Consider the following 67956-nt stretch of genomic DNA (forward strand, 5'->3'; position numbering starts at 1 on the left):
TGAGCAGTTCTAGGATCCGAACCAGCAAAACCCTGGGCCACCGAAGCAGAGCACACAAACTTAACCACTTGACCACGGGGCCGGCCCCTCATTTAAACCTTTGTGATGCTTAAACTATATACCTATTTTATAATTGTGCCATTTAAGATTTTCAGAATACTGTCTCACTTAAAGAAAGTGATTGATTTGGAACAGACTGGTCTCATAGGCCAGGTGTTTATCAGATGGCTCCTAATGGAACGCAGTGGTTATGTGGAGCAAATCCCTGGCCTTGGCCACTGCCTGGAGGGCTAGAACACTGCACTCTGGCTTCCCTTGGGTGCAGGGAAGGAGCCAGACTGAGCCAACACCAGTTGCCAATCTTCCTGTCATTAAGGCCAGACGGGCTCCTTCAGTGTTCCACCCGCATGGCCATCTAGGGGCTATATTTGTTCCTTCCTTGGGGCTAGAAGATATCATATCACAAATAGAAGCCCTTACTAAATTTACTCAACAAGCCCTTAACGATAGTCAAGCAGAAATAGCCTTATTAAAGACTGAAATGTCTTTAATGAGAAAGGCTGTCCTTCAAAGTAGGATACGCTTATGTATTTTGACTACATCCCAAGGTGGTATGTGCACCATCATTCAGACTGAATGCTGTGTTCTATACCTGATGAATCTTCCAGTGTGTCATCCCTGCTAAAGCACATAAAAAAAACAGGTAAATGTCTTGAGTGATTCTACACCCAGTCTTGATTTGTTTGGTTGGTCTCCTTCAGGTATCAGTTCCCTTTTTCAACCTAAATTGCAATTATAATTGTAAACAATGTAAGCATAAAGAGTCATGGAAAGGCACATGCATGATGTTTGTGCAGCAACCTAAAATTAACTGAAAAACCTATGAAATGCTTCCTCTGTTAATATATACCTCTATGTTTGTACAACTATTTCCCTCCAGCATGGATAACTGGGCACATAAATGAGAAAAAAGCCTAGCACCGATGGACAGGATGGACCCAGGGCAGGCAGCAAGCACCCTGGCACAGAAGACAATATTTTGATTCTCAATGCTTTCTGTCAAAAAATTAGAGATCAAAAGGAAGCAAATGATAAGTAAACGACAAGCAACAGGATATAGTGAAGCATATGAGGAAGATATTTGGTTTAAAACTAATTCAGCCTGAACTTGTTTTTCCAAAAGGGCCAGACATGGCCTGTTGAGCATGCATTGTACATCTGCTTTGCATAGTAATATGTCCCAAAGATGAGAATGATGCCCCTAAAGATAGGGATATAGCTTCCCCCCATATCAGCATTTCTTTAAGGATAAGCATCTCTTCCTCGAAACTAAAGATCAATTACCAACCTGCTGTGCTCACCTTGTGACCACTACCTGCTGACCACCAACCCACTGTGCCAGCTAAACATCTCGTGACAGTAAAAGAAGAGATATTTCTGTCGTATGCAATGTATGCTCTTTGTTCCAAGATGGTACATAACCACGCGGTACACCCCACTTCTTTGGTGCCCTTCCTTCCCTGGGGAAGGCCCCAGGCTATTGTCCTCAGATCTGGTTCGTAATAAACTCACCCCAATTTTGATTTATAGATTGCGTTGACACCCACTAGATTACCGTTTACTACAAAGGATATTAAAGGCTACGAATCAACAACCAGATGAAGAGATACACAGGGTGAGGTCCCAAACAAATGAGTTTGGGCCCAGCACCATGGCACGTGGAAGTGTTCTGGTTCACCAACCCAGAAGTTCTCCAAACCCCATCCTTTTGGGTTTTTAGGGAGGCTCCATTCCATAGGCGTGATTGATGAACTGGTTGGCCATTGCTGATTGGTTGAACCTTCAGCCCCTCCTCTCCTGAGGTCGGGGTGGGGGAGGGGGCCCGAAAGTTCCAACCTTCTAACCACATGGCTGGTTTCCCTGGCAACCAGCCCGATCCTTTGGTGACTTAGGGGCTTTCCAAAAGTTGCCTTATTAACATAACAAAAGACTCATTTATTGCTCTCCCTCACTTAGGAAATCCCAAGTGTCTTAGGAGGTCTGTCCTAGGAATGGAAGGAAGACCAAATATGTATTTCTTATTGTAAATCACAATATCACAAAGTTCTACTGCTGTAACCCTTTGGAAATTTTCATAGTGAAATGCTTACATTTTCCATAATGTGCACACGGAGCGGGACTCTGGCCCACACAGTTCCTTCACTGCGTGAGGATGATAAGAAAACATTCCCCACATTTCTGCAACTAATTGGATTTGTGTTCTTTTAAGTTAGTCCACAACCTGAGCATTCTGGACATCAGAGAGGGGATTCTGGGACCCGTCACAGGGGAAAGCACGGGCGTTTGGGGCGTGGAGGGACATGGGCTCAGGGCCCAGCTCTCCTGCAATATAGTCTTTATTGCGCAGTTGTAACCGTGGGCCCCCAGGACCAGTTCAACTGACCCCATCTTAGCAGCAGAGTAATTGAGTAGTTTTTCAAGAAATGAGACGCCTTGTCCAGTTCAGGCTGGTTGAGACCACCAACCCATCCATTGGGCCTGCAAAAATGCTTGATAAGTGACCTTTTTGACATCAAGGAACTAAAAACTCCACCCTCGGATCATGAGAATGCCACCATCTTGTGACCATGTGTCCTGCGAAGGGGCATGAAGCCTGGCTACACCCGCGCAGATCATCAATTACCTCACCTCTCCTCACCTCCCATCATGGATCTCCACACTTCAGACGGCTCTGCCCTTCATCCCATAAATTGTGCCCCAAGCCCTGGATTGGGAAGACAGATCTGAGAGCATATGCCCCTGTCTCCTTGCCGATCAATCTAGCAATAAAGGTGATTTCTTTTCCCAAAAGCTGATGCCATAATAACCAGCTTTTTTATCCGCATAGGGCAAAAGACCCCCAATTTTGTGCAGTAACACAATCTGGACTCAGTTTCGCGGCCCTAGCTGGAAGCTGGTCGGCTCCCCTGCTAGAGCAGCCAATGAAGCACACACCTCGACCACTTCCCTTCTAGCTCTCACACTCCAGGCCACTGAAGACCTGCCTTGACCACCCCAGGGCCAGGAACCAGACAACTAGGGACAGCCCCTGTGCCCCAAAGCCAACAAAATCATTCAAATCAGCCAGTCCACAGGGAGCCCTGAAGCCTAGCTGACCCCACCTCACTGGCCACCCATAAGCTGCCCCGACAGCCCCCAGTGCAGCCCCCTGTGGCCCTGCTCTAAGTTCTACCTTTCACCTTTCCCAGTGTCATCCTCCTGGATCCTGCCGTCAAAAGAAACTTTAAATTTTGTAAAACAGACATAGAAGGACAAGGGTTCAGGTCCCAGCTGTGCTGCTACCACCTGTGTGACTTCAGGCATTTCCTTGCTCCCCTTGGTTTTCCCGTGTAAAGACAGGTGTCTCTAATGCACAGGGTCCGTGCATGGGCTAAGTGAGAGGACGCAGGTAGAAATCTTAGTAAAATATCTGGCTTCATAAATGCTCATGTCATTTCTCCCTACACCCCCCACACCTGGCATGTATCTGCACCCCCGACCCAGCCGTAGGGAATGCGCATGGCTGGCATTACTCTGATTGGACAATGACGATGAACACCACCCCAGTCCATTTCTTCCCTAATGTCAATCCACCCCTTTTCCTCCACAGGACCCAAATTTTGTTGAGGTTCAGTGTTCAGTGAAAGTGACCCCAGCCCAGATGTAAATCTTCCTAATGTCAGCCAGTTTTGGGGAAACATTTGTAAGTAATTGGTTTAGTCAAAGGCATAGAGAGCAATTCCGGCCAAACAGGATGTCTGAAGGGAGGGTTTATGGGAAAGGTTCTCACTCTAAAAAAAGACACTTGGCCAACTTCCATCTCAGAAGGACAAAGCCATTTGCAGCAGGCTCATGCTCCCACTGAGGATGAGAAAAGCTAGACAAATCACAGAAACTGTATTTTTAAGACACTAGAGAGATGGACAAGCAACAAAGGCAAGAGGGACTAAAATTCCAGAGACAGGAAACCTATAGACCTCACCTGAATGTCCACAGCCATTCCCCTGGGCAGGCGCTGCCTCAGAGCTTGCCAAGAGCTTGAGAATCTGACTTTGGTCAAGGCTGAGGCCACTCGTAGGGGACAGAGAAACAAGCAGAGCTTTTGGTAATTATGCAGTTCCCAAGTGACAAAATTAGAGAGTTGAGGGGCTTCCAATGGCTTCTGTGAAATGAGTTAACAGTGACTCCATTTTGTACTCTGGACTCCACCTTGTTAAAAATGTGAAACTACTGACCTTGCTGACTTGCCAAGAGAGTTATTGCTGAGAAAGGACTTTCTGAAGGGCCTTGTTTGGTAGCAATAAGATGTCCTAGAGTAAGTCAGTGAACGGTAACAAAAGGTTACCCTCCAGTAGTAGATCTTTACAAACAACTGAGATGATTGTTCTGGGCTCTCCTTTTTGCTAAAAACTCCTGACTTTTACTCCTCAGGGAGACACTTTTCTGGCTGCTGCTGGAACCTATGTTGCCCGAATTGCAATTCTAAGACCCTGAATAAATGCTCTCCTTTTGTTTTGCAGTTGCCTCTTTTTTCTAAGTTGACATTTCATGTAAATTTTAGAACCTGCTTACCAATTTTGACACAAAAAAGCTAAGAGTACAAGGAAGCACCACCCCACCCACCAGAACAGCTGAAATTAAAGAGACTGACAATACCAAGTGTTGGTGAGGATGAGGAGCAACTGGAACTCTCATACAATACTGGAGGAAACACTTTGGGAAAGTGTTTGGCAATACCTACCAAAGCTGATCATACATACAGTCAATCCACCCTTGGTATCCACCCAATAGAAATGAGGGCTTACTGACACCAAAACGGAGTAAAGAATGTTCAGAGCAGCATTCTTCATAGAAGCCAGGTCTGGAAACAAGCCAAATGCCACCAGCAGTAGATTAGGCAGCAGCTCTGGTATTGCCATTGTCAACTTAAAAAGCAAATTTGCCTGTTATTTTATCTCAACATGAGTTTGTTTGGGCATAGCCAAAAGAATTGCAATTTGGGGTGTGCATGCTATGGCAAACCGTAGGCAAACTCAGAGAACAAAGGAGGGGAGCTGCTTTTACAGAGAAAAAGGGGGAGAGGGAGGGGCTGTTCTAAAGGAAAGTCCATTGGGGGAGAGGAACAGTTCAGGGCGAGAATGCCTTCTCATTGGCTGAGCTGTGGTGTTTCTCATTGGCTGAGTGTGGAGGCTTCTCATTGGCTGAGCTGTGGTGTTTCTCATTGGCTGAGTGTGGAAGCTTCTCATTGGCTGAGCTGTGGTGTTTCTCATTGGCTGAGTGTGGAAGCTTCTCATTGGCTGAGCTGTGGTGTTTCTCTTTGGCTGAGTGTGGAAGCTTCTCATTGGCTGGGCTGTGACATTTCTCATTGGCTGAGCTGCAGTGTTTCTCATTGGCTGAGCTGTGGCATTCCTCATTGGCTGAGCTGTGGTGTTTCTCACTGGCTGAGCTGTGGCATTTCTCATTGGCTGAGCTGTGGCATTTCTCATTGGCTGAGCTGCGGTGTTTCTCATTGGCTGAGCTGCGGTGTTTCTCATTGGCTGAGCTGCGGTGTTTCTCATTGGCTGAGCTGTGGTGTTTCTCATTGGCTGAGCTGCAGTATTTCTCATTGGCTGAGCTGTGGTGTTTCCCATTGGCTGGACTGTTGTCAGGTGGGGAGAGAAATCTTCCTTCAGTAGTAAAGTAGTTGTACTTCCTGTGGGAGATGCAAGCATCTGTCTCTTCCTGTTTGGTGTAATTGATGATGAGTGATGGGGTGAGAGCTCCCCCTGCAGGCCTTCCTGACTCCAGTTTAGTTAAGGTTTTTTTTATTTTCCACACCATACGATGGAACACTACACAACAACAAAAGTGAGGATGGATGAACTGCTGAGACATACAGCTGCATGGGTGATTCTCACAGGCACACAGCTGGATAAAAGAAGTCGGACGCAAAGCAGCCAATGTTGTGTGATGCCACCTATACAAAGTTTCAAAGCAGTCAAGCCAAATTTATGGTGTTAGAAGTCAGAACAGTGGTTACCTTCAGGATGTGGATACCAACTGAGAGGGGCACAAGGGAGCCTTCTGGGTTTCTGGAATGCTCTGTATCTTGATATGAGTGGTTGCTACATTGTAAGTACGTATATATATTATGTATGTGTTACATGGATAGTGCACAGATCTAATTTCATCAACCTGTACATTTAAGTTCTGCACACTTAGCTGTATGTAAACTGTCACAATTCTTTTCAAGATAAGGAGCAAAAAGACATGTGCGAGGGGCTGGCCCCGTGGCCGAGTGGTTAAGTTCGCGCCCTCCGCTGCAGGCGGCCCAGTGTTTCGTCGGTTCGAATCCTGGGCGCGGACATGGCACTACTCATCAGACCACGCTGAGGCAGCGTCCCACATACCACAACTAGAAGGACCCACAACAAAGAATATACAACTATGTACGTGGGGGCTTTGGGGAGAAAAAGGAAAAAATAAAATCTTTAAAAAAAAAAAAAAAAAAGACATGTGCGAGAATGTTCATAGCAGCACTATTTGAAACAGCGAAAACCTGAAAACTATCCAAAGCACATCAGGTTGACAAATAAAAATGGCAAGCAATAGGATATATTGGAGTATATGAGGAAGCCATTTGGTATAAACCTAATTCGGCCTGACTTTGTTTTTTCCAAAAGGGCCTGCCTGTGGCCATTGAGCATGCATTGTATATCTGCTTAGACATTTTGAGATAAAGGTGCAACTTCCCTCCCCCTCCCAATGTTGGCATCTCCTTAAAGATTAAGCATCTTTCCTCAGGCTGGGAACTGATTGCAGCGCTCACCTGTGACCGCCCAGCTCGAGGCAACGGACCTGCCACCCTGTGGGGTTCACCGAGACAGCAGACCTATCTGCTGTTTCCATCAATCACTGTGCCGACAGAGCAGCCTCGTGACTATTGTAAAAGGGACATTTCAGTCATATGTGAAACATCCTCTTTGAGGGTATATAACCACCCTGTGTACCCCCACTTCCTTGGGGTGCTCTGTTCCTTTGTGGAAAGACTCTCCCGGGTTATAATCCTCAGATTTCAGCTCAGAATAAACTCACCCAAATTTTCATTTATAGATTGGTTATGGATTATTTTCGTCGACAAGGTGTAGGATGAAAAAATAAATTGTGGTGTGTTCACATGACACAATACTGTATAGCACTTAAAAAAACAAATGCTATCTGACCACAACAGTACCGATGACTCTCCTAAGCCCATTGTGAGTAAAGAAGCTAGACAGGAAAGAGCACCTGCCACGTGATTCTGACTGTTATAAACAGCACTACTAATCTATGACAAGAGAAGTCGGGATAGTGGTCACCCTTGCGGGCAGTAGTGACCGGAAGGACTCATGACAGAGCCTTCTAAGGTGCTCTTAATGTACTGTTTTCTGATGTAGAGGATGATTACATGGATATTTTCAGTTTGCAAAAATTCATCATGATGAATTTGTGACTTGAGTATTTTTTCTGTATGTTGGTCCTACCCAAAAACAAACAAAAAAAATCATGGCGTGAAAAAGGCAGGCCTCTTCTTCTCCAGGCTGTCATATTTGTATGTGATGTCTGGAGCTGCAGCAGCCATCTTGTGAGCATGAGGGGAGTTATCCCAATGACTGAGGATTGCAGAGTGGAGAGATGGTAAAACTCTTGTGCTGTTGAGCCATTGAATTCGCCATCCCTGAAGCTGCCCTACCTTGAGACTTCCTGTTATGTGATACTTTTTTCTCGCCATTAATTATATTTATTTTGAATCAGATTTTCTCAAATTTGCAGCCAAATCATAGTAACCCATCCATACACTATGAGGGAAAGGCTTATCCAGGAAGAGAAATTCAAAGATACCATAAGTAACCTGGAAATATTAGATACTTAATGAAAAAGAGCGGTATTATTATTACTCAACTTAAGTTCTCCTTCCACTTGATTCCAGACATTTTGCTAGCCACCAGACTCTTTCCTCAAAGGAATTTTGCATAAAAGCTGAATCTATAAAATAGATCAAAGCATAGCCACTCTTTTTGAAGTCTGACATGAGGAGGACCCCTGTGTCCTCCCCCCGGTCCCTGGAGCAGGCTTGTGAAGACTCCGCGGGGTCCTGGCACTCTGAGGAGCAGAGCCTGAAAGCCACGGCCTGGCTCGGGCTGCAGCAGAGCGTCCAGGAGCCTTAGTTACCTGCCAAGTGGCGCCCCAGCAACGCTGACACAGCTCCCCCTTCCCAGCTCCCAGTCCCACGTGCCATGCCCTCCAAAAGGGCAGATCAGAAGCTCCAGGGCAGCCTGCTGGTGTAGGGACAAGCTCCCAGAGCATTCAGGGAACCCTCGCCTTCGCACAGGATGATGGCCTCTGGACGTCCCACCTGAATACCTAACTCACGTGGCGGCACTGGACTGTAGCCCGGCTCTCTCCTGCTGCTGTAACTCACAGGCACCCCAGCTCCTCCCCCTCCACAGCTCCTCCCCTCTGCAGCTCCTAGGACCCCGTGCAAATGGAGGAACTTCCCTGGGCTTTGGATGGAGAGGCTGGCACCAAGGCCAAGGACTAGGGGAGGCAGAGCATGGACTGTCGAGAGCTGGAGGTGGAGGTATGACAGGGGCTGTGGGCATATCTCTGGGTGTCCCCTAGGCTGTGGGGGGTTCTGTGGCCAGAGGGTTTTCTCTGAGGAAGAAAGAGGCCGAAGAATGCAAGGGAGGGAGGAGGAGCGGAAGGTGCAGATTTTAGCAAACACCTGAGGCAGCACTACGGCCCCAAGGCCCTCTGTGCCCTCTCCCGGGATACAAAGCACCCCGCGCATGTGGCAGCCGCACAGTACAGGGCCGCTCCTGTGACCACCGGGTGACCTGTGAAGACACTGAGGTCCAGGAGCAGAAAGCTTGGAGATCAGAAGCAGAATCAGAACAAGCTCCTGGAACCCCCCCTTGCAGGACACTCTGTCCTGTACACACACATCTTTCATCCTTGGTGGCCTGCAATGGTCAGTTGCTGTGATATTGTGATTATAATAAGAAATATACATTCGGTCTTTGTTAGTTCCTGGCACAGAGCTCCCAAAACCCTTGGAATTTCTTAACTGATGAGAGTGGCAAATGTGTCTTTCATTATGCTAATGAAGTGGCTTCTAGAAAGCCTCTAGGTCTCCTAAGGATGGAGACCTAGTCAGCAGGGGAACAGAACACGTGATGAGAGAATTGGAACTTTCCCCTCAACCCCTGGGGAAGGGAGAGGGGCTGGAGGTCGGACCAATCACCAAGGGCCAATGATTTCATCAATCATGCTTGTGTAATGGAACCTCCATAATAACCCAAAGGAGGGGTTCGGAGAGTGTCCAGGTTGGTGACCATGTGGAGATTCGGGGAGAGTGGCTGCTGGGAGAGGGCATGGAGGTTCCGCACCCTTCCCATACCTGCCCTGTGCATCTCTTCCCTCTGGCTGGTCCTGAGTTTCATCCTTTCATGACAAACCAGTGATCTAAGTAAAGTAAGTAAAACATTTCTCAGAGTTCTGTGAGCCGCTCTAGCAAATTAATTGAACCCAAATAGGGGGGCGTGGGAACCTCCGATCTACAGCCAGTCAGTCAGAAGCACAGGTGATGACCTGGACTTGTGACTGGCATCTGAATGGGGGTTGTGGACAGTCTTATAGAACTGAGCCCTTAACTTGTAGGATCTGACATTATCTCCAGGTAGCCAGAGCGAGAATTGAATTAAATTGTAGGCCCCATGAAAGATGACATGAATGGAGTCATGTTAAAACAGCCGGAGCAGTCATTTCAGAGGAATGTCTTGCACATCCTCTTTTCTTTATCTCCCAAATGGAACCAAACCACCAACAGGCCCAGGAGTCATTAAAGAAGAGACTATCCTGTTTGTAAGGACTGATGAAACTGGACTTTGCTGATGGCTGAATCGCTAACCCATCAGTGAAGTACAAACCTAGCCTTACCTCATCGAGCACCAATGAACAACTCACCTCATCTCTCTCCTGCTTTTCTCATAAAAACCCTGAGCCCCTCTCCTGTAATCAGGACACTATTTGGGTTTCCCCAAATTGCAGTTCTGTGACCCCAAAATAAACACCTCTCTGCCTCTCATTTTGGCCCTTTATTTTTAGTTTAACGACACCCAGCTGGTGTCTGGAGAATTGCTTGGTGGCATGGGGAAACCCACCCCTGACACATGTCTGAACTGCTGACCGGAACCTTCTAGTTGTGAAGTGGACAGAGAAGGGAGAAAACCAACCACTAGGAGGGGGCAGGTTTGTGATTTGTTTGGGGCACTGGCTGCGGAGACACCCACAGCCCACCCTCCTAGCCCACAGGCTTCTACACCTCTGCAGGGCTTCCAGGATGCCCCACTCTCCCATGCTTTGGCCCAGCCTCGGCGACCATGCTGAGGGGACAGAGCTCAAAGCGTACCTTCTCTCCTCTGTACAGCACTCCCTCTGCACCCAGGCCAGGGGGACTGAGGCAGCCGTGGCGTGTCATGCAGTGAATTATGTCTCCTTGAAAAGACCTCTTGGAGTCTATCAACTTAAAAGGCAAAATTGCCTGTTATTTTACCCCCAAAATGAATTTATTTGGGAATAGCCAAAAGAATTGCAATTCAGGACCTGCATCCTATGGCAAATCCAGCAAACAAAGGAGGGGAGCTGCTTTTGTAGAAAAAAGGGGGAGAGGGAGGGGCTATTTGAAAGCAAACTCCATTGAGGGAAAGTAACAGTTCAGGGCAGCAACGGCTTCTCATTGGCTGAGCTGCAGTGTTTCTCATTGGCTGAGCTGTGGCATTTCTCATTGGCTGAGCTGTGGCATTTCTCATTGGCTGAGCTGTGGTGTTTCTCATTGGCTGAGCTGCAGTATTTCTCATTGGCTGGGCTGCAGTATTTCTCATTGGCTGAGCTGTGGCATTTCTCATTGGCTGAGCTGTGGCATTTCTCATTGGCTGAGCTGCAGCGTTTCTCATTGGCTGAGCTGCGGCGTTTCTCATTGGCTGAGCTGCAGCGTTTCTCATTGGCTGAGCTGCAGAGACTTCTCATTGGCTGAGCTGAAGTATTTCTCATTGGCTGGGCTGTGGAGTTTCTCATTGGCTGAGCTGTGGCATTTCTCATTGGCTGGGCTGCTGCCAGTGGGGAGAGAAATCTTCCTTCACAGTAATAGTAAAGTAGTTTTACTTCCTGTTGAAATGCAAGCATCTGTCTCTTCCTGGTCAATGTAATTGACAATGTGTGATGAGGTGAGAGCCCCCGCTACAGGTTTCCCCACTCTAGTTTAGTTGAGGTTTCTCTTATTTTCCACACAACAACGGTGAGTGAAGTGCCCACAGCAGTCCCAGCAGGGGGGAGGGGAGGGCCACAGCACCCAAGGGTCTCCTCGAGGGCCCGCTTGTGCAGCCTCCGGGCCAGTCTGTGAGCTCTGCAAAGCTTCTAACCAATTCCTCTTCTGCTTCGACCAGCCAGAGTCCACTTCTGTCATTTGCAGCCAGAGGCCTGTCTGATTCCATGAAAAAGGTTTCCCTCCACGTGGGGACAGAGGGGGCTCTGGGAGGGAAGGGCTGTGCGAGCAGGGAGATTACAATTTGTAAACTGTGGGGTGCAGTACAGAGGGCACCAGTCTAACGTGTTCCTGCTGCTGAGGCAGACCTAAAAACAGGAACAGGGAGCTCCTCTCCTCCTCGGCCCCCCACCCACCAAGAGAAACCCACCTCTGAGGCTGGAGGCCAGGGTTTTCTGAGGGAAGAAAAAGCAGAGGCTTTTATTTCTAAAGCAGGGGTTTTAGAAGTTCAAGGTGGACAAGGGCAAACCTTGGAGAAGGAAGAGGCCCCCTGGGGGAGACACAAGAGCTCCGCAGAGCACGATGGGGAAGAGCTGTGGGTTTCGGGGCGTGGGGGGCCGCTGCCCTTGCACACAGCACCCAGTTAGCAGAGAAGCCCACGAGGGTGGGCCTCGAGTTCACCCCCAGCCTGGGTGAGAGGTGGTCTCTGCTCTCATCAGCATGAGCCCCTCTTCCCCCTTGAGGCCACCCCTTGGCCAGAGAAGCACACAGTGTCCACCACCTTGGCAGCTTGATGGGGTGGGAGGACCCTGGACTCCAGTGGCCTGGTCAAGCTCTGGTTCCAGCCTCCAAGGGTGGCCCTGAGCAAGTCCCTCTCTGCACCTCTCTTTGCACATCCGAAAAACTTAGAATGGCTTCTCCTTCCATGGGAACAAATGAGACCCTTCCCTGTCTGGCCACACTGGGCTCCAGAGAAGGATTTAGACACGAGGAGACGGCGGGCACAGGTTCCAGGGGCAGGCCCACTGGGCCCAGGGCCACAGGGGCAGTATGGCAGGGGGCCTCCTGCAGGCCCACCCACTCCTGCCTTACAAGGAGGTTGGTGGGAGCTGTCAACGCTGCCTGCTCCCCCAGGGAGTCCCCCCCAGGGCCCAGCGTCCAGCCGTGCTCTGAGGGAGGGGGACGAGGGACACTGCAGGTGGGAGGCTTTTCGGGACCAGAGTGTGACGGAAGGTGCTGACCAGCACCTGTGCCCAAGCCGCGCCTGCTCCGCAGGAGTGAAACCAAGAACGAAGGAGTTAACACTTCCCCTGGTTAGGGTGAAACATGCCTGTACCCACAAGGTTGACTTGGGAAACAAAGTAACTGGAGTTTCTGAGCTTCCTTTGCATAATAGCAGGAAGACGCTGATAAGAGAGCAGCTTGCTGGCAGCCCCCGCCTGACTAACCATCTCGCCGAGCATTGAGAAGCTGAAATGACCGATCATAAACTTTAGACGTCACGGACTAAAAATCCACCCTGTGCAACACATAGAACCCCGCGAATCCACACATGCACCTCATGAAGAAATAAGACAGACAGTCGTGCATGCGCAGAGGACTCAAAACTTCAGCCACATGCTTCCCCCACCACCTAAAGCCCCAAATACAAACCCTTGCTTGGCGGCCGGCCCCGTGGCCAAGCGGTTAAGTCCACGTGCTCTGCTTCGGTGGCCCAGGGTTTTGCTGGTTCAGATCTTGGGTGTGGACGTGGCACCGCTCATCAAGCCGTGCTGAGGCAGCATCCCACATGGCACAACCAGAAGGACCCACAACTAGAATATGCAACTGTGTACTGGTGGGCCTAGGGGAGAAGAAGGAAAAAAAAAACTGGCAACACATGTTAGCTCAGGTGCCAATCTTTAAAAACAAACAAACAGATAAACAAAAAAACCTCTTGCTTGTAGCTTTGGGGAGAGCTGGGATTACAGCGTTAGCTGCCCATTCTCCTTGCTCAGCGCTTGGCAATAATATTCCTACTTTCTTCCACCACACCCAGTATCAGAGACTGGCTTGCTGCGTGACGGGTGAGCGAGCCCACTTCGGTTCAGTAACAGGAGCAGAGCATTCCTGCATCTGGCCCTAGGGCAGGGGGTGACACACCAGGCCCTGTACCAACAGCTTTGTGTATTAATCTGACCTGCACAGCCACCCACAGAGGGAGGCTGTGGTCACCCCATCTTCCAGTGTGGAGACGGAGGCAGAGAGGGGGAGCAGCCTGCCCAGCTCGCACCGGGCACCCCCCTTGGAACCTCCTTCTCATTTCTCTGAGCTTCTCTTTGCCTTGGGCTGACACTTTTTGTGCCATGACTCCATCAGAAATGCCCTCAAATCCTACGAGGAAGATGCTGTCAAACCTGTCCAGTAGGTCACCAGGAAAGGGAGCCAGGGATGTGCTGACTGGCAGGTAGAGACGGAGGTGCCCACCCACTCGGGGCTGCCGGACCCTGAGAAGACCAAGCCCCCATGTTGACATGCAGGACTCCAAGTTTTGAACTTTACCTCACCCCCATCTTACCCTCACAATATACTTTTAGAAACGCTTAGGGGCCGGCCCCATGGCCAAGTGGTTAAGTTTGTGTGCTCTGCTTTGGCGGCCTGGGGTTCATCAGTTCAGATCCTGGGCGTGGACCTAGCACCACTCATCAAGCCATGCTGAGGCAGCGTCCCACATAAAAGAACTAGAATGACCTACAACTAGGATACACAGCTATGTACTGGTTCTTTGGGGAGAAAACAAAAAAGAGGAAGATTGGCAACAGATATTAGCTCAGGGCCAATTTCCTACCACAAAAAAAGAAAGAACTGCTTAGAACTGCATGTAGGTGAGCTAATGAGTACCCAGTAGAAAGAATAACTTGTTGGTGAGAAAATTATGACTCCTGCCCAGAACTGTTCCTTCTGTCTCAGATAAGGAGATAACTAAGGTTTCCTTAGATTCCGCAGGAACGTCACGTTCAGCAGATCGGAAATTTTTTGTCTACAGAGAGGCACCCAGTGTTCTGCAGTCATCCATCACCTGACATTCTTGAGCCCCCTTCCCAATCCCGTTTGCCTTATATAAGTCATTTCCAAATCAGTCCCCCTTTAAGATTTTTTTTTAGGACCATAGTCCACCATCTTCCAATCAGCTGGCTTATTGCTTAATAAAGTTCTTTCTCTATAGCCACCTTGCCTCTTGACTGGTTGGTTTTTGCCTTGTGGCAAGCAGATCGAGCCCTTGCTTAGTAACACTGACACAGGCTTGCTGCTTCAGCCCGGCAGGCTGCTCTCCTCTCGACCCATTTCCTCCTCTGTAGGCAAAGCCTTCCAGGGTCTCTCATCCACCTGGGGCTCTTGGTTGCAGGCCTCTGCTGGGCGAGGGTGGCGCTGGCTTGAGCAGAAGATGGTGCAGAGCGCAGAGTCTCCTGAACTCAGATCCTATATCCTCCCTTTTCAAACAAAAAGCAAAGCGTGTGCACACTCTTCAGCCCCTGCTTTGTCCATGTAGTATTTTTCTGCTTCAGACACAAAGAGTACCTTCATTCCTCTACACGGAGGCAGAGAACCCCTGCAAAATCATTTTCAGAGTTTTTTTTAACATGTTAGTGTAAGGGAGATCGATTTCTAATGTGATAAAATAAATGACATGCACGATGCCACTCGCCTGTGCATTTTCCCAAGGGGAGCGCCAATAGGAAGGACTGGTGCCCCAGAAGCTGGGGGGCTAAGCCTGGAACCCCTTAGCAGGGTGATGGCCACCACAGAAGGGTGTGGGGAAGGCCTCTGGAGAGGGTGGTGCCGGTGTCACGTCCTGCCGGTGCCCCAGGCGAAAGGAGGGGGCGCCTGGGTGGGTGAGGTCAGCTGGCGGGAGGACAGCCTGTGGTGAGTGGGGTCAAGGAGTGGGCAGGGTCAGAGGGGAGGACAGCCTGTGGGTGGGTGGGGTCAGGAGGTGAGTGGGGTCAGGGCTGGGGAGCACAGTCTGGGTGGGTGGGATCACGGGTTGGGTGCATGGCGTCTGGGATGCTCTGACTCTGCTTCCATGTCGAAAGCCTGGGGTGAGTGGCAGTGTTAGATGGGTGATTAATGGTTAAGAGCTCAGCTCCTGGCACGTGGAGATGTCACCAGCGGCGCCATTGAGAGCTGCACAAGGAGGAAGATGAGGAAGAAGGTTGGGTAGAAAATTAAGGAAAGAGAGGGCTTTTCAGGGGTTTGTTTATAATTATTTTTTTAATGAGAGACACTTGGTTGTGTTTACGTGCAGAAGGAGAGGAGCCAGTCCAAAAATTAAACGGAATCACCATATGATCCAGCAACGCCACTGCTGGGTGTACACTGAGAGGGATTGAAAATAGGGTCTTGAAGAGATATTGGTACACCGTGTTCACGGCAGCGTTGTTCACAGTAGCCAAAAGGTGGAAACGACCCAAGTGTCCATCAAGGGATGAAAGGATAAACACAATGTGGTCCATCCATACAACGGAATATTCTTCAGCCTTAAAAAGGAAGGAGGAGGCAGCCCCTTGGCTGAATGGTTAAGTTCGTGCGCTCCCCTTCATTGGCCCAGGGTTTCACCGGTTTGGATCCTGGGTGCCGACATAGCACCACTCATCAAGCTATGCTGAGGCGGCGTCCCACACAGCAGAGGCAGACTGACCTTCAACTAGAATATACAACTACGTACTGGGGGCCTTTGAAGAGAAGAGAAAAAAGAGATTGGCAACAGATGATGTTAGCTCAGGGGTCTTTAAAAAAAAAAAAAAAGGAAGGAAACCCTGTCAAGGGTACAGCCTGGGTGAATCTTGAGGACATTATGCTCAATGAGTGAGATAAGCCAGTCACAAAAGGACAAACACTGTAGGATTCCATTTATATGAGGGACCTAGAGTAGTCAGATTCATAGACAGAAGGTGGAAGGGTGGGTGCCAGGGGCTGGGGGCTGGAGTGGCAGAGAGTTAGTGGGGACAGAGTTTCGGTTTGAGAAGATGAAAGAGCTCTGGAGATGGATGGTGGTGATGGCCGCACAACAATGTGAATGTGCTTCATGCCACTGAACTGGACACTTAAAAGTGGTTAAGATGGCAAATTTTATGTGTACATTTTACAAAAACAAAAAAATTGAAAAGAAGAACCAGTAGACAGAAGAGAGGGGAGCTGCAAGCCCAGGAGATGAGAAAGATGCCTGGGGGCCGGGGCTGGAGTCCCAAGGGGGCCGCCGGAGAGGAGGGGGCATCAGGACAGGGGTGGGGGTGATGCTGGGCACAGGGTGCCAGTCTGGAGGTGGCAGGCTTGAGGCCTTCGCCCCCAGAGGCCTGGCTTCCCAGGGAAGTGGGGGACCAGGTAATCTGCTGAGAGTGCAGGAGCAGGGGCAGCCCCACTGGGCTGGTGCTGGACTCCAGGGACCCTCAGGCACTCTACTGGTGGGGCTTGGGGGGAGCGAGAGAAGGTGAGACTCCCCAGGGTTGATGTGGACAGGGCCGAGGGTGTGCAAGGACTGGAGAAAATGAACCCTGAGGGATTCCTGGAGCGTGGACGTGTGGAAGGGAGTTGGGAGGCCGGGGAGGAAGCAGGGGTGCAGGCTGGATAGATGAACGATGCGGGCCTGCATGCCTAAAGGAATTGACAGATGAGCTTCTGACACCCTGAGGTGTCTCCTCACAGGCCCTGGGGATGCCTGGGTTGCAGGGCAGTGGGCCCTCCAAGGCTGCCGGGAACCTGCTCCCTCTGGCCACCCCTCCGGCGTCTGCCTGATTCTCAGTGCTGGATTCCAGGGAAGAAAGGTGCTTGTGCCTCATTACAAACCCCAGGGAGCGGCCTGCCTGCCGGTCACTGTTGGACCCCCGGAAGCGGAGACCCCAGGAGACAGCCCTCATGGCCCCCTGCCCACGCTGGGAGGAGGGTCTGGCCTCTGCTCTAAGGAGGAAGCCCCTCCCTCTGCACCCAGAGGCAGAGAGGGTGGAAGGAGCCACACAGCTCCCCGAGGAAAGCAAGGCTTTGGTCCCCCCACCCCCACCATCTGCCCCTCTGCCGGGGCAGGAGAGAGTGTGGACAGCCCGTGTGCCCTGTCCACAACTGGCACCGAGGTCTGCGCCCAAGGCTGCTGCTGCCAGGAAGAGCAAGGTGACCTACTCAACTCAGCCGGAGAGAGGCCAGGCCTGGGGGAGGGGACCCAGCCCAGAAGTGTCCACAGAGCCACCCACAGGAGCTGGCCCGGCTGAGCGGGACAGGGTAGGCAAGGCCAGGCCCACGCTGTGCAGGGTAGGGGGGCAGGGAGCTGAGGCCCCGGGCTGCCCCGGAAGGGCATCTCTGGGTGTGGGCACGGCTGAGGCGAAAGCCCTGGCCTAGAAGGGCGCTGAGCCAGGGCAGAGGTCATTCAGGATGAGGTTCTAAAGTGGGCCTCTGCTGCCCCCGGGACCACTTGCCCTTGGCCCTGGCCCTAGGGGGTCTGAGGAAGTCTGCAGGCGTGCCCTTGTCCTGGAAGCCTGGGGTCAGAGAGGTGCCACCAGTGGACATGTTTTTGGACCAGAACGTCTGACACGGCCTGGGTGGGGAGGGGTGGGTGCACATCCCCCACCTGAGGGCGGGGCCCTCGGAGCCCAGGTGTCTGCTGTCAGGATGTCAGGACAGGGCTGAGCTCCCCAGCCTCACCAGGCCTCCATCACACCTGTGGGCCACCAACCTGGCCCAGCCGTGTGGCTGCATCTCCACGGCCAGACCAGACCAGTCCCCAGCCCCTTTCCTGGGGTGGGGCAAAGGGAGCAGTTGGGGGGAGCGTGGCGAGGGTGCAGCCTTGGGGGCGGGGGAGGGGCAGTGGTCCTTGTCAGCACAGCACCAATGCAAACACCCCAACCCCTGGAGCTGCTGAGGGTGGATGCCTTTGCACTTAATTTGACTTAGTGAACCCAGCGGGGCTATGGTTATCTCCAGGTGGCGCTCACATGGAGCTCGGGCCTGGGCTGGGCCGCTGGCCCCTGGGCCGAGGGAGAGCTGGGCCAGTAGGGGGCAGGCGTCAGGTGGAGACCCCTGCTCCCTGAGTCCTGGGAACCCCGTGGGCCCTTCCTGGGAGCAGCTCCTGTGACCCCCGATGGAAGGGCCTGTAGGAGGAGGCCAGGTCTGCTGGGGGCGGCTGTAGACACAGGTCTGAGGAGTAAAGAGGGTGGGTCCAGGGCCGGGAGGCCACCTGGGTGAAACCCTGACTGGACAGTGACTTTGGCGGCCGGAATAGGTCCAGGGCTTCCCAGCATCTCATTCTTCACAGTCTCTGGTCTGCATAGGAGGAAAGGGTGCCCCCAGGGACAGAGCTGGGGGGCTGCCAAGCCAGCCTGAGCAGCCCAGGCCTCTCACACAAGAACCACTGGCAGAGGGTGGTGCTGAGGGAGGGAGCTCCCAGTGGCCCCCTGCCGGGAGCCGCCCACCAGTCAGCTAAGCCTCTACCCAAGGACAACGGTCCAGGAGGGAGATGAGGGAAGGCACGGCGGACCCTCAGAAGATGGCGGTTGGCCGCTCCTGATCCTACTCATGCTACTGATCTCAGCAGTATTGCTCTCGCTGTTCTTTTTCTGTACATGGGATATCTTGGGGAAAATCTCTCCACGCAGGGGAAAGAGGCTGATGCAACCTGGCCTTCTAGGGAGGGTTCAGGGAACAGCAGCCTGGAGGGCAAACACGTGCTGACCCCTCCTGGAGACACGGTGAGGGAATTTGGACAGCCCTCCAGGAGGAAGACTTCCAGTAATCAGCCTCAAAGGAGAACATTCCCTCCTCAGGCCCTTCTAGGAGGTAGAGATTATCCTAGGCCTCTTAGGACGGGAGGTAAATGGTGGCACCCACCCAGAAGCAAAGATATGCAAAAGGTACACTCTCCTAAAACAACTCATAACCCTGATAAAGTTGCAGAAAAATATCATAATATATTGACACAGAGGAACTGAGATTATGATGAGGATTGGGAACCCTATAAAATAGTTAATGGTGAAAGAGAAACCCCAAGCACTGTGCCTGTGTGCCTTTCGATCAGACGGAGCTGGGGGCCTGTGTGTATTTGGTTCCCTTATGCTTTGCAATACTTCTGCTTTCATTACTACAGGAATAAAGGTAGAGGCTTAGGGCCATTCGACTCATGGGGAACTGAGTCTGGACGTTACACCCCATTTTGCAATCAGTCTTAGACATCTAGACGCCTAGTAGACATATAGAAAAGGTCAATATCTATATTTAATAAAGGCTGCTTACTTCTCACAGACATACTGTGCTAATATTATAACAAGATATGCTTATGTACCCATTTTGTTTGCCAAAATTATGTACTGAGACAATTCCATGAAATCATAAACACGTGACCTGGACCCTATATAAGTGCTTGAATGCTTTGAATAAATCAGACTTGGAAACCTCACTTCCAGTCTCACCTTGTCTTCTTTCTTTGCCGATGCCGTTCATCCCTCAGGAAACCTGGACTTGGCTGGAGCTGGACTCCGGCAGCCCCCCAGGCGGCTCCCCCCAGCCTTGGACAGCCCGGCCCAAAGAGCACTCCCCAGGGCAGGGAGGTCCCGGGGCAGGGAAGCTGTGAGAGGAATGACAGCAGGAAGGCCTCTCTGAGGAGGTGACATCTGAGCAAATGAGGGGATGAGCCGCGTGGACATCAGCAGGATCAGCATTCCAGGCAGAGGGAACAGCAAGGACAAAGGCCTGAGGTGGGAGCGAGAGCAGCCAGGGGGGCAGCAGGAGCACTGGTGGGAGGGGGGAAGCGTGGTGGGGGTGTTTATTGTGGTTTTATTTAAAATAGTCTTAAGAGGCCCTGGACCACCAGTGAGGCTGACACAGGGTTGAAGGTGCCTGGTCAGCGGTCTGCAGCTGGAGGGTCTATAACGCCCAGCTCCCGTGGCTGTGTGGCCTGGGCCAGAATCCCACAGGGTCCAGACTTGGGACAGGGGACCATCAGGTGCAGCCCCAGCCCAGGGCCAGGCTCTCTGGCCCCCACTGCAGGGCTGAGGCACCAAGGCCAGCAAGCCAGGCTGTGGCGGGGGTTGGGGGGAGCAGCACAGGTGGACAGCACACCCCAAGGCCAACCACAATGACTTCCCCTCCCCCTGGGGCCCCTGAAGCTGGAGAGGGAAGTGGCCGTCGTCCGTCCCTGGCCTGGCGCCTGGCGTGGGGAACAGGGTGAGACCCATTGTTTGAGGCTGGAGCTGGGAGGGGCCGGGGCTCAGGGGCCTCAAGGAAGCCCCTGGCAATGTGTCTTGTGCCACTTCCTCCAGATCCAGAGCAGAGCAAGGACCCAAGCAAGCGAGCGAGCAGACCAGGCAGCCCCCAGCGGGATGAAGGCGCTCACGGCTGTCCTGTTGGCCCTGCTGTTGTGCCGGCAGCCAGGTACTTGGGGCTGGGGCATCCCTGCAGCAAGGGGGACAGCCTAGTCAGGGCCCATGGGGACCCCCAGGGACCCTCAGCCTGGGGGCAAGACAGGCTTGGGGAAAAGGAGGGGTGAGGCTGGTGTCTAAGGCCAGAGGGAGGTGGATGGGGGTTGTCCTGGGCTCGCACAGACCCCCACACCTCTGCAGTGTCCCACCAGCCAGGCTCCCCTCCCCACTCCAGCCCCAGGCTTGGCCTTTTCAGCTTTGAGTTTCCCTCTCCTCTCCCAGCCTCAGTTTCCTCTTCTATAGATGGGCAGGCCATCCTGAGGGTTTACTGTGGGGGAGGGGGTGGGGGAAGGAGCTGCGGGACGGAGCTGCTGTAAAGGGCCAGCCACAGCAGCTGGTGTTGTTAAGGACAATGCCAGGCTGCGCCCGGGTGAGTGAGCAGGGCCCGGGCGTGCGGACCCAGACAGCAACCTCACCAGCTTGGGAGGCGGCAGGACAGAGTGGGGAGGAAGAGGACAGGGGGTGGGGGAAAGGACAGATGGAGGCGCTGGGGGCGTGGCACTGGGCCCCGAGCGTGTGTCCTCTGTATCCGGGCAGCGGAGGTTTACAGACGTCCCTGCGCGGCCAGGGAGTGGGCAGGTGCAGGACGAGGAGGATGAAGACACGGACCTTGAGGTGGAGGACTTTGAGGACAACGAGGACGAGGACGAGGACGAGGAGGAGGCCAGCATGACTGCAGGCAGCAGGGGCACAGGTACCCTCCGTCCTACCCCAGACTGCGGGTCCCTTTTTTCAAGATCTCATGTGTGATGCTGGCGTAATGGGGAACCGATCAAAGAAAGGCCTGGCCTGTGAGCCTGCCTTCCAGACGGTCGGGGGCTCGGGGGAGAGGAGGGATTCTGACCCTCAGTACATCCTTCACCTCTCACCCTGACTGGGACCCTCAATTGCCATCGAGAGTAGGGAGCCTAGACAAGGAGCCACTACGGGGAGGGCAAGGGTGCCAGGGCGGAGAAGCTGAATAGGAGTTCACCAAGCAGAGAGAGGCATAGCGGAGCCCCAGGATGCCGAAACCAGCGATGGCCTGGGTGTTGAGCTCAGTTCAGAGACACATGAGCAGTCTGCCCCTGGTGGGGCAGGGAGGGGAAGGCAGGCGGCCCCAGGGGCAATACCGGCTGGGCAGGCCTTGAGGGGGATCAGCTGAGAAGGCGGAGGTGGGCAGGAAGCAGGAGGAGACCTGGAGGGACAGGGCGGGCACCAGCACAGGCCCGGGGGGCTGGGAGGGCTCTGGGGCTGCCCAGCCTGAGCCCTGTGCCGCCAGCGCTGCTGCGCTGTTACTCCTGCCAGGCCCTGCACGGCGAGGAGCGCTGCAACCAGACGCAGAGCTGCATCCTCAGGCAGGCCTTCTGCAAGACCCTCCTCTCCCACAGGAACACGGGTGAGCAGGCGCCCGGGGCCGCCAGTGGGGGGAGCCACACAGCCCTGTGAGGGGCCCCGTCCCTGCCTGGCCATCAGTGAGACTCACCCTTTCTCCATCGCCCGCCCCCACTAGAGTTGGGTCCCCTGACCACCTACTCAGCATGGTGTGCGGACATGTGTCAACCCATCAACAAGACAGTGGAAGAGACTGTGATAACCATGACCTGCTGCCAGTCCAACCTGTGCAACGTCCCACCCTGGCAGGACCCACTGGGCAGGGGGGCAGGCAGCCCCCAGGGTAGCCCCACAACTGTGGCTCCCGCCCTTCTGCTGGGCCTCCTTGCCAGCCGTCAGGCAATGGGGTCCTGAATGCGGTGGTCCCACCCCCAGCCCAGCCCAGCTTATACCCTGGCTGGTCAGCACTCTGTCCAGTGCCTTCCCCTCCCGCCGCCCCCATCTCTGGAGAATAAACATGGAGTGCCTTTAATGATCTGGCCAGCACTGGCTCCTCCCAGCCCCACCTGCATTTCCCCGTCTAGCATTCTTAGCCTCCTCTCCCCACTGCCTCTGTGGGGCGGGATGGCCAGCACCTGGGCCTCTGGTCCAGGCCCCAGCCACTCACAGGTGGGTCCACAGAGCAGAGAAGACACCCACCATATGACGGGGGAGCCCACCCCATTCTCTCCCCAGCTTCCTACCCAGGCGATACCTCCATCCCCGTGACGGCCACCTGGGTGGAGCTTTGCCCTCTCCCAGGATGTCTCCCAGCCTGCCCGGATGAGAGGCTGTGGGGGGAGTCTTTCCTGGCCCGTGGGAGGAAGACAAGGGAGGCCACGGGTGTCGGGTGGGGTCGGGGGGCAGTTAACGCAGGGCAGCTGCGAGAGAAGGAGAGAAGGCAGGGAGGTGGGAAGGTCAGCTGAGACTCTCGAGCCAGCTGCACAGCCTGCTGGGCATGGAGAGGGGGCTGGGGTGGGGCAGGGAGAGGCAGAATGGGCCTCTGCGTTTCTGAGGAGAAGAGGAGTGGGCAGTGGGAGGGGCTGCGTAGAAGAACCTGTGGGTCCCCAGCTTCTGCCCTGGCTGGGCTGGTGCCACTGGCTGCTGGGCACTTAGCCTTCTTGACTGGTGCCAAGATAGAGCCCTGGGATGGGAGGGAGGAGGCCAGGGCCTCAGTTTCCCCATCCAAGCAGAACAAGGCTTAGAGGACCTCTAGATCCCCAACAGCCCAACATCCCCTGGTTTGGGAAGCCCAGAACTCTCTCCCGCCTGTCAAGCGTCCCCACAGGCAGAGCAGCCTCCCACTCTCCCCTCTCCCCTTTCCTTATTAATGGAAACCTCGAGGCCTAGTGGGAGGGGCCAAGTCCCTTAGGTGGAGGTGACTTGTCTGTCTTCTTCCCTTTCCTCATTCCTGCTGGCTGCTGGAGCTCAGCAGCCCCCTTGCACCATGAGGTAGCACACTGAGAATGGCGGGACAGCATGGAGGAAGGGGCCTGGATGGCTGATGACCGGCAGCCATTATGCCAGCCCTGCACCCCCTACCTCAGGACTCCTTTACCCAGGAGGGAAATAAACTTCTGCCCTGTTGAAGCTAGTTATTCTGGCTTTTCCTGTCACTTGCATTTTCACACACACACTCGCTCATTCACAGTACTCCCACTCATGCACACACGCATGGACACACTCACACACACAGCCCTTCTGAAGCACAGCATATAAGAGCAGAGCTGGGGGTCACGCTGCCTGGGTTCAAAGGTTAGGCCGAGCTCTCCAGCACCACGACCCAGCTAGCCCTCCCCGCCAGCTGCTTTCCCAAGCCACTAAGCATGGTGTCAGGAGGGCCTTCCCCGCAGGTTGGGCTGCAGCGAGAACCGACTGAAGTGCTGCAGGCGCTTATAGCCCGTGCCTGGCAGAGAGCAAGCACCCAGCAGACATCAGTGACTGCTGTCAACATGACACTGGCGGCCTGGCTCCTGTGCCCTCTATGTGAGTGTGTGCACGTGTGCGTGTGCACAGATGCAAAACCTCCACGTGAGTCCCTGACCATCAAAAGAAATCTCATTAGCCCCGCGCACCCTCCTTAGAAACGCTGGGCGTGTCACCTGCATCCACAGAATTCTTCCTTCAACCCCCTGCCTTAGAGCCTGAGAGGTCAGAGGGCACAGACCCCCCCCCACATCCCTCTGCAGCTGACCCTCTTTCAAGGCTCTTGGCACCAAGTGGGAGCTGGGGTGCAGGCTCAGTCTGAAGCCACCACCTGTGGGGCCTGCCCTGGCCTGGGGCCCCTGCTTTGGCCACAGCCTCTTCTCTGGGGTCCTGGGGCTCTGCCAGCAGCTGGGCCCCCATTCCCACCCCTGGGGAAGCAGAAAGCACAGCCGTGATTCCTCACTGGGGCCCGAACCTGCCTCTGCCCAAGGCGCAGGAGGAGGCACCTGGCACTTTGATGTGAGCGAGGACCTGATGTGGGGCAGAGAAGCCCACCTGCTGGGCGCCCCAGCCCAAAACACTGACCCCACCCAGCCACCCCAACAAGCTCACTGTGCGGCACCCAATAGCCACCTGACTGAGGAGACGCTGCAGCCCAGACTCGAGCCTCTGGCTCAAGGTCATGCAGCTGGGTGGTGGCAAGTCCAGGATCCAGTCCCCGGGCTTCCTGCCCACAGCAGCTACCTTCCCAGGGGCCTCAAGCCAGGTGGGCAGTGGCGTTGGGAGGCCTGAGCCGGAGGCTGGAGGGGCTGGATGGTGGCCAAGGCCCAGCTGGATGCCCAGGCTGAGTCCAGTCTAAGGTGCCAGGGGTCAATCACAGCCAGGCCTTGTCACGGAGCCCAAAGCACAAGGCTGGTCCCAAGAAGGAGACTGTCCAGCAGGGCCACTCATCCTGCAGCCCAGGCAGCTCCTCTGCAGCCACCCGGGAGCCGGTCAGGGATCGGGTCCGTCTGGGTCACCGAATCTGTGTCCCATGGCTGCCGTAACAAATGACCACGAACTTAGTGGCTTCAAACAACACAAATGTGTTATCTTACAATTCTGGAGATCGGAAGTCTAAAATGAGGGTATCAGCAGAGCTGCGTTCCTTTTGGAGTATGCTATTGTCAATTTCGTGTGGCAGCCCGACTGGGCTCAGAGATGCCCACATTTCTGGCCTTGGTGAGCACAGCTCGCCCACATCCAGAGCACTGCAGTCACCCCCAGCCTGAGGCAGCAGAGTTCCCTAGGCATGAAGTGTTGTGAGGGTGGTATTCCCCCGCTTCACGCACCCCACACCCACACCCCATGGCGCGGAGCGCCGGCATGCTGACCACTGGCTGTCACAGAGGCGGATGTGGTCCTGACTCCAACTCATGGGACAAATTCTAACCACACCTCCCTCCCGTGAGCTCCAAGGGGCTGAGAACATGGCACAGAGACACGTGACACATGAGACCTAACGCCCCTGAAGAAGTGCTGGACGCCAGCCTAGGGAGCACGGGCTTTTCCTGCGGGCCATAGCCAAGCTCCACGACGTGGCCAGTTGGCCTCACCTGGGCCAGTGAGTGGGACCTGTGGTGTGAGAGCCCCACCTTTCTCCAGGCTCCCCCTGTCCCCGCCCCGGTCCCAGGTCTGGTGCAGCTTGGGGTGGGCAGAAGCCCTCAGCCTGCCTGTACCTGGTACCTGCATTGTTGCCCCTCATCCCCTCCACGCCCTGAGAGCAGGGCGGGGTAGTGTGCTGGCCTGGGGCCTTGCACACGGTTCATGCTGGAGCGCAACCGCCCGAGCCTCAGGGGAGCTCTCCGTGACTCTGCAGGGCCCTGCCAGGTCTACTCTGGGAAATGCTCTGCTGGCCCCATGCTGCTCCGTGTGGACTCAATTTGCTCAGCAACCCCTGGGTTTTCCTGGTCGTTGAAAAGGCAAATTGCAAGCCAGCCTAGAGTCTGGGAACCTGGGCCTTGAGCTCGTTGCCTCAGGCTGTGTGTTCCTGGGCCAGCTTCCAGAGTGGGGCACTCACCGCGGGGCTTATGCCCGGATCCTCATCCTTCAGATTTTGGGGAGTCAGGTTTTCCCTGGAACTTGGTCCAGCCAGTGGCCCTTGCCCTGGGCTGCGGCTGCCCCTCCATCACCCAGACCCCGGGTGGCACCTGCAGAAACGGGGGAGGGGCTTCCACGGGGAGCCATGGTCCCCGGCACCGGTGCTGATTCGTTCCACCCCTCTCCCCAGCACGTGTGGGATGGCGCTGCTGTGTGCTGGGGCCAGCGTCACAGATGCATCTGCTGGCATCCTGACCCTGCCAGAGGCCCGAAGGCGGGAACTCCAGGGTTGAGGGAGTTAGTCGGCTCAGGCTGCTGAGACCAAACCCCGAGCCTGGGCACTTAAACAGCAGAAATGTACGGTCTCCCAGTCCTGGAGGCCGGAAATCTGAGATCAAACTGTCGGCAGAGTTGGTTTCTCTGAGGCCTCGCTCCTTGGCATGTAGACGACCATCTCTTCCCTGTGTTCTCAGGTGGTCGTCCCTCTGTGCGTCTGTGTCATCTCCTCTTCTAAGGACACCAGTCAGACTGGATCAGGGCCACTCATATGACCTCATGTCCCTTAATCACCTCTGTAAAGACCCCATCTCCAAACACAGTCACATCCTGAGGTCCTGGGGGTTAGGATTTTGTGGAGACATGGTTCAGCTCCTAACAAGGGGCTGAGATAGGGCTCTGTGGGGGCACAGAGGGTGGGCGTCTGCCCTGAATTGAGTTTAAAGGAGGCGTCTGCCAGGATGGGGGGACAGGGGAGGAGGGGCAGGGGCTGTGGAGAAGGCCTGGCCCAGGGGTCCCTGCAGGCAGACGGGGCTGCAGCGTGGGCTCAAAAAGGCCAAGCCGTCAGCTCGCAAGCACCAGGCCCTGCCTGTGTCCCCCACGAGCTCTGTGGCTGTGGCAGCCCAAGCTCAGATGACCAGGTGCTGCACACAGACCTTCTCTGCAAATGGACACAGGAGCCAGGCCTCGGTGCACCTGCAAACCCTGAGCAAACCCCCTCCACCACCTGGATTCCCCAGGCTGTCCCTGTCCTGCGGAGATGGTGGTCTCTGTGGTGATTCGGCTTGGACCAGCCTCATGAGGCTGTGCCGTCACTTGCCTGCAGGTCGCATGTGCACACTCCATTGAGGGGCCCCCTGACCTGACATGGAGGTCTGGGGGCCGTGCAGGAGCCCCCTCGCCTCAGCCCATTGGCAGGGACCCACCCAGAAGCTGACTTCCACACCACGGTCAGGAAGGTGGCACTCCCTGCTCCCCCTCCTCCCTGGCCCTACAGTCTGCGCTCAGGAGGCTGTGGCACTTGTAGGGGACAGAGCCTGCTATCATCAGCCGTCAACAAAGCCCAGAAAAGCTTCAGCCTTCACAAGAATCTCCAAGTGAGCGTGCAAACCGGCTCAGCGTTTGTGCAGGCGGACGGCAGCACAGGTCAGGCCTAAGTGAGCATCCCTTCAACCCGGCAGTTCCACTTGAAGGAGTCTGTCCTAAGACACCCAGAGCCCTCACCAGGATGGTCCCCCAGGACAAAGTGCCTGAGCTCTGCTGCTACCACCCGCCCATGATGACAGGCACACATGTGAGGTCCCTCCTTGGCCCGAGAGCAGAGGGCACAGGCGCCCCCTCCAAGAGCCCAGCTTGCTCACAAGGAGGGACACAGCTGCCCCCGAGGCCACCTTCCAGAGCATGCCCCTCACCCCGGCACATGCAGGTGCTTGGCACCCCCACAGGGCACTCCTCAAGAGCCTGATGCTGGAAACTGCTGGGGCCGGGGGGCCCTGGGGCAGGGCTCTGCCCTGCACCTCGGATGCCATCAAGGCTCCCTGGCCTTCATCAGTGTGATGTGGGGGACCCTGAGGTGACAAAGGGCCCACATGGCCCCAGGGCTGAGAGGTCTCAAGTTTGGAAGGGGTACTTCCCTGCTGTGTAACCTTGGTGAGCTCTTTAGCCTCCCTGTGCTCAGCTCCCTCATCCACAGAAGTGGACACAGAGCCCTGCTCCTAGGACAGTGTAGAGGCTGACTAGGGTGCTGGCTGCCAAGAGCTGGGCCTCCACCAATGCCGGCAGTGACCGATGTGGCCCTGCTCTGACCCCCGGGCTATCCCTGGGTGGGGGCCCTGCTCTGACCCCCGGGCCGTCCCTGGGTTGGGGCTCCAGGCTGCTGTACTCTCCCTTATGGAAGTATTGCTTCTGACCCTCTTCCCAGCCTTGGGTCTGCCCTCTCACCCTGCTCCCTTCTGTGTCCCTCACTCACCACCCCACTGGCCCCTAATGGGGAGGGGACAAACAAGCCTCCTGGGCTGAGGACCCCTTCCCAAGCTGCCTCACTACCGCCCCCAAAACCAACCCCTGGGGTCACCTCAGGGCCCTGTGTGCCCCCAGCACCGGCGCTGGGAACCAGCTCAGTGGGAATGCCGTTCTCTTCTCTCCTGGGCCCCCATGCCAGCTGGAACGAGGGGCAGGGGGTTGCCAGCACACAGAGACCCTCCCTTAGCAGCCCTGCCCTTCCACAGACCCTGGGGCTCTTCCCCTCGTCCCCCCAGATCTGTGTGTCCTCTGTGCCCACATGCCCCCCTTGGGTCATCTGCCCTTCCCCACTCACCCCACCCCAGCTGGACTCACTGGATGTTTTCCTCGGGACTTCCCTTCTCCCAGCGCAGGAAGGAGGTGTGACGATCACATTTCCTGTCCTTGTTCTCATCTGTGAGAACTGGGTGAAGGAGGACACGGCAGTGACCACAAAGCAGGACGGCAGGAGGCCGAGCAGGACGGCCGACTCCTGGGCGCCCAGGTCCTACCAGGAACTTTCTGGAACGAAGGGGAGTCACAGGCTACATCAATGGAAGACCTCAGCCTTCACACATCAAAGGGCTCCCGATGCATGTGAGGATGCAGCCTGTAGAGAAGCAACCCCATGAAATCCCAACCTCAGAACGTTCACTGGCAAGAAACCCTTGAACGTAAAGACCGCAGGAGAGCCTTCAGTCCAGGCTGCATGTTCTAATGCAGAGAGTCGCACAGGTTGCACGTGAAAGAAACCTTTCAGTTACAACAAAAGAGAAGCTACGCAGGCAGACCACAGCCTCCCAGCCCGGGTGCACTGACTGTGAATTTACACCAGAAGGACACTCCTTCCCTTGCCCGTCCCAGCTCATGTAACGCCTAAGAGTTGGTCTCCTTGTAAATCTGTAATAGGATGAACATGGAAAGATCATGTAATGGGAGAATGAACGTACTCACCACCCACCCCTTGTCATACATTGTAACCAGAGGGGGCAGATATTAATTTTCCTAAGTTAATTTGTGTGACACGTAACTGAGCAACAGGCCAGCAGGTGAGGAATCTGCACATCTTGGAAGAATGGTGAACCCTGGTGGCCCAACTCTTGTGTGTCTTCCTTGCTCTGCGTCCACGACCTCCCTGATTCGCTGGTGTGTGGTCCCTGCACCTGCACTCCGGAACAGCAGCCTGGACCCCGGCTACCCTCTGGGGTCATCTAGGGGTGCTTTTAAAACTGCCAGTGTTAGTGCCCACTTCCGCACCCCCACCCATTAAATTAGAACTCCAGGGAGATGGGGCCCGGGCACATTTCTTTTAAGCTCTCCAGGTGTTTCAAATGAACAGTTTGGGTTGACCACCACTGCCCCAAGGGAACCTTGCCTTCTGGTTCCACTTAAACCTGACTGACCGTCAGCATCACTGGGAAGTTTCTAAAATTATGGGGTACCAGGCTCAACCCCCATGCATTCTGTTTTGTCAGCTCTTGGATGGCACCTGAAAAAAATCTTCAAGGATTCCGAGGTGATTCTGATGAAGAGCAGGTTTGGGAACCAATGACATAGAGGGCGTGAAAACGAACAAGGAGGCAGCAGTGCCAGCAAGGGGAGAAGGAGACCCAGCATTCGCGGAGCATCCGCCGAGCCACACCATGTCCTTGGCACCTTCCATAGCTGTATCATTCGTTTTCACTGAAAATCCCGTGAGATGGAATTCCTATCCCCATTGTGCAGGGGACAAAACTGAGGGTGTGCAAGGTGCTCGCTCCCCTCACCAGCCGGGCGCTGTGGGGTTGGAATCCAGACCCAGATCAGCCTGCCTCAGCCCCCTCCCACCATCTGAGACCACAAGCTCCTGTCCTCCAGACTTCAAGCTCCAGCATCAGATGGGAAGACGACAGCTGCTCAGCCGGCCCCACGATCTCATGTCGCCAATCCCTGGAACAGGTCAGGTCAGACACCCGTATGTGTGTGTGTATGTACAGCTCCCAATGGTCAGCTTCTCTGGCTGAACCCTGACCAATGCATTAGCACGATCAGAAGACCTCAGATTCTGACCTCTGAAATAGCAGGTGTTGGGTCCATCCAGTGGAAAGATTCTTTAAGCTTCTAAAAGGTTTGGGCTGGATAGAGAGTGAGATGTGAGACAGGGTGTTGGACAGGCCACATAAGGATGACTTCTGATAGCATCTCCCTGAGACAGGACCACCCTGGGGTGGAGGCCAGGCCCAGCCAGGCGCACTTGCCTCACTCCCGAGCTCTCTAGTGACAAGCCGGCCTCTGTAAGTGGGGCTGGGCCGACAACTCCATCTCTCACATGGCCCTATGTGACCCTGCAGGGTAGGTACAGTCATCACCTCCATTTGACAGAAAACCAGGGACTTTCCAGAACCTACACAGCCAGCAGTGGAGCAGGCGTCTGGCTCCAGTGGTCTGACAGTGGGCAAGTCTCTCAGCCTCCCTGAGCCTTCATTGTTTTCTCTGGAAAGTGGGGCCGGCACCGCAGCGCTGTGAGGGCCAAAGGAGATGACAGAGAGGAAGACGTTTCACAGCAGGGAGCATGGTCACTCGTGAGTGACCGGTGTGGTTGCCGTGGCACAGCTGACCACGGGAAGCAGGCCTCCAGGGCCCTGACTCAGGGGCTGTGAAGCAGGAGGCCTGGCCCTGAGATCTGTGGGCTTCGGGGATGACTGAGGTGAGACATGATGACCTGACTTGCAGGTTTGAGAGAAAGGCTCCCATCAAATGTGCTGTAGTTCCCCAAGGCCATGCCAGCTGCCCCCGAGAGCAGGGGTATGGAGACCTGCAGCTTCCTCCTCGCCAGACACTGGAGGGAGGAAGCCACGAGGCCCAGCAGGATGTCCTGGGAGCTGGAGTCCCCGGGGCTGGTGCCCAGACTCAGTGCCAGCAGGGCTCAGCCTGGTGGGGGCATGGCAGCATCCTGACCCCCCTGCTCCACCTGGCAGGACGGCCATTCATTCGGGGGGAGAGAGGCAGTAAAGAAGTGAAGAAACAAATATAGCTTCAGGCTGCAGCCAGCAGAGGAGGCGGCCTGAGCGGCACTGGCCACGAGCACTGTGAGCCACAGACATCGTCTGTAATGTTCAAGCGGCCACATTTTAAAAAGTACAAAGAAACAGGTGAAATTAGTTGTAATAATATCTTTTCTTTAACCCAATGTATCCAAAATACCGTGTTTCAACATGAAATAGATACTTTAAAGCGGCCGAGATATTTTACACCGCTTTTCTTTTCTTTGTACTAAGTCTCCCGAGTCTGGCACGTACATTTGTGCCCACAGGCCATCCCAGTTTGCACCAGCCAGGGCTCAGAAGCGCATGTGGCTCATGACCCTCTGCCGGACGGCTGGGGGCTAGAGGGGGGACAGGGGTAGAGTTTAGATAAGGAGGAGAGTGGGGGCCCTCCTCCCCGACAGGGGGATAGCAACAGCAGGGCAGGGGGTGCAGGCTCCATGCCTGCCCACGGCAGGTTGTCCACACCCTTGTTGGATAAACAGCCAGCCAAGGAGGCCAGGTCTGGGCAGGCCCAGTGCCAGCAGGAGAAGCAGACACCTGGCCACATGGGTCTACTCAGGGCAGGCAGCATGCTCTGGCCCTCGTCACCTTGTCACACTAGGACCTTCCCCAGGGTCCCCACTGTGGCAGAGCTGACCCCAACCGCCACCTGCAGCCGGGGGGACAGAGCGGGGCAGAGCCCAGGGTGTGACGGCTTCCTCATCGTGGCAGCCCTTTCCTTCTGAAAAACAATTTGTTCCCGTTCCCTTCTTTCATTTAGCCATGTTTACAGAATTCAGAAGGAATGTCTGAGCTAAAAAAATAGAGAAGTATGCTTAAAAGAGAAACACTTCCAACATTATCAATTCAAAAGAGGAGTAAACAGATAAAGGAGGGGGTTTTCTTATTTACAAAAGCATCGCAGAGCCTTCCAGTTTCAGCTGTGACACACAAAATCAATATATGTTCACGGAAACCCAGAGAGTGTGAAACACACAAGAGTGAAAAGTGAGCAGCCCCAGCCTGCCACACCTCCCCAGAGGTGACCACAGTCAGACTCAACCACCCCAGCCCAGAGAGCTCATATGTGGCTGTGTGCACATTGCACAGGAACAGACACATGTATGTGCTGCTTGCACACAAACAGAATTTTACTAAACAGATTACTCTGTGACTTGGTTTTTCTCAATTAATAGTAAACATGTTGTGGACATTTTCAATTAATTATGAATATTAATTTATCATAGTTCGTTTTTTCAGATCAGAACACACAGAGTTAGCCAGAAATCCAGATTTTTATATGAACTCTCCAGAATTTTAAGCTGCCAAATAATTATTTTCATTTACTCACCAAACAAGCAGTTTTAAAATAACATCAGAAATCTAAAACAAAAATTGCCCACAAGCCCATTACTTAATGTGTTTTCATGGATCCATAAGCTTATTCAAGTTTTGCAAAATCCCACTAGATTCTGCATGTCTATTTTAATATTAGAGTGTGTATTTTTTCCACTTTGGTGCAATTTTCTTTCTCCATTCACCTTCCCTCCCATTTTGCCTCACCCCCGTGGACCCATCGGCAGCCAACACTAGCAGTGAAGGGGCAGCAGACCACACCCGCCGGCCGACCCAGCCAGCTACGTGCGTTTGTCAATAAAGGTTCACTGGGTCACAGCCACACCTGTCTGCTGACATTTGTCTAGGGCTGCTCTCGCACTCCCAGGGCAAAATCAAGAAGTTACAATAGAAACCGTCTGGCCTGCAAAGCCTAAAATAGTTACTATCTGGGCCTTCACAGAAAAAGTTTGCTGAGCCCTGGCCAAGAGTGTATCCCTCCATGGATTTCTCCATGCTCATACGGACACAGAGAAACAAATACCTGAGTGTTGCTTGCTGTCCTAATAAAACAGGCTTTCTTTTTACTTCACGGTATCTTGGGGACAGTCACCATTCATGTCTGGTGCAGTGGTTAGGGACACAAGCTCTGGAGTCAGAAGCTGGGCCCTGGGCCCAGCTCAGTGCTCACTAGCTCTGTGACCTTTGGCAAATTGTTTGACTTTTCCGTTCCTCAATTTATTCAGTTATATTATAGAGATGCTATAGTACCCATATCACTGGGTTGCCATGAGGATTAGATGAACTAATACATGTAAAATGTTTAGAACATTCAAGAAACACATAGTAAACATTTGTTAAATCTCATCTATTACAATTGTCCATTCAGAAACATGTGTTGAGGGAATCTGCATAGCTGAAGTAATGGCGGCAGCATAAATCCGAGTCTCCCGGCACATCCTTCAAAATATCAGTAACAGGGGCCAGCCCAGTGGCGCAGCGGTTAAGGGCGCACGTTCCACTTCGGCGGCCCGGGGTTCGCCAGTTCGGATCCCGGGTGCCGACATGGCACCGCTGGGCAAGCCATGCTGTGGCAGGCATCCCACATATAAAAAAGTAGAGGAAGATGGGCACGGATGTTAGCTCAGGGCCAGTCTTCCTCAGAAAAAAGAGGAGGACTGGCAGCAGATGTTAGCTCAGGGATAATCTTCCTCAAAAAAAAAAAAAAAACCAATAACGAACGAACAAGAACAAATACAACGAGAGAAAACTTGTGCTGTGGGCAAAACTACAGGAGAAAAAACACCCAACTTCAAATCACCTGTAAAACAAGGAGCAAGAGGGGGAGTTTAAGATCCTGTAACACAAAAGAAAGTTATTAAAAATCAAACATCCCACCACCTTCCCCCCGGCCTCCCTCCAAAAACAAAAGCCATGTGGTAGACATTATACTCCACCTCACTGACACAGGAGGCCCCTCTTGGACTAGGAATCTTGTAAAGCAACCCAAACCTGTCTACACAGAAACGCAGAGGTGTACTCTCCATCTTTCCCAAACCACTATAAAAGGAGAGGAGGAAATGAGATTCACACAATTCAGCCCATGAACATTCCTGGAATACCCAACAGTAAGACAGAAGAAAACAGGAACATGACACCCCAAACGGAATCAAATGTCTGCAAGTATTTGAAGATATGGGGGGGGGGTGCCTTGAATCAGAACAGAAAGGAACAAAAACCAGGAAGAAATAAATGAGCTCAGGAAAACATAGACGAAAAATCAATAACCAATCAGAAAGGAAAATGCAACGACAAGATGCACAAGGAAGAATGGATTTGAATGAAATTACTAAGGAGTCTTGAAGGAAAGCAGGAAAATAAACGAGAATTTAAAATGAAATAAAGAAATAAGTGTCAGAGAGAAATGGAGGACAGGCAAAGGTATAACGCATGTAAAATTGGAATTCCTGAAGAAAATAAAACAATGGAATGGAACTAATGTTTACAACTATATTCCAAGAAAACTTCTGGAAAAAAAGAAGCCCTAAATCTACATCCTGAGAGGGATCCCTAGCTACCAGGAAGACAGAAGCATAAAGACCAAGTCTGAGCTTCCTAGAAAAGCTCCCAGACTCTAACAAGAAAGAAAAACACAAGGCTCCCAGGCAAAAAGGTCAAGTAATCTCCAGGAGCAGGAGAATTAGACCAGCGTCAAACTTCTCCAAATCCACAACAGTGAGCAAGGCGACAACGGAGCAGCATTTTCAAAATCTCAAGAAAATGGGAAGCGAGGGCTGTGTATCCACTCCAGCTGCCCTTCAAGTGATCAGGCTACAGGAGAACAGCTTTAATCCTGCAAGAGGGCAGGGATCCTTCCTGTACCTAGGAGCCCACCATGGGGGACCTACTAGAAGCTTCATCCAACCAAGAGATGACGGAAACTCTGGCAAAAAGTAGTGATCCTTGACTGTGGATGGAATGTGAAAAGAGGGAAGAGAGAGCGGCAGAACATGCTTTCAATGTACATTCTGACACGGCAGAAATAATGTAGCTTTTCAAAATGCGAGGAGGGGGCGGGAGAGAAGGAAGTAGAGCTCTCTGGCTGTGTCCGGCGAAAGGTGGAAGGTGGAGGGTCCCCTCCAACCTGCGGAACCAAACAGTAAGCGACTGAGCAAGAAGACGGATCTTTCTCTCCCGAAGCTAAGCTTGCCTCCCAGGTGCCCATCGCCCGTCCTAGAAGTCTCTCCTCCCGTGACGGGTCCCCGCCCCGGCCCGTGACCGCCAGGACCCCCATGAGAACACAGCGCCGGGCGGCAGCGGGAAGCAGCGCGCCCCGCCGAGGGAGACCGGTCCGGGCGTCCTGAGCACGCGCGGGCAGGGCACGCAGCAGGGGGTGCTCCATAAAAGGGACAAGCGGGGAGCGGAGAGCCTCGAGGAGCCCCGCTCTCCTCCCCACAGAGGCTGCCCAGCGGAAAGGGGACCCCCTTCCCCACCTCGCCCCGCTGCTGCCTTACACACTTACCGTGCAGCTGGGAGGCAGGTCTGGGAGCCGGCGGGAGCTTCCTGCCCAGGGGAACGGCCTCTGGCCAGTCCTCACACGCCAATGCCAGGGCATCCCCTGGAGCTCCCGGCGGCCGGCTCAGCCACCAACACCCATCCCAAGACTGGCCCCGCGAGCCTGAGCAGAGGACCGGCTAAGCAGGCCGGGACTCTCTCCAGGAGCTGTGAGCCACCCGGGCGCCGCTTTAAGCCGCTGAGTTTGTGCTAACCGCGAAACCAACACGCCGGGTGGTCAGGTGGGCCCCAAGGAGGAGGTGAGCTCCAAGCGGGCAGGCAGCGGGAGTGAGCCAAGCAGAGCTGGGGATGAGCAGCCCGGCAGAGGGAGCTGCCAGTGCAACGGGACGCAGGCGGAGCGTGCCTGCTTTGTGTGAAGAGTGAGCTGGGAGACAGGAGTGAGGGAGGAGGCGCAGGGGTGAGCGAAGGGGATGTAAGGATGAGTGAGGAGACACAGGGTGAGCGAGGGGGATGTAGGAGTGAGCAAGGGGGATGCAAGGATGAGCGAGGGGGCGCAGGAGTGAGCGAGGGGGATGCAGGGGTAAGCGAGGGAGACAGGAGTGAGGCAGGGGGCGCAGGAGTGAGCGAGGGGGTTGCACAGGTGAGCGACGGGGATGCACAGGTGAGCGAGGGGGACAGGAGTGAGGGAGCGGGCCGAGGAGCGATGGTGACACAGCGGTGGGTGAGGAGACACAGGGGTGGGGTGAGCAAGGGGGCCGCAGCGGGGAGCGAGGGTCCGCAGGAGTGAGGGCGCGGCCGCAGGAGTGAGTTGAGCGAGGGGGGCACAGCGGAGACGAGCCGGAGCGACACCCCAGCCGGGTGGGAGTCCGGAGCCCTCCACCGCGCACCACCCGGAGGCCCCGGACCCCGCTTCCTAGAGCGTCACCGGAAGGGGCGGGACCTGGGGGCGGACCCTTCCTGCGGTGCGGGGTCGGGCCGGCTCGGGCCAGGCTGAGTGAAACCGCCTGAGGGGCGGAGCCCTCCGTGCGCACCACCGAGAGGCCGGCCTGTCCTCCTAGAGCGGCACCGGAAGGGGCGGGGCCTGGGGCCGGCTTTTCAGCCGGGCGCGAAGTCTCGGCTGCTCCGCTGGGCAGCCTCCTGAGGGGCGGCGCAGGACGGTTGGCCTGTGGCGGAGTGCGGCCTCGGCCTCCTCCGAGGGCCGCGCCCGCCCCTCCCTTCCTGGGCTCCAGGCGCCGCGGACAGAGGGCTAGGCTGCGGGAGGTCTAGCTCCGGGCGGCCGAGGTGAAGGCGTCGCCCCGGGCCCTGCGCACGCGGTGGCGGGGCTCTGTCGGTGGCGGGGCCGCATGGCGCGCTGCCGCTCTCGGCCTTTCTCCTCGGCCTGGACTCTGCGCGTGGCCGCTGGCGGGCCGGGGCCAACAGCCTGGGTGCGTGTTTGCCCTTGGGTGTCACACCCATCGGTAATCCAGTCTCTCCCTGAGGCTCCTGCGGCAGCTGGGGAGGCGGCTAGCGGGGGAGGTTTCCAGGGAGCCCCGCTGCTGACGGACGCCCAGAGCTTCACGCTACCCGCCTGGCCCAGAAAGTAAAGGAGCCACACCGGCGTTTCATAGTAGGTACCAGCACCCCAGCGTTCGGGCCCGGCTCTCCTCTGCTCTGCAAGGTAGATTGAGTTATCGGTGTGGCTGTAGCAGCGCTGATGTCTGCAGGCCTGTGAAGTGCGGGGCTCGCGACCATCTCTTCTGGTCCACTCCGTTCTTAAGAATTGTTTTATTTTTTTGGTGTGCACAACACTTAGGGAAGTGAGAAAATCCAGACTCTGCCTTGAGAGCACCTGCCAGCTTGAGTCTCACAAACAAGACGACTATCTAGAATGTTTCCTGAGCACCAATATATGCAGACTCTAGCCAAGTAACCAGGGATTCAGGGCTAAAAAAGACACAATCCTTGCCCTCAAGAACCCGTGCCTCATGGGGTGGCTGCCGCATCAGTGACGAGCGATACATGGAGTGGCAAGAGTCCTAGTTGGGGGCACAGTGCTTGGAGCACAGGGGAACCCCACACAGGCCCTCAGCCGGCAGGTGTCAGGCTCGGTGGGTTCAGGGACTGCTCCCCTCCATCAGATGGAGTCAACATCCAGAGCTAGCCTGCCCTGGACAGTGGCAGTTAGTTAGGGGCACCAGGGTTGGTTGGCTTTTGTATTGGTTCTTGGTTTTCACCTCAGTTTCCTACTAAAACTGTACTCCAGCCTGGTTGAGTGGGGCTGTGGTCCTCTGCCCTAGTTCCACCTGCCTGCCCAGCAGAGGTGCCCCCTCATTTCTGCATGCCCCCCTCAGCCCAGATGACCTTACTTCATCTTCAGTTCTGGCTCCCACCCAATACTGAAAATGGCCTTTTCCCAGGAGCTGCCTCCAGTGAAGTCCTGAGAGAGTGACGTTGTCCTGATTCTAAATCAGATGTATCTACACATTTTCGTTCAGAAGAAGCCAGACTCCCAAACTGCTTGTCAAGATGGAACATCCGTCTACTCATTTTATGTGTTGTCTCTGTGCATGGAAGAGGAGAGGAAAAGCCAGGTATCCCCTTTTGACTTGACAAAGAATTCACAGTATTGTACCATAAATCAACCATATGTTGCTTGGGATATTATCACCTCGAGCACCGCGTTTCTGGGTAAAAGCGTGTCTGGGCCACGGCCCCCCTAGCAGATAGGATACCCAGCACTGGCCTGGTGATGCTTTGCTAAGAACGCCTTCTGCAGGGTGGTTTTGGAACTCGGAACACCGTCTGCCTTCTTTGGAGCTCAGAGGAGAGAGTGTTTTCTAATGTGCTGGAGATTTCTTTCACTGTTACTTAAAGAACCTGAAGTTTGTCGAGTTTTATGCTGGGACTCCGTTTGTTAGCACCAAGAGGCAGGTCAAGGAAGCTCAGAAATGATACAGGAAAAAAATAGATGAGAGTTCATAACAAATGAAATACAAGCCGTTGGTGACGATTCCACAGGGCCTTACTTGTTGCTGGGACCGACCCATTCCTGCTTGATTTTATGGTGAAATTGGGATGCTTTTTAGATGGAATTAGGGACAGAATATCAGGTTTTCCAGGCAGTGCAAGCAAGGTCCTAGTTGATGGTTACCTGGGGCTTTGGCCCTCAGGATGAGTTAGCTCAGGTTAAGTGCTACAAGGGAAACCAGAGCTGAGTGAGGGGACAGGGAGTGGGGGGCCGTGTTTGGTCGGCATGATGGAGGCCTCTGTGAGAAGGGACCTCAGAGCAGATCTCAGAATGAGAGCGTCCAGCCCCACGAACACCTGCTCTCAGGGCCTGTTTCTAAAAGCAGCCAGGCGCCGAGGCAGGAAGGACCGGGTATGTTTGGGGAACCGAAAGAAGGCTGATGGCTGGAGGGGAGCACGGGATGGGCCAGGGACAGCAGGAGTGTGTAGGGTTTGTAAGGATGAGGGAAGCCATTGGGGGTTTGAGCAGGGACCTGCTGTGGATTATTCACTGGCTGCCATGTGGAAAATGGACCAAGAGGGAGGGCTGGGGGCAAGGGTGGGAGCAGGGGTACCCACTAGAGAGCCAGCCCCAAGTTTCATCCAGCTCAGAATCCAGGCTGCAGGTGATGGGAGCCTTCCCTGGGGGGTTATGTGTGTCTCCTGCAGCCTGTAGCTCCAAAGGGCCTTGTCTGGTCCCAAATACAGGAGTGGAGGAAGGGCAGGAAAACTCCACTTCAGGGACCAGATAGCAGTCATTGGTCCATGGTACACGTCAAATCCTACTGCATACACTGGAGACCTGCCCCCTGGCAGAGGAATAAGAATTCCTTGGTTAGCAACTTAGTAAACGATGATGCCGTTTACTAAGATGAGGAATACCTGGAAGAGTGAGTTGGCTGGGTCTTGGGGGCAATCAAGTGTTCTGTTAGGTTGTGTCCAGTTTGAGATGCTCATTAGATGTCCAAGTGGGAATACATGAGCAGGGAAGGGAAGGGGGGCCGTGTTCCTGCGTCCCCCCGACCCCCTCCCCTTCCCACACTCCCCTCCTGTCCTTCTGTCCCTTATTAATTCAGCGCTGAAAGAGCTTGCAGCTGTGTTCTTTCTAACACTCATTTTATGTTCATGGCCTTGCCTCTCTCCAGCAGCAAAAGGGTTGGTGGCACTCTGCTTTCTCTTGCAGATTTTCTGTTCCAGAGCCTCAGTTACAAGCTGAGAGAAAATGAAGAATTGTGTCTAAAGCAAGCCCTTTCTGAGGAGGTGGGGTGACAGAGAAATTCCTAACATAAGACTGGAGAATTTTGCCCTGGCTTTTCTCCTTAGCCCTTAGTGGTCTCCAGTGGTCCTTCCTCCCTCCTGGGAACAGAGAAAGATGGAGAAGCCCACGGGCAAAAAAAGGAAGACACAGATCCCAAAGGAAGAAGGGAATGTGCCAAAGGACACTTGCGAGCAAGAGAAAATGTCTGGGAACAGACAGCCCAACAAGAGCTCCACTTTGGCTAAAAAGCACAGTAAAGAGCCCAGCCTGAGTCCCGAAGAGGAAGAACATATATTTGATGCCTTCGATGCTTCATTTAAAGATGACTTTGAGGGGGTTCCTGTCTTCATCCCTTTTCAGAGAAAGAAACCACACGAATGCAGTGAATGCGGACGCATCTTTAAGCACAAGACAGATCACATTCGCCACCAGAGAGTTCACACTGGAGAGAAGCCCTTTCAGTGCGATCAGTGTGGGAAGACGTTCAGGCACAGTTCCGATGTCACTAAACACCAGAGGATCCACACTGGAGAAAAGCCCTTTAAATGCAGCGAATGCGGGAAAGCATTTAACTGCGGTTCGAATCTCCTAAAGCATCAGAAAACCCACACTGGGGAGAAGCCGTATGAATGTAAGGAATGTGGGAAGACGTTTGCCTACAGCTCGTGTCTTATTCGCCATCGGAAACGTCACCCACGGAAGAGGCACTGAGCGTAGGGAAGCTGTCCACTGAGCACCACCCTGGGCAGACCTACCCCTCTGGTCCCCTCATTCAGTGTCTGATCGATGCTGGGGTGCGTGAGAAATGTCTTCAGTGGACCTTTACTCATTGGTCCCTGTCATCACCAGGAAAATGAGCCCATCAGATAAGCAAATGCCAAGATGTGAAAAAAGACCTTTCTAGTCCAGAGACTCTCTATGGATCAGGACACTGTGATAATGTGGAAGCTCCTCGCAGCTGTGGCACCAGAGATGGCACATGTGTGAACTGCCATCCACGGGGCAGGCTGCAGGCCCCAAGCACAGCCCACTGGCAGAGGCACCTGGCATTTGCCAGCAGCCCTGCACCTCCCTCTGCTGCCTCTGCCTGTGGCATCCACTCTGGCTTCAGACCTCTCACCTGCTTCTTTGGTCTGCAGACTCTTGGCCCACTGGGTCCCAAGCCCATCCCCATGCAGCCGGGCAGGAGGCCTATGGCCCCAAGCTTCTGCAATGAGCTCTGGGGACCCAGGTGCCCACTGGACTGCACCAGACCCCCGCTGTCCCTGCTCGGCTGGCTTCGGTGATGGTTCTGTGGTTTGTTCTCTGGCTTCCCTCCTTGGGCTGGACCACCAAGCCCCATCCCAGCTCCATCCGCTGGAACTGGGCCCTCTGTGTGTCCTCCAGCCCAGCTGCCATCCCAGATGAGTGGCCTGACTTACCCATATGGACCACTTGGGACAGCTCTTCAGGGCCTACATGCTGCCACCGTGGGAGGCTCCTGCCCTGGCCACATGGTGGGGACCCCGGGACACTGATGGCAGCTTCAATCCAGTCTGCGTCTACCATACAGCCCTCCAGACACAAGGTGGTCTGCTCCTGCCCCCCAAGAGGCAGCTCTCCATTCAGGTTAGTTCCTTCTCCATGCCTGGCCCCCAGGTTCTATCCTACCACTCGGTCAAGTCCACGTACTGTGCCCACCCTTTGTTTCCCTCCAGGAGTGGTCTGAATGGGGCTCCGTGCTTTCCAGGGTGGTGAGATTTCTCCCAGAATTTCCACACAGCATACGGAGAGTGAGGTGACTGTCAGCCGGGAAGTAATATGGCATTTTATTAAGAAAATGTTGATGCCTACATTTTCAGTCATTTGGAGCCAAAAAACTAGTAATGGCCTTAGTCTTTGGGTATTCGGTCCTAAAAGAAGGCCCTGAGTTAGGGTGGAGCTGGGCTCCTTCGTCGGGTGGTGACAGACGACAGAGGGGAGAGTGCTCCCAGTGGAAATGTTTCTTTGGGTTAACGGATTTTTTACTCTTGTTCTTTCTAAAAGCTATGACATTGTAATACCTCTTTCCTAGCTGGGTGCCTCGACTCCTCAGCACAGCAGGCCCTCCTCCCACACCCAACTCACCTGGGCCCCAGGTGTGACAGGCATCAACTGCCACCCAGCACGTCCTCTGCCACCTGTGCTACGGCTCTCATAGTCACAGAAATGGAGATCTGATGAGACGAAATTGTTCCAAAGCCGGTGCCAGAGGCTGGCTTAGTGGGGAGACACACAGTGTATGACCCTGGATGGGAAAGGTTGCTACGGAGGATGTTACCGGAACATTTGACAAACGTTGGGTCTAGACTGTCCACTGGGTGGCAGGGCCACATCAATTTAAAGTTCCCCAGTTGGATTATGGCCTGTGGCCATGGCAGACAGCATCCTTGTCACAAAGATGCACCCTAAGGTTTTCAGGGGCACAGGGTCACGATGTCTGCAGTTTACTCCCAAATGTCAAGAAACAGTGCTAACAATACACGTATAGACACTGAGAGAGTGACGAAGCAAACTGGCCAAATGTCAGTCAGCCCTGAATCTAGAGCAAGATTGGCAAACTTTTTCTGTAAAGGGCCAGATAATAACCATTCTTGGTTTTGCAGCCATAAGGTCTCTGTCACTACTCACCTCAGCTGTGACGTGTGACAGCAGTCACGGACAGTACAGAAATGAGTGAGCATGGCTGTGTGCCAATAAAGCTTGATTTACAAAAACACATGGTGGGCCGGATTTGGCCTGTTCTAGATGAAGAGCAGGGTGTGTGAGAGTTCACTCCCCATCCTGTAAGTCCTAGAGTCCTTCAGAACTAAATATTGGCAGGGGAAAAGCTGGGTGCAGGGAGTGGAAAGAAACCCTGGGGAAGGGGCCAAGGAGATGCTCAAAGCAGCCTCTGCTGCTTGTCTTGATGCTCCAGGGAGGACGGGGTGTGGGCTCAGGGACATCAGCCACAGCCACAGCACTCACACATCTCAGGGTGCCTGCATCTACTTTGGTTTGGTTTGTTTTTTATTTATTATATTATTATAATATACCGTGATGTTGCTATACATAACATTATCATGTAACATATATCATATTTTACAGTATGTCATATAAACTACAGAATAATTATCATTTTCTATATTCTGTCTCCACATCATTACCAGCAGGAAGCATTTTTTGTAGCTGCATCTGATAGATTGGATAGGAAAGTTGACTTATTCCGTTTATTTCCTAACCAAGGCCTGTAGACAGTTTCTGGTTTAGATCGTTATAAATAATCTGTCATAAATATCTTTTCCACATTTAGGGCTGACAGGACGGGTCCCAGAAGCAGAATGACAGGCAGAGATCATGCTGGCAGATGCCTTCCTCTGGGCCGAGCCTTGTTGGTGCCCCAGCAGCACCCAGATGGCAGGTCTACCCTGGCCTCTCCGCAGGGCAGGTGGGTTTTAATCCTTGCCAGTTTGTTAGAAGAGAACGTTCTCATCTGATGTCTGATTTCTAGAAGGAAGCAGGTGGTGAAGAGCAGAGCTCTGGGGCAGGGGCTACTGACCTGACCCCCAGGCTTTGAGGATGTGAGACCTTGGGCACGGTGCTCAACGTCCTTGAGCCTCAGTTTCTTCGGGTGTGAAGTGGGATTGCCGATGGTGCTGAACCTGATTCCGTGACTTCCTCCATGAAGCGGTGAGTGTGGGGCTGGCTCACCTGATTGCTAACGACTATCAGCTCTTGTCACGCGGAGTGTTCTTGGGGCAGACATTTGTTCACATGCGTGAAAGGTGGCCACGCCTCTCCCAGAGAAACTTGCAGCTCGCTTCAACTAAGTCAACCTGGAAAACGACAGAAAAATACCTTTAAAAAAGTACTTGGAAATTATACAGAAAAATACAGTTTACAGTCATGAGAAAAATCACACAGTCAAACTAAAATCAGCAAGCAGCCTGTCTTTTGGCACAGACAGATGGGCTTAGTTCTCACTTCTCCTCAGTTAACCATCGTGATCACACACCACTGCCAAGCACCGAATCCAGACCTTTCAGATTACTCTCTGCTGTGATGTTTTTGTTATTGTTGATGTTCAAATGGAACTCACATTTCAGGAAAAAGAAAACCTAAATAACCTGAGTCAAGGGAAAACATAAAAAAGGTTATAAAATACTTAAGCCTCGGTGATAATAAATCCTACTTCCAGAAGGTCTGGGTGCAGCTGAAGCCAAAAAGAAATGTTAGCCTTAAGTGCTTGAGTTACAATTAGCAGAAGAGCTGGAAATCAATAAGCTGAGTATCCAACTTTAAAAATTATAAAAAGAACAACAGAATAAACTCATAGTAGAACAGAGGGAACAATAAAGCACAGAAATACGTGAAGCTAATAGGAATGAATACTGCAGAGAGCATTAAAAAGGTCAAAGTTTGTTCTCTGAAAGGACCATTAAAATAGAAATTCTCTGGCAGTAGGATCAAGAAAACGAGAAGGAGCAAATAAACTCTTAGCTATGAGGAGGGGAGGGAGATGCAGATCCATCCAAGATTAAAAAGATAAAATGCCGGGTCCAGCCCAGTGGAATAGTGATTGAGTTCATGCAGTCCACTTCGGCAGCCTGGGGTTTGCAGGTTTGGATCCCAGGCATGGACCTACACACCGCTCATCAAGCCATGCTGTGGCAGCCTCCCACATACAAAACAGGAAGATTGGCACAGATGTTAGCTCAGGGATAATCTTCCTCAAGCAAAAAGAGGAAGATTGGCAACGGATGTTAGCTGAGGGCCAATCTTCCCAAAAAAATAAAATGCCAAGCCAATGAATGTGAACTCAGATGAAGTGGTCATTAGAAGGAAGAGGAGTGACGAGCCAACTCAAAAAGAAACAGCCTGAAGAGTCCCCTCACTGTTGGACAGAGGGTACTCATAGTTTATGGCCTTCCCGGAAGCACGCAGGTCCACGTGATGGACTGGTGAAGTCAAGAAACAACAACTCTGCTCTTACAGGACTCAAAGACAGAAAGGGGACATGTGCCCACCTTATTTTTTTAGGCTATGTAAGTGTGAGATCGAAATTACAGCACAGTGTCACATGCTCATCGATGCAAAAGTCCCACACAAAACACTAGCAAAGCTGGGGCTGAGGGTAGGGGCTTGACTGCAGAGGGCAGAGGGAGCTCCGTCAGGTGGTTGAAATGCCCTCTCCATGTGGTGGCGGTTACATGGGTGCATGCATTCGTCAGGTTCATTGCCTTCTGTATTTAAAATGGGCACATTTTATTGTATGTAAATTAAACCTCAAAAAGTTGATTAAAGCATATGAATCAAAACAATACTAGCAAACCAAATCTAACAGCACACAAAGCGATAGCAGAGCATGACCTGATCAGGTTTACTCCAGAGGGCAAATTTGGCTCAGCATTGATGCATGTTCTCACACTAACGGATTTAAGGGGGAGAGGAGCACCCTTTTATCATCTCAATAGCTGCAAAAACTATTTCCTAAGTTCAACATCCATTCATGATTAGTACCTTTTCATAAATAAGGAATATGATAGAGTTTTCTAAACCTGATAAAGAATATCTACCAAAACCTATAGCAACATCATACCTCAGGGTTGAATGTTCACCAGCGTCCCATTGAAACCAAGAACAAGACAATGCCCGCCATTGCTGCCCTACTCAGTGCCGGGCTGGGGGTTCCCGCCGGGGCGGGGAGACGAGGAAGAGCACAGGAATGTAAGATTAGAGTGGAACCCCTCACTGTCATCGTTGGCAGGTGATAGTATTGTCCATCGAGAAGTCTGAAAATAATCACAAACTATTGAAATCATTAAGGGTTTAGCAAGGTTGTCACCTAGAAGATCAATATGCAGAAGCCTGCTGAGGTATATATCCAGAAGAATTGAAAGCAGGAACTCAAACACGTCTTTATGTGAATGCTCATAGCAGCATAATTCACAATAGCCACTGGTGGGAACAAGCCAAGTGTCCATCAATAGACCAGATAAACAGGATGCTGTCCATCCGCACAGTAGAACACTGCTCTGTCGTAAAAGGAATGGGCACTGACGCTACAACGTGGATGAACCTGGGACGCGGTATGCTTAGTGAAGGGAGCCAGACAGAAGGATACATATACATGTTGTATGATTCCACTTAGGCGAGGGACCCAGGCTAGGCAAACATAGAGCAGAACAGAGGCTGCGGGGGGCTGGGGGCGGGGGGAGGGGAGTTTAACGAGAGCAGAGTTTTGTTGGGGATGATGAAAAGGTTTTGGGTATAGATAGTGGTGATGGGTACACAGCATTGTGAATATTTAATGCCACTGAGTTGCACACTTAGAAAAAGCTTAAAATAATGTTTGTATATTTTACCACAATGGAAGAAGTCAATTGAATTTGATATGCTATTAACAAAATGCAATTTTAAAAAGCTGTCATCCATTTTAGCAACAAAAATGGCATTTTCTGTCAAATTGAAGATGTGCATACCTTGCCAACCCAGAAATTTCACTTATTAATAAACCTTAGAGAAACTTTTGTACATGCACCAAAAGAGACACGTACAGTAGTATTCATGGTGCCTGTGGAATGTCAGAAAAACTGGAAATAACCCAAAGGTGCCTCAACAGTGAAGTGAAGACCTCAGCACATGTGGCTCTCAGATGTAACCCTGCGCAGAGTCAGTCACGGGAGACAGTCTGATTTAGTTACTGTAAGTGCAGACCCAGAACGCTTGCCGGGTGGGGTGCAGACGGAGTAAAGCTGGAGAGAAAGGAGGAGGCCACAGCAGACTCGGGAGGGGCCCCGCGGCCGCCGGCACCCCACCAACAGAGGGCAGTGGGCATTGGATCCGCTGCAGTTTCATCGCATCTCATACACCCTCAGTTTATGTGTTTAATATACTTCCCAGCTTTCTTAAGATTTTAGAAGATAAGCACTTTCCTCACAATCCTGTTGCCATCCAGGTCTGGGGCCCCTCCCCTCCCCTCGCTCTGGGCCCGTGGCCACTGTCTCGGCAAGAACCAGCTTCCACGTGATCAAAGCCAGCCCGTCGCCTCACAGCGGGCTTTCTCCCCACAAAGGAGCAGGTAATAATTGCGCTGCTTTATTTATTCAAAAGGTGGTGCTCGTCCTTTTCAGATTTTGAGAGCAGATCACCCCCAAAGCAAGAAGTTCCTGAGGAAATGTGCATGAAAAGGAACCTCAGAACTATCAAGAAAGTTCTGCAGTCCTGAGCTCCGAGGAGGAGCAGAGGGCAAGAAGGATGAGAAGAGAAAGCCTCTGGGTAAGAAGAGACCTCATCCAGCACCACTGTGCTGAGGGACAGGTGGGGACACGGACTGTGGGGGCTCTCGCTGCTGGACGGGCAGCCTGGCAGCGGCAAGTCCACTCTCAATGGAGATGCCTGCGCAGGGGGAGGAGAGGGAAGTGTTTCATCTGAGAGGGCCCACGAGAGCAGTGACACCCCAAAAACTAGAAGTACCAACCGGGGTCTTGTGGTTCTCCAGCCTCTCCAGAGCTTCAGCAGTTCACAGTGGGAGCGCTCAGCTCCTCTCCAACCAGGCGTCCTAGGAATGCACTCCAGGTAGAAGCTCCCGCAGGCCATCAAGAACCTTCTCAGCGTTCAGAGAGTGTCCCCACAAAAACCTTCAGGGTGCCCTCCTCCCCGTTGAGCACCCGTCCTTATGTTCTTGTTGCAGGAAAACTGTGAAAGCATCCAGCACAGAAACGCCCCAGGGCACCTCGTCTGCCTGCCCAAGCTCCTCACCTGCTGCCTCATCTGGCATGGAGAGCGCTGGGCTGGCTCCAGGATGATGGCGCCAGGGCCGCAGAGAACCTTGAACAGCCCCAGGGACACCTGCAAATGTCCCAGGGCCGTGACATCAACTGTCCTTGACCGTGGCATTCTGTGAGCTGTGCCAGCATCTGTCCCTCCAGGTGTCATCCCGGGCGTGATCTGAGGGCAGCCGGGTCCCGGCACTGGGGGAGAGCGGGCAGTGAAGGCCCACACAGCGGGTGGGGCTCTGCTTCCTCTCCCCGCAGGGCAAGGGGGCTGACTGGTGACTGGCCTCTGGTTGCCCTCACCAGGCTCACTGCATTCCTAGGGAGGCTGTGGGCACAAGGTGTCACCTGGGCTCTATTTCTAGTGACCTGTCATGTCACCCCCAGTTTGGGCCCAAGATGTGATCATTTCTTTCCTCTACAAGCGAGCCAGACACCAAGATTCACTGCAGAGCAAGACAGGACTGGGGGCCGGGTCCTGCAGCCTCAGCACCAGGGAGGAAAGCCCTGGGCTCCCAGGTCGTGGCACTCGGCAGAAGCCCGTGGTGCTGGGGACTCTTGGACATTTGCTCTGGAGCAGGACAGAGAGAGGACGTAGTGAGGGCGGAGTTCTCAGGGAGCTGGGACAGAGGGGTGAAAGGGGTGTCTCTGAGGCCAGGGAAGCAGTGTTGGGATGGGACGGAACGGGCTGGGGCCCAGGGTGGGAGCAGCCATGAAGAAGATGGGATGCTCCGGGTCCACCACCCACCCAAGGGCAGGGCTCTGCTCTGAGCGGCAGCCTGTGCCTTCGAGGACCTCTCTGTGTGCCGAGCTCGGAGCTCACTGTCTCCTGGTTTCCTCCTCACAGAGACTCCAGCCGCCTCATCAGCCAGTCACAGAGCGGCTGGTCCTCCCCTTGGCCAGAGCCCTGCCAGGTCCAGGCCTGGCCACAGGTGGAGTTGGCACTGCTGCCTGCGGTCACCTGCAGACTGTAGGCCTGGGCTTCCGAGGCCTGAGGACGGCGTCCTGGTGGGTGAGCACCCAGGGCTCCTCAGCCCCAGGGCACAGTTTGGTCTCGGCACTGGGAGTGCCCCAGTGTTGGTCACACTCACTGTGTCCCATGTCTTGCCTCGCATGCCCTGTGTCAGCCCTGTCACTGCAGCCTCACTGTGGCATCCTGGTCCTCTCTGTAGTGTCCGTGCCTCATGGTTTTACTGTGTGATGTTCCGGGCGAGCCTGAGCACTCAGCCCATTGGAACCCTCCTTACAGCCCCCGTGGGTTGCGGGCGCCCTGGGCGGGCAGCACTCTGGGCGCACAGCTGGTGGCCTTGGGCCGGTGGTGCAGACACTTTCCCTAGTCTAGAGCTTCCCACCGTCACTCTTACTCTTCAGAAATTTAACTTTCCAATGGGTGGAATTTGTTGAACTTCCACTTTATAGCATCTCGCTCCCTTCTATCCTCGGGGAGGAAGTACCCCACACTTGGGGCAGATGCTCTGTCTTGTTGGCTGCCAGTCTCTGTGGCGTTTTCTTAGTCCCACTGGGAGCTGCGCCAGCCCCACGTCACTCCCCGGCTGCCTCCCGCATTCTTCGCAGACATGTCCTGTCCTGCGGCCTGCTGGTGTCTGTTTCCTCCTGTAATAAACATCTGTTCTGACCTGTTCCCCATGTTCGTTGATCTCCCTGCAGTTTGGGGGTACAATCAGGGCTCCCCAGGGAGGCACCGCTGCCTCCCAGCCCAGGGTCTGGCCCCGAGCTGCAGACCCAGACATCCCTGGTCACTGCCTCCAGGTGTGTCTCTTGCGGGCGGCCTCACATTAAGCAAACTCCTGAGAGACCAACATGTAAGTCAGAAAAGGAGTTTGCTCACTTAGCATGGGAGTGACTGCTGGCCATGGCAAAACACCTGTCCCTCGGTGGACACTACCTTTCCAGCCCTAGATACCTGGGAAACTAAGTTAGGGCCCAGCGGTGCTTGAGGCCCACCGTCGTGACCCCGGGGGCGTCTGGAAGGCCCCCTGCTGCGGCTTTGGACGGTCACCCTGGCGGGTCCTGAGTTCTGAAGAGCTCGGGTCTGTCCTGTCCTCTGTGCCCTTTGCCTTCGTTAGAGCAGCTGTTCTCACGAGGGGCAGTTTGCATTGCCCCCCAGAAAGCGACGCTGGCAATGTCTGGGGACATTTTTGGTTGTCACCACTGGGGAGAGGTGCTACTAGTGTCTGGGGAGTGCTGGGCAGGGAAGCTGGTCAACGTCCTGCAGCGCGCAGGACGCCTGGCAGCGAAGGCCCGGCCATGGGTGGGGTCCAAGTCGGACCTTCGCAGTCGGGTGAGGGCTACAGGGAAGGTCCCAGAAGCGTGCGCACTGTCGGCCGGGCTTCAGAAGCGGGAAACGGAGAAGCAGAAACCTACCCGCTTGAGACGCCCATCCAGCCCGAGGAGCCTGGCAGGGCCTGGGACAGGGGCTGGGTCCCCTGAAGGAGGGGCAGAGGTGGGCAGAAAACATGGGGACTGGCTAAGTCTCCGCAGGAGTAAGAGAACCCCCAGGTCTCCCCACCCTCACAGGAAATGAGGGCGCCCCCACACCCCGCCAAAACCAACCCAGCAGGGCAACATGGTGGCTGGGCCCGCGAGCATGAGGGGCAGACTGAAAGGGGCACTGGGGCATCCACTCTGGTGGAGAACACGTCCAGGACAGAACTGGGCTGTGTGTGCCTCCATCACAAGCCCTTCCCCTCCCCTGGCCATCTTGCCATCTCAGAAAGGGGGCCACCGGCCACACCCTGGCCTAAGGCCCAAGTCATCCACCCACCCACATCGGGCCAGCAGCGTGTGCTGGCAGTTCTGTCCCCAACATAGGCCCCCAGCCTCCCCTCCATCTAACCTATCCCTCCCCTTGTCTCCTGCCTCCTCACAGCCCCAAACTGATCTTAAAATGTACATCCATCTCCTCACTCTCCTGCTCAGCACCTTCGTTGGCTCCTGGTGCACTTAGAATGAAATCCAGGCTCCTCCTCATGGCTTCAAGACTGCTTGCCCAGTTTGTTCCACTCCCTCTTGTTCCATGTTCCAGTTTGCCTGGTCCTCCTCTAAATCCTCTGTGATGCTCTTTCATGCCTCAGGACCTTTGCACATTCTCTTCCTTCTGCTTTGAATATTCTTACCTCCAGCCTTTTTCAGAGTATCTTGGCTTCCTCTCCTAACCCTCTCTCTCTCTCTCCCTCCCTCCCTCTCCTCTGATGTCTGCTCCTTAGAGATGCCCCACCCCCTGGTCCACTTTCTTTAAGCCCCCGTTGACTCCTTACAGTTCCCGTCATGTTGGTAGTTCGGGTGTGCTTGTGTGTGGTTGCTCTCTCCCACACACTCCATTGAGGCAGGGACCTGTCCTGTTCCCCACTGTACCCCAGCTCATGGCCCAGGGCCTGGCACTAGGCCAGGTAGGGTAGGGGGGAATTCTTAGAGAGCCTACAGGGCTGGGACCCACGGTGAGCAAGGCTGGTGGAGAGGGCAGCTCCTCTCTCCACCTTCAGTCTGTGGCAGGAACCAGCTGCTCCAGGTGCAGGCCCCTTCTTCCAGCTCCAGGTTTGTTTCAGCCTCTTCTGCAGCTCCCATCCTGGTCTCAGCACCCACCAAGACGCCCTCCCCACACACTCACTTGGTCCTTCACATGTCCCTGTTCGTGCAGCCTCTCTCTTGCCTCACCACCCACCCTGGGGTCGGACGTCCCTCCTTCCCTGTCTAGATCCTCAGGCTTGGGGTCCCCTCCCTCTGTCCTGAGCACCCCTCCAGCTGGGAGCCCTGGCTGTGGCTCCTCCCTTGCTGTCTTCTAGGTGCCTGCCTGCCCAGGCTCAGGGGTAGCCACGGGCAAGCACCCCTACTGGACTGGTGCGTGAAATCCTCCCCCCGCTGTTTGTTTTTCCCAACAAGACGGAGAGACGCTTAATTTTCTCTTTTTCGGGTTGTAAGAACAGGGTTGAGAGATGCTGGATGAACATCAGGAAATTCAGGAAGAAGAATTCCATGCAAAGGTTTTGGGAATATCTGTGACACTCGTCAGGCCCCAGATTTTAGGAAGACGTTTAGATGGCCAGTTTAGACGGGTAATCGAGACACCCCAGAAAAGGGAGAAAAGGAAGATCTCTTTCCAGCAAGTTCCCCAGCAAATGATGGCCGTCCGTAAGAAACATTCCGAAAAACACCATACTGAGAAGGATGTGGGCAAAATTTGCCCACCGATTTGACACCTACTGCCGACAGGACTCCAGGGGTAAAGCACCTGGCTGTGGCACCTTGTGTGTAAGATTTGGCTCTTACTCAGCAGCGAGGGTCCGCCCGACTGTACTGACAGGGAACCTAAGCCGTCCACACTGGAGCAGCCACGCGCAAGGGACGTCTCCAAGGCCTCTGCAGCCCGAGCGCCCACGGGTCTGGGGCCCCGCCCCAGCCCCGCCCCGTCGGCCTCAGGCCCCGCCCAGCCCCGTCCAGAAAGCTTCAGGCCCCGCCCACCCCGCCCGGGAGACCTCAGGCCCCACCCCCCTCGCCCCACCCCGTCGGCCTCAGGCCCCGCCCCTGTCCCGCCCCGTCAGCCTCAGGTTCCGCCCCGCGGGCCTCAGGCCCCGCCTCCCTCCAGGGCCCGCCCGAGGGCGCCGTCTGCTGAGAGCTCCGCCGGGTCCGGGCGGGGCCTGCGTCCTGCCTGCACATCGGACACTCTGGGGCGGCCGGTCCTCCCGGCGCCGCGCACACTGGGCCCCCAGCACCCTCGCTGCCGCCGAGCGTCTGACCGGCTGCCCTAGCAGCGTGGCCACCGAGGCGGCGGGCCTCCGGGCGCCCAGAGCGTTCCGGAAGTGTGTGTGGACGGGTGGGCGTGGCGGAGCGCACTTCCGGCCGGCGCGCGGGCTGCCACCTCCCGCTCTGAAGGTGAGTGGGCGCCGGCCGGGGACTGCAGTGGTGGCTGCGGGGTCGGTGGCTGCTTCTGCGCCCAGCCCGGCCTCGCCCCGCTCCCGCGCGTCGTTCCTGCGGGCCTGGCCCCACCCCGGCCGCCTTGACCTTGGCCCCAGGCCCGGCCTTGGGGGCTCATGGGGGCGCCCGTCGCCCCAGAGCGCAAAGGAGGCCTCCGCGGGGCCGGCCGCAGCGGGCGTGCTGGCCCCTGGCGATCGCGGCTGTCCGTTTACGGGGCGCCTCCCCACGCGCCCGGAACCACAGGGACGCGAGCCATAGTTATGCCCACTTTGTAGATGGGCAAGTGAGGCTCAGAGAGGTCCCTGGTCCGAGGTCCCGGGCCGGGGAGTGAGCGCCGTACCTCAGCCGGGCCAGGCTTGCTCCCTGCCGCCAAGCGCCCCGAGATCGGCCCTTTCCCGCGGGCCCAGGCTCCCAGCTGGGAAAAGAGGGGGCGGAGGAAGGTTTGCTCCTGGGCCGGTGGCATCTGTGTCCCCTCGCTTTCAGCCTGTTGCAGCAGCGTGGGTGTGGAACCTGCGGTCGGAGTTTGTGCTCGCGTCCTCGAGTGACCGTCGCCTCCGCTCAGCCAGCCAGGGTAGGGGTGAGCGTGCCCTTTCCCAGTAATTCCTCCACAGTTAGCCGAGTGACTAAAGATGTGGCTTGGGGGTTGAGGACGTACACTCAGATGTCACCACTGCAGCCCCACCCTGTGTCCACTCACCTGGCTGCCTGTGACCCTTCCCGGGGATGGGCACTAGAGGATTCCGACTAGCGGATGAGGTCTCCCCGGGGCACCCAGAAGGCCCAGGCACTGGTGAGGAGCCCTCTTGGGGCTGCCTCCCCACTTCCTTCAAGCAGGTGCCTTGCAGCCAGCGCTGAATGTGCATTAACTTTTGTTCTTCCCATGTCCTCTTTTTCAAGTAAGGAAGCCTATTTTATCACAGCTGGAGAGAAAAATTCTCACGTTGGACCAAGTCGTTCTTGCAAACCAAATTAAAGAAAAGTATCTTTGATCCCAAAGGATGCTCAGAGCACCAGGGGTGGGCCAGGGTGTGGTGGGTTACAGCCTGCGGTGTCTGAGGGCTGCATGGGGTCTGAGGAAGAGGGTTTTTCTCTCAGGAAACATCTCGTCAAGATTTACTCTAGAACATTTAAGCTCCAGCAGGCAAGGTCCAGCTTTCCGCCCTCCTCCAGGGCCAGCCGCCCCTAGCTCTGGTGTGGGAGGTTTTCCTGGGAGAACAAGCAAGCATGCTTTTCTCTGGGTGAGTCCATGGCTCAGGAGGACATTCCAGGCCATTGCTGGCACAAGAGCTTTGGTTCGGTTCCTGCAGGTGTGCTGGTGCTGTCCACGTGGTGGAATAAACAAACCAGAGACCCAAATCACCTCGCCCCCAGGCCCCACTCACCTCGCCCCCAGGCCCCAGTTACTTCTTGGCATCCTCATTCCTCTCACCCAGTGAAGGAATCTCCAGCTGGCCTGTGGTCAACAGCGGGCATTGCCCCCGCCCCCTCATCCCCCTCTGACCCCTTCATCCTGCCATGGTTTTCCTTTCCCTAGGTGTGCACACCTTCAGGCCTTGGGGAAGATGGCGGCCCCGGGGGACGGTCGGGAGTCCCCTCATGTCCCATCCCCTGTCAGTCTCGAGTCACCGGGGACACCTGGAGCCCACCACCACGAGGCACGGCTTCACCTCCACGGTCATCAACACGGTACTTACGCTGCTGCTGTGCTCCCGCCTCACTCCCTCCATCTCCCGACGGTGCCACCGACACCAACACTGACACCGGCCCTGCGGGCAGAAAACGAGGGAGCTCCCTGGTGCTAGGGCGCCTGCACCCTCAGGCTTGGGTCGGGACCGGGGCGGCAGTGGTTGAGGCTAAGGGCCGAGCCGCGTGAGCGAAGGCTCCCTAGGGGACAGTTCCGTGGGACTATCTTTCTTTGGTGGGGGGAGTCAGGGGTGAAAAGAAGAGCAGCCTCTGAGGCCAGGCCCTGCATGACAGGAGCAAGTCATCTCATCTCCGTCGCAGCCTTTGCTCCAAACCAGGAAGGCAGCGTCCGGAGTTCTGGGCAGGCTGGATTGGGTGGAGGCCCCCAGGGACCTGTAGGGTTGGAGCCCCTGGCCTTGTCCCACGCCCCTGGCAGAGTTGGGCTGTCGAGGCGTGGAAGTAGTGGACCAGTCAGGAGGATGTCCAAGCCCTGTGACACGTGGTGCCCCTGGGCTCTGGCTGCCCTGGTGCCACCGACACCAACACTGGCTGGGGGAGTCCCAGGGGTTCCATCCATGTCCCACATTCCACAGGAGGCCTGGTCTCACTCATCTCACAGCTAGAGACACAAATGAGCTGGTGACAGCCAGGACCAGGGCCCTGATGCAGTCTCTCCCACTCGGGGCGAGTCCCAGCAGCTTGCACCACTGTTCTGAAGAGTTGGCACTGAGCCCGGGCTGGGCCCACTCTGTGTCGAGGGTTCTTGCTCTTGGTGGGTCTTGGCATTGTGGTGAATGATGTATTGACAGCTGAGATTCATCGAGCAGCAGCTATGCTGTATACCACACTCTTTGCTGAGGGCTCTCTGTGGATTATCTTGACGTCCAGGGACAGCCCTCCCAGGTGGGCATTGACAAATGAGGACAGTGAGACTCAGAGAGGTCAAGGGGGTAGCATGAGGTCACACAGCTTGGCAATGTGGGATTCACCCCAGGTCAACCCAGGACCTGGATGGGAACTCCTAGCCATGCCCAGTGCTGTGCCCAGTTCCAGGAACCCTCCTGACCCCCTGTGTGTCCCTGTGGTGGGTCAGGCTAGGGCACGTGGGTAAGGAGCTGGGTGCTGCCTGAAAGGAGCCTAGAGCCCACCCAGCACATAAGCTGTGCAGGCTTTTGCTGGACCCGCTGCCTCTCCCTCCACGGTAGTTTCCAGGCCTTGCCCAGGGCTCCCAGCCTTGTGCACCCATGCTCTCCAACTGCTGTGTAGCCCAAGTTTTGAGGTCCACATTTCACATCCAGTCTCTCATGTCACCCTCACAGCAACTTAGCAAGGTAGGGCCTCCTGTCGCCATGTTTTTGATGGGGACACGGCAGCCCAGACATGAGCCAGGGGAAGCCAGCAGGACTCAGACCACATCAGTCTGACTCAAGCCCACGCCCTCCACCCCACATTGGGCCCCAGCAAGCTGTGGCTCCTCCTCTTGGGGAGGTGGGCCTGGGACGGGGAGGGGCTGCCCTGGAGGATATGCCAACCCAGCTAGTCCACCAGGATTACAGGGCTGCTGCCCAGGATGCAGGTCCCAGAGCCCATGTGGAGGGACTGCCCCTGACCTGATCTCTGCCAGCCATGGGCAGCAAGAGCCCAGAAGGCTGGGCTTGGGTCCCCTGAGCCACATCCAAGTGCCCTAAAGTACCTGGGGCTTTCCCCATGGGAGGGAGCGGGCTGCAGCCAGCAACTTCAGCCCTCACTGTGCCATACCAGACACAGAGGTGGGGGCACCTTGTCTGCAAGGAAAACAACCAGGGTTGACCCTAAAGAAGAGAGATGTGAGGCCACCGGGCAGGCCCTTTTGCCTGGTACCAGCCAGGCCATGGAGGGTAGGGCTGGGGGGTGTGGTTGAGGAGAGGTGGCCGAGGTGTGATGGAGCCCAGGGAGGTCCACAGGTGGCCAGAGGTAGGAGAGGGGCTGCATTCATTCCCTCCTCGGGAAGACAGGCCCACATGGAGAGCTGGGCCCAGCGTCCGGCTGTTGCCAAGGGTGGAGACCACCCCCCGCAGTCTCTCGAGCTCATTTCCTCTGTGGATTGGTTCCTCGGTGCTCCAGGATGCACAGATGCTTCTCAGGAAAGACCCCAGCGCTTCAGGGACCTGCCAAGGGCCCTCCAGCTGGTGAGGCCAGGACTTCTGGAGCCCCAGCCCCCTGATTCCCAGGCCAGAGTCAGGTGATGGGCCAGAAAGAGCATTCTGGGGCTCCACCCTGAGGAGCTGGGGTCCCTGCTGCCCACTCCAGGCCCGGCTTTCAGCAGTCTCCCAAATCCACCTCGCACATGTGGTCATTTCGAGAACCAGTTTCTAAACCTCTGCAGCTGGGCTCGGTGGTGGATGCCAGGGCTACGAGAGGGTCGGGAACACAGGGCGTCCTTAGAGGGTGAGCCCTTTGTTCTCTGGGAGGTGGGGGCAGGGTGGGCATGAAGCTGGGGTTGTGCAGCAAGCTCGAGGCCACCCCCAAGCCTCCGGCGCAGGAAGGTCAGGCAGGTGTGGTGCGGGCAGTGGGCAGAGCATGGTCCTCTCCTAGCACCCCCCTGCCCCTCCCAGAGACACACTTCTGGAGCCCAGGCTTCGCTGGACTGCCCAAGGGGCTCCTTGGGGACTGGTTTGACCCCAAGGCTGCACCCACCAGACCCAGTGCTTCCAGAGAGTTCTGGAAGGTTTAGTCACAAATCCTGCAACAGGAGGGGCAGTCTGTGAGCAGAACAAGTGCTGGAGGAGGGCTGTGCTGGGGCCTGCAGCCCGAGGCGCGTGGGAGCGCGTGGCCAGGGCAGCGCCACCCCAGCACTGGGGGCAGTCTCCAGATGGGGCCTGAGACTGACCTCGTGCCCACTGGCCGTGCCCCGCCCCAGCTAGCTCCTCCCTATGTCCAGGCCCAAGCATGCAATTCTGTGCCATTTGACAAACAAGGAAAGCTTCCAGCCAGGAGAGCACCCACTGCCCTCCCTCCAGAGGGCCAGCCCCAGCAGTGCAGCATCCCCCTGAGTCCGAGCCTGGTGCTTCGGCTGAAGTGGAACATGCCTGTCGCTGTTGCTGGTGAGGGCAGCCTTCCACATCCAGGCCTCGATGTGTCCCTGGGTAGGAAGCATCCAGCATGGGGGGACACAGCACTGAGCATGATGGAAGGGACTTCAGGACAGGACTACACGGGCAGGCCGTAGCAGGCGTCACCCTGTCCACCTGCCAGGCCCAGGGTCTTCTGAGATGGTGGTTGAGCAATGGGGGGGTCTTGAGGGTCGCAGCACAGAGAGGTCCGTGCTCCTAGGCCTGCCCCGTGCTGGGGAGGGGCTGGGAGAGCATTTGAAAGTCCCAAAGGTAGCTTTGTTTAGGACCCCAGCACATTCCAGCGCCACCAAGCTGCACCTTGGGGCCCCTCACTCAGGAAAGGGGTGTCACCTGGCTACACCCATCTCTTGAATGCCCCAGCCCTTCCTGGCTGTCAGCACTGGGAGCTCCAAGGAGTGGGCAGCATCCTGCAGGCAGCCAGGTGAGCCCTGGGCTGGATCCAAGAGGAGGGGGAGATGAGCCCCAACTCTACTGTCCCCCCCAGGGTCCCCCAGCTGCAGCCCCAAGGTGCGCTCTCAGCCACCACAGGAGGAGGAGCTGTCAGACCTGGATTTCCAAGATGTGGAGGAGGTCCAGATCGGCAGAGACGCCTGCTGGCCAGGTGAGTGAGCAGAACGCCATCTGGGGCAGCCCAGGAGCGCATATGCCTGTGGCTGCCGCATGCCTGGCTCTGGGCACCACCACTACCAGGACCCTGAGTGCTGCTTGTCCCTGGCTGTGAACTCACTTGTGTCCCCCACAGCCCCTCCCCCATTCAGTCCCAGTCTCATCACTGATACTTTCTGAGGCTCTGAGTGCAGCCCAGACCCTACAGCCACTTGCCTTTGGGGCTGCAACTCGGCACCACTGCCCCCCAGGCCAGCAGCCAAGGAGTCATCCTGGGCCCTGTTGTCCCCTGTATGCTGCCCTCGGCCTCGACTTGTCCCTTGACTTGAGCTCTAGTCCCCATCCCCTTCTTGGCACCACCTCACAGGGGCTGCACTAATCCAGGCCCTCAACCCCCATTGCTCCCCCAACCCTTGCCTCTCTCCCTCAGGAGAACCCCTGGGGATGCCCCCTTGGGGTCTCCACCTCATGTGTGGTCGGCACTGCGCCCTTCACCCCTCTCCTGGGATCTGGAAAGGTCTGAAGTCAGGTCCTGGGAAGTAGACCTTTCCTGCAGCAGTGACAGGAGGTCCCCGGGTGGGCAGGGGAGCTGCACCGAGAGGCACTTGCCACCTAGGCCTCAGCCAGTCCCTGGAGGAGCTCTGGAGGGGCGTGGGTCCTTGGAGAGGGGTGCAGCAGCAGCCTCCAGCAGCCCGCACCCTGGGGTCTAGGCAGCACCCTCTGGAGCAGGGGGGCTTGGCTGCTTCGCTCTGAATCTGAGTGTCAGGCCTTGTCCGCCCAGGTCTGCTCTGACCCTGGTCCCCAGCCACGTGGCACTCCCTGCTGGTTTTGTCACCTGGAATGGCAGAGTAGGGACCTCATGGAGGGACGGACTGGTGGGTGGGTGGGTGCTATCTGCTTCTCCCATTTCTCATTTCAGATTCTGAGTCGGAGCCCGAGCAGGCTCTGCCATCTCCCAACTCACATGATCCTGAAGATGAGGTGGACCGGGACCGGGGGGCACTGAGGACCCTGCTGAGGAGCCTTCCCCGTAGACCCACGTGTGGGGACAGCTTTGGGCAGGAGTCCAGCTTGGAGCGCCCAGCAGGTCAGCTGCCAGGGGCCATGCCCTGCTCCCGGGAGAGGGGCACCTGGCGCATGACGCTCATGTCACAGGGAGCCTCTGAGACCGAGGGGGGCCCCGAGCGGGCCGCCGAGCTGGGGGGCAGCTTTGGCCGGGGCTCGGCCCTTGGGGCCCGACAGGGCGGCCCACGGGGTGGGAAGCCTCACAGGTGTGAGGCCTGCGGCAAGAGCTTCAAGTACAACTCCCTGCTGCTGAAGCACCAGCGCATCCACACGGGCGAGAAGCCCTACGCCTGCCACGAGTGTGGCAAGCGCTTCCGCGGCTGGTCGGGCTTCATCCAGCACCACCGCATCCACACCGGCGAGAAGCCCTACGAGTGCGGCCAGTGCGGGCGCGCCTTCAGCCACAGCTCGCACTTCACGCAGCACCTGCGCATCCACAATGGCGAGAAGCCCTACAAGTGCGGCGAGTGCGGCCAGGCCTTCAGCCAGAGCTCCAACCTGGTGCGGCACCAGCGGCTGCACACCGGCGAGAAGCCCTACGCCTGCAGCCAGTGCGGCAAGGCCTTCATCTGGAGCTCCGTGCTCATCGAGCACCAGCGCATCCACACAGGCGAGAAGCCCTATGAGTGCCCCGACTGCGGCAAGGCCTTCCGCGGCCGCTCCCACTTCTTCCGGCATCTGCGGACCCACACGGGCGAGAAGCCCTTTGCCTGCGGTGCCTGCGGCAAGGCCTTTGGCCAGAGCTCCCAGCTCATCCAGCACCAGAGGGTCCACTACCGGGAGTAGCAGGCCCAGGAGGCTGTGGTTGAGCCGGGAGGGGGCATGGACGCGGCCTGGGATCGAGGGGGTTCTAGAGGGAGGGCTCCTGCCTTCTCACCCTTCCTGCTGGCCCCGCATGCCAAGGGTCCTGAATAAATTCTTTTTAATTGCTGGAAATGGGAGCCACTCCTGCCTGGGCAAGGCCATGGGCTGCTTCCCATCCCTAAGGGCCTGTGTCAGGAGAAGAACGCCTGGCCTAACCCAGCGCCCTATTTAGTCTCCTGGCCTCGTGCGTGGTCAGTCCGAGCTCCCTGGGGCCTGAGGCCTAGGGGCGTCCTGACTTGCCTGGAGCCATAGCCAGGACGTGGTCAGGTGCCCCAAGATGGGTATTTCCAGATGCAGAGAGGCACACGGGAGGACAGGGCTGGCCCAGGCTGCCCCCTCTCGCCCTGGGCGTGGGATCTCTGGTAATGGGCTCCCTCACCTACCTGGGAGAGTGCCTGCAGCAGGATCTCCGTGTGGCAAGCCCCCAGATCCACCCGGTGTGCCTGCTCACCCTGTCTCTGCACTTAGTGTAGGCTGCCTGTGGGAAGGGGCCCCTGACCATTGCCACTGCCCCTATGCCCACTGGCCCTCATAGCTGCCTCCAGCCCTGGGAAGGTGGGAGCTGGGTGTTCACCTCTTGACGTGTGGGCCGCTACAGCCGCAGCTGGGTCACGGCTTTGGCGATCTTCAGATCTACCGGGGCTGTCCTGTAGCCCTGGGACTGCCAGGCCCTATGGTCCAGGCAAGAGCTTAGCTGGGTGTCAACAGGCATTCGCGTGCTCCCTGCCTGGCCCCTCCCCAGGCTGCAACTCCGAGAGCATCGCCGCCCCTCCTCCAGTTCCTCCGCTTGCGGCTGAGACCGGGTCCAGAGGGCCGGTGGTCGGGCTGCCTCGCCTCCCCAGGCCACACTCCCAGGGCCCCATGGCCACCAAGCCCTGTGGACTCCCGGCCCTGTGCCCCGACTCGGGGGGAAAGCCACTCCAGGGGAGAGGGCTGAAGGTGAGGCTGTCTCTAGCCATCAGCTTCAGGAGTCAAGGCTCCTCCTCGAGTTGCTCTGTTGCGCCCTGGAATTCAGTCCTCTCGGCCTGAAAGACTAGGGAACTCCACCTTCTGCCTGCTCCTTTCTCCCCGTGATACCGCGCGGGTAACGAAGCTTGGGCCCTTCGCGGAGCGGCGGGGTCAGCCTGTGCTTCCAGAGTGTCGTTCTGCAGCCTTAGTGCCGAGGCTGGACCCAGATGCCCGCTCCGCGACCGGACCTAGCAAGCGGCCACTGAAAGCAGAGTCCGGCGGTCCTCCACGCTGCCCTAGACTGTCCGGGAAGTGGCCCACGAGCGCCAGGGCCAGGCGCACCTGCGGCCAGCGAGCGAGGACCCGACCGGGGCTAAGGGGCGGGGCCTGCCTGGAGCAGGGCGGGGCCGACTGCAGCCGGGGAGGGGCCTGGAAGAAGTGGGCGGGGCCGACTGTAGCCCCGGCGGGTCCGGGTCTGGTGCCCCTCTGCCGAGCCGCCGGCCTGCGCACCCCGAAGGACCCCAGAGGAGGGGGCGTGGAAGAGGCCGCCCATGGCTGCGCCTCCTCGGCCTGCGTGTAAACTCAGCAAGGTCGCTGTGTCTTCCCTTGTCCAGCAGGGCCCGCTGAGATGGACTGACTGGCATCCGCGTTTCCACCAGTGTCTCTTCCCCAAGTTCGGGGCCCGGGGCTGGTTCTCGAGCGTCCCATCTGACCCCTCAGCGCTTCCCGGGAACGGAGCGCTGGGCAGGACCCGGACTCCTCAGGGGTGCCCGCCCGCGATTATCAGCGTCGTTGAAGTGCACCTCCTCCATCTCGGTCCCTGGCCGCTCCCGGGACCGCGGGCGGCCGCGCGCCTTTCCCGAGCTCCTGCGCCGCCTCGCTCGCGCGCCCTCGTCTTGCTCCAGTTGCGCTCTGCGCGCCCTGGCCTGCTCAGGAGCCTCCGTCCCGCCTCCCTCCGACCCCACGTTATCACCCACCCCGCCGCCGCCGCTCTCATTCTTCCCGCCCGGCCCCGATCCTTGGCTTCGGCCTCTTGCTCGTCCCCGAAGTGACCAGGAATCGTCCCAAGGAGCCGGCGGTCTCCGGGAGCCCGGGTTCAGGGTCCTTCTGTCCTGATGGCAGCCCCCGCACATACTCCCCTCACGGGGCCTGTTTCCTCGTCCGAACGCGGGGACGGCAGACTGCGGGCGCCGGCGCGGCTCTCGGCAGGACGGCGCTACACGAGTGCACACCGCCAGGCACACAGCAAGTCCCCGTAAGACGGGCTCCTGGAAAGGCTCTGTCGACAACCAGGGACAGGTCAGGGACCCTATACGCGGACGGTCTCAGCAGACAGCCACCAGGGGCCAGGGCTGGCCACAGTGAATGTGAGGGACCACCGAGTGAGAGGCAGAAGGCCCCAGGAAAGGGGTCCGTGTGCTTCAGAGCCAGGAAGTGACCACTTGTGTCGGGGCAGTGTCTGCTTTTGGCCCCAGGAGGAAATGGAGGCCCTAGAGGGGCTCTGAAAGGAAGAAGGGTGGTCCTCTGAGGAGCTTTCTAGGGCCCGGACAAGGACTGGGGGCAGACTTGATCATCATCTTGGGCTCTGTGCAGGGCGTGGAGCGGGCTGCATGTGCCTGTGCATCAGTAAATAACCGACGAAAACGAGCCTAAGTGTGGAGACCTTTCAGTTGGATACAGGGGTTTTTATTTTTACATGAATTTAAGCAGCGTGGTGTAATGGTTAAGAAAATCGGCTTTGGAATTTAATGCCCAACTCTGCACTTAACTGTAAGGTTGTATGAGTTATTAATCTCTCCGAATTTGTTTCCTAATTAGAAAAAAGAGGTATTGGAGGACGGCCTGGTGGCATAGGGGTTAGGTTTGAGCACCCCGCTGCGGTGGCCTGGGGTTCACCTGTTCAGATCCTGGGTGCAGACCTGGCACCAGCCAAGCCACACTGCGGCAGCGACCCACATACAAAACACAGGAAGATGGGCACGGGTGTTAGCTCAGCGACAAGCTTCCTCACACACACACACACACACACAAAGACATACAGGTCAGGGTTCTCCAGAGAAACAGAACCAATAGGAGATTAGAGATCTATCTATCTATCCTACTAACACCTAAGAATGGACTCCTGCTATCATGGAGGCTGAGAGGTCCCTGCATCTGCATTGGCCTGCTGGAGACCCAGGAGAGCCAATGGTGCACTTCCAGTCTGAAAGCCAGCAGGCTCCAGACCCAAGAACAGCCAATGTTTCAGCTCACATCTGAAGGCAGAAAGAAACCGATGTCCCAGCTCAGCAGTTCGCAGGAGTTCCCACTTGGCCTTTTTGTTCTATTCAGTCAGCTGATTGGATGGGGCCCACCCACATTGGGGAGAGCAACCTGCTTTACTCAGTGTACCAATTCAAATATTAATCTCATTCAGAAACACCTTCACAGACACACCCAGAATAACATTTAACCAAATATCTGGGCCCCTGTGGGCCAGTAGAGTTGACACATCCAATCAATCCTCACAAGCAAGGAGAAGAATCGTACTTATGCTGTGGGGCTGGGCTAATTCCTCCTGCTACAGAGCTGCTCTCTCACCAGGACACAGGGCAGAGCTCAAAGCAGCCCCAGACCCACCTCCTTCTGTTTTAGCCACTCTAGAGGCAGGGGTTCTTCCTGGCCCCAGCACCTTGGAAACACCCCCAGGGAAGGGCTCTACTCGGTCCCACTGGGGGCTTGTGCCATTTGCAACCCACCCCTGGGCCAGAGGCTGTGACCAGGGAGATGAGCTCAGAGATTGCTGCTCAGCCCGAATCTTTTTGTTTTTTTTCTAAGGAAGATTCACCCTGAACTAACATCTGTGCCAGTCTTCCTCTGTTTCATATGTGGGTCGCTGCCACAGCATGGCCACCAACGAGTGCTGTAGGTCTGTGCCCAGGAACTGAACCAAGCTGCCAAAGCAGAACACCCCAAACTTAACCACTAGGCCACGGGGCCAGCCCCTCAGCCCGACTCTTTTGGTCATGCCCACAACTGGGTGCAGGGTGCTGGGATGGGCAGACAGAACCATGGGTGTCCTTTGCACAGGTTTTCAATACGACTGTCACCATGCACTTGTCTTTTTCAGTTGCTATGCAACACTCCATATTGGGCTACCTCAGTTTCCCCGAGGTTTCAGTCTTTGAGAGACTCTAGATTAACGATAGAGGTGGAAGCCAACACGTGGTCTGTAGACTTCATGAGCTGTGTGTCGCAGGCCCCTAAGCAGGTGGGCAGGCATCTCCCAGCATCCACCTCCAAGGATGTTCACTCTCCTTTGTAGGCCAGCTCTGCCACTCACTTCTGTGCCATCTTGGGCAAGGTACATATCCTCTCTGAGTTCCACTGGTAAATTGGGGATAATGATTTTACATCCAGGGGTTTCTGTGAGCACTAGATGAGATCCTTGCCAGTCATAAGTTAAGTTGAGTTTGTAACCGGCTGGCCTACCATCCGGAAAATCATCACATCCTCATCTGTGATAGTTCATGATTTATTCATTCTCGGCTCATTCATTCAGTAAAGCTTTCTTGAGCACCTGCTCTGTGTGGGTGTGTCCCCACCTAGGAGGCTGCGTTCCCCACAGCAGTCTCCTCTGACCTTGTCCTCAGGGTGCAGCACGGTGGCAGCCCTCCACATCTGCCGCACGACTTGAGTCTCTGGGGCCACTCAACGGTACCAGTGGTCGGATCCCCCAGCTTTATCTCTTAAACCCAAGATTTGTGACTAAATCAGATCAGGCCCAACTTTTCCAACTGCACTAAGGAAAGCCAGGCAACCGGTTCTTCGCGGAGACCCCTCCAGAGGTGTGTCTCTGGGGGTCTCTGGGCTGGAGGAGGGGCCGGGCTCGACCCAGATCCTGCGGAGGGGTGTCTCTGGCCGGGGTCTCTGGGCTGGAGGACGGACTGGCTGGACCCAGACCCTGTGGAGGGGTGTCTCTGGCCGGGGTCTCTGGGCTGGAGGAGGGGCTGGCTGGACTCAGACCCTGCGGAGGGGTGTCTCTGGCCGGGGTCTCTGGGCTGGAGGAGGGGCTGGGTGGACCCAGACCCTGCGGAGGGGTGTCTCTGGCCGGGGTCTCCGAGTTGGGCGCGATGAAGGTGGTCTAAGACGCCGGAAACACGGGAAGCAGTTCAGCAGCTGCGCAGAGAAGCACCCCCGCCGGCTGGAAGGCAGCGCCCCACCGCCCCGGCACTACGCGCGCCCAGAAGCAGCGAGAGCAACCCGGAAGCAAACCGGAAGTAGCGCGTCCCTCCCTCCCCCAGCCCCGCCCTCTCCCTCTCGCGCCCCTAGCGGCGGAGTCTCGCATGGCGGCCCCCGCAACGCCGAAATGGGGTCTGCAGAACTGGGTCCAGGGTCGGAGCCCGGCTGTGCGGGCGGGTGGAGCTGAGGAACAAAATCTAATACCTGGCCCCGGAGGGCACAGAGGCCTCGTGCATTTGAGCGTTGTTCATAAGATAAACTTTGAAGGCCACAATTTACTCTGTGCTCAGGTGGCCTCGGATGAGATTTTGTAGGAAATCTTCGCCCACTTGTCGCCAGCGATTCAGAAGTCATGCAGGTGTTCCTAAGCCTCAGGGAATTCACACGAGACCACAGATGCAGGCAGTCCTCCAGTCAGAACTGAAAGCGGTGGTGCACCCGAGAGACACGGTGGATGTGGTGGCCGTGGAGGACGTGGGCCAGAGCTCTGACGTTACCAAGCATCAGAGACGTCTCCATAGAGAGAAACCCTATACATGTAACTAAGGCACACAGACCCTTAGATGGCCATCAGATGTAACAAAACGTTACAGGGCTATAGGGGAGGAAGACCTCATGAATTTTACGAATGTGGGAAGGGCTTCAGCGCTGTTGGGGCTCGGTTCAGCATCAGAGAAGTCAGACCAGAGAGACGCCAATGAGTGACCTGGACGTGGCGAAGTCTTTGGTAGAGGGTCAGGTTGCCAGGGATCGGAGTTCACACGGAAAGAGACCCTATGAATGTAGTGAAGAGGAAAAGCCTTCTGGGTTCATACTGGGGTCGGGGAGGGGACTATGGATGCAGGGCCCGTGGAGAGGCATCAGATAATCCACACCGGAGAGGAACCCTGTGAATGTCACGATGCAGGAAATAACCACCACTGAACACTTTTAGTATCTGATAAATGGCACCCTACCGTGCCACCTACCCCACCCTACCACGCCACAACGCAGTGCCACAGCAAAAAGCCTGTAGGCAAAGATCTTATGCCTGGGAACACCAGTGCCTTCACCAGGGAAGCAGCAGGGAAGTGAAATGCCCCTTCTCGCTTACACCAAAGTCACGGCCAGGGGATTCACCCCAAAGTGAGCCTGTGGGAGAGGGGCCTCTGCAGGCCAGAGGATTTTCTTGGGGTTGTGGTCTGGGAAGGGGGCATGTTCCTTTTGGACTTGGTCCGTGTTTTCTTAGAGCAATTTCTGAGACATCGTGTGCAGACAGTGCGGTTGACAAAGATTACAGCGATCCCAACACTCAGCCTGTACGTGCACAGATCACTGGGAAAACCCACCCTGGTGACTGGAGAATGAAAGTGGAGCCCGTTCCATCCTCAGAGCCTAAAAGGGTTGTGTGCCTTTCCCATAAGCTGAGTCCAGTAGAATGTGGTTGGGAGAGAGAACTCTCTCCTGTAGCTGCTGCAGGCCCCACCAAGAAGTCCAAGGGAGGGCTTCTCTGCAGTGTCTTTTGAGACAATGGACACATTTCCATCCATTTTTCACAGCCCTGCCCTCCCCTTTGTTCAAGCTGAATCTCTTCCTTGGAACGGCTCCGTGCGTCTTTCTGCCTTGCTTCTGGAGGTCTCATGCTGATCTCAGCAAACTCAGGTGAAGCACTGGCCCCTCACAAGGCCCCTTGCTTTGCATGTTCTAGGATCTTGTTTCATGGGGTGTGAGAACCCAGTAAGGGACCACCCAATTACATCACCTGGGAGCCTCCTGAAAACCACAGACTCCCAGGTCCCACCGCAGGGGAGACAGATTCAGTAGGCCTGGGGTGGAGCCAGGGGATCTGGATTTAGTTCCAACACCCCCAGTGATGTCAATGGTGCACAGGTTGGGAATCTCTGGTCTCATCCAGCCCCTCAAAGCAGATGCACCTGCGCAGGCAGTTGTCCAGGCCCTTCTCAGACACCACCTGGACAGGCAACCTGGACTGCTGCACAGCTCTGGCTTGGGCCAGAATCTGTGCTTTCACCTCCAGCTTTTCCCAGCTCTGCCCTCTGGGCTCGTCATAGCCTCGCTGCGCTCGTCCATAGCAAGGGCCCTCAGGATGTGGAGGTAGCTGTCACGCCCAGGGTCCGTCTCCTGCCCGCTGCGGTTCTTTCCTAAGCACTCAGTTCCTTTAGCTGGTCGCAGGGTTCGTGGACTCGCCTTAGCGGTGGACGGTAATGTTGTCACCCCGGTCCCAGCCAGCGGGCGCCATCCTCCGCTAGACCGCTCCAACCCAGAACTAGCCTCCGCGCACCCCCGTCCGTAGACCAGAGAAGTCTTCTAGAGTCATAAGTCGGATAGTGGCCCTCGCTTGCTTCCCAAAGCCCTTCCTGCGGCCTTCAGGGACCTACACGCCGGGTCCCCCTGCTCCTTCCCTTCCAGAGCCTCTTCCTCACCAACTTCTGAGCGGCCCCATCGTCCCGTCCAAGCCAGCACCTCGGACAGCTCCAGGCACGCGCGCTGGGCCTGCCCGCCCCGAGGCTCTCCGGGGCCCTCGGGCCGCTCCCCTAGGCTGGTCCCCGGGCTAGTCCCCGGCAGCTCCCCCGGTCTGCTGCCCCTGGCCGCTTCCCCAGGCCACTCCCCCAGGTTGGTCCCCGGCCGCTCCCCGGGGCCGCTCCCCTAGGCTGGTCCTCCGGCCGGTCTCCCGAGCCGGTCCTCCGAGCTTCCTAGAGTGCCCGGAAGAGCCGACGGCGTGGGGCGGGGCATACTTTGGTCGCCGCGCGCGCTTCCGGCTCAGT

General features: G+C 55.8%; 4 protein-coding genes across 21 annotated transcripts; 3 read left to right on the top strand and 1 right to left on the bottom strand.

Annotated features, from left to right (window-relative positions):
* The first annotated feature begins 20443 nt into the window (after positions 1 to 20443).
* On the top strand, positions 20444 to 23704 carry GPIHBP1 (glycosylphosphatidylinositol anchored high density lipoprotein binding protein 1). The gene is made up of 5 exons (XM_014858226.3): positions 20444 to 20500; positions 20596 to 20707; positions 21323 to 21448; positions 22016 to 22132; positions 22247 to 23704. Exons 2-5 carry the CDS (start codon positions 20656 to 20658, stop codon positions 22480 to 22482), a joined length of 531 nt encoding a protein of 176 aa, XP_014713712.1. The 5' UTR covers positions 20444 to 20500; positions 20596 to 20655; the 3' UTR covers positions 22483 to 23704.
* Positions 23705 to 33581: 9877 nt separating this feature from the next.
* On the bottom strand, positions 33582 to 38770 carry LOC123290011 (basic proline-rich protein-like). The gene is made up of 3 exons (XM_044780194.2): positions 38750 to 38770; positions 35752 to 37006; positions 33582 to 34050 (listed from the first exon to the last, which is right to left on the bottom strand). Exons 1-2 carry the CDS (start codon positions 38768 to 38770, stop codon positions 35975 to 35977), a joined length of 1053 nt encoding a protein of 350 aa, XP_044636129.2. The 3' UTR covers positions 33582 to 34050; positions 35752 to 35974.
* On the top strand, positions 35917 to 49405 carry ZFP41 (ZFP41 zinc finger protein). Of its 13 annotated transcripts, none has more exons than XR_011493425.1 (6): positions 35917 to 36043; positions 38141 to 38314; positions 39913 to 41595; positions 43298 to 43432; positions 47118 to 47262; positions 47678 to 49405. XR_011493425.1 is itself a non-coding variant. In XM_014858231.3 (4 exons), exon 1 carries the CDS (start codon positions 40102 to 40104, stop codon positions 40696 to 40698), a length of 597 nt encoding a protein of 198 aa, XP_014713717.1. In that variant the 5' UTR covers positions 39952 to 40101; the 3' UTR covers positions 40699 to 41595; positions 43298 to 43432; positions 47098 to 47262; positions 47678 to 49405. The 13 variants fall into 13 exon arrangements, 4 of the variants coding, with proteins under 4 accessions (XP_014713717.1, XP_044636972.1, XP_070337912.1 ...); XR_011493422.1 differs by lacking the exon at positions 35917 to 36043 and adding an exon at positions 36998 to 37354; XR_011493420.1 differs by lacking the exon at positions 35917 to 36043 and adding an exon at positions 36998 to 37350 and having other exon boundaries at positions 47098 to 47262.
* A 2347-nt stretch (positions 49406 to 51752) lies between these two features.
* Positions 51753 to 60094, top strand: GLI4 (GLI family zinc finger 4). 6 transcript variants are annotated; one of them, XM_070481779.1, is made up of 6 exons: positions 51753 to 52649; positions 53175 to 53268; positions 54226 to 54377; positions 57295 to 57457; positions 57972 to 58088; positions 59013 to 60094. In XM_070481779.1, exons 1-6 carry the CDS (start codon positions 51945 to 51947, stop codon positions 59942 to 59944), a joined length of 2163 nt encoding a protein of 720 aa, XP_070337880.1. In that variant the 5' UTR covers positions 51753 to 51944; the 3' UTR covers positions 59945 to 60094. The 6 variants fall into 6 exon arrangements, with proteins under 6 accessions (XP_070337880.1, XP_044636961.2, XP_014713669.1 ...); XM_044781026.2 differs by having other exon boundaries at positions 51930 to 52649; positions 53175 to 53262; XM_014858182.3 differs by lacking the exon at positions 57295 to 57457 and having other exon boundaries at positions 52337 to 52649; positions 53175 to 53262.
* Positions 60095 to 67956: the final 7862 nt, after the last annotated feature.

This window comes from Equus asinus, chromosome 12, assembly GCF_041296235.1.
Source record: "Equus asinus isolate D_3611 breed Donkey chromosome 12, EquAss-T2T_v2, whole genome shotgun sequence".
Lineage (NCBI taxonomy): Eukaryota > Metazoa > Chordata > Mammalia > Perissodactyla > Equidae > Equus > Equus asinus.

Excerpts from the sequence above, each read along its gene's own strand:
- GPIHBP1 (XM_014858226.3), top strand. The coding sequence starts at position 20,656 with ATGAAGGCGCTCACGGCTGTCCTGTTGGCCCTGCTGTTGTGCCGGCAG. Across the intron at positions 20,708-21,322 it reads GCTGTTGTGCCGGCAGCCAG|GGAGTGGGCAGGTGCAGGAC; the intron begins GTACTTGGGGCT and ends CTGCGCGGCCAG. Across the intron at positions 21,449-22,015 it reads TGCAGGCAGCAGGGGCACAG|CGCTGCTGCGCTGTTACTCC; the intron begins GTACCCTCCGTC and ends CTGTGCCGCCAG.
- GLI4 (XM_070481779.1), top strand. The coding sequence starts at position 51,945 with ATGTGGGCAAAATTTGCCCACCGATTTGACACCTACTGCCGACAGGAC. Across the intron at positions 52,650-53,174 it reads TGCCACCTCCCGCTCTGAAG|CCTGTTGCAGCAGCGTGGGT; the intron begins GTGAGTGGGCGC and ends CCTCGCTTTCAG. Across the intron at positions 54,378-57,294 it reads CCTCCACGGTCATCAACACG|GCCCAAGCATGCAATTCTGT; the intron begins GTACTTACGCTG and ends CCCTATGTCCAG.
- ZFP41 (XM_014858231.3), top strand. The coding sequence starts at position 40,102 with ATGGAGAAGCCCACGGGCAAAAAAAGGAAGACACAGATCCCAAAGGAA.
- LOC123290011 (XM_044780194.2), bottom strand. The coding sequence starts at position 38,770 with ATGGGTCGGTCCCAGCAACAA. Across the intron at positions 37,007-38,749 it reads TGGGTCGGTCCCAGCAACAA|ACCTCCCGCAGCCTAGCCCT; the intron begins GTAAGGCCCTGT and ends GCCCGGAGCTAG.